At 47.4% G+C, this 71,906-nt stretch overlaps 3 protein-coding genes and 1 long non-coding RNA gene across 5 annotated transcripts in view; 2 read left to right on the top strand and 2 right to left on the bottom strand.

The window, feature by feature from the left end:
* LOC142769067 (uncharacterized) overlaps positions 1-3,145 on the bottom strand; it is a 14,749-nt gene extending 11,604 nt beyond the window's left edge. The window contains exon 1 of one of the 2 annotated variants that reach the window (XM_075871920.1): positions 2,508-3,145. In XM_075871920.1, the coding sequence (XP_075728035.1) occupies positions 2,508-2,801 (294 nt within the window). In that variant the 5' untranslated portion in view covers positions 2,802-3,145. The remainder of the gene's footprint in view (positions 1-2,507) is intronic. The other variant, XM_075871921.1, reaches the window with a different exon arrangement.
* Positions 3,146-37,085: 33,940 nt separating this feature from the next.
* LOC142769066 (uncharacterized) lies at positions 37,086-40,209 on the top strand. Its single transcript, XM_075871919.1, has 3 exons — positions 37,086-37,343; positions 37,472-39,816; positions 39,888-40,209. Exons 1-2 carry the CDS (start codon positions 37,205-37,207, stop codon positions 37,774-37,776), a joined length of 444 nt encoding a protein of 147 aa, XP_075728034.1. The 5' UTR covers positions 37,086-37,204; the 3' UTR covers positions 37,777-39,816; positions 39,888-40,209.
* Positions 40,210-60,053: 19,844 nt separating this feature from the next.
* LOC142769069 (uncharacterized) lies at positions 60,054-62,833 on the bottom strand. Its single transcript, XR_012885635.1, has 2 exons — positions 61,886-62,833; positions 60,054-60,600 (listed from the first exon to the last, which is right to left on the bottom strand). It is a non-coding gene; the product is annotated as an uncharacterized LOC142769069 (long non-coding RNA).
* A 5,293-nt stretch (positions 62,834-68,126) lies between these two features.
* Positions 68,127-71,906, top strand: part of LOC119176036 (uncharacterized) — a 17,950-nt gene continuing 14,170 nt past the window's right edge. The window contains exon 1 of the mRNA XM_075871917.1: positions 68,127-71,906. This exon is cut by the window's right edge and continues 5,007 nt beyond it. The gene's annotated coding sequence lies outside the window, so the exon portion shown is untranslated.

The raw sequence follows: 71,906 nt of genomic DNA, 5'->3' as shown, positions 1-71,906 counted from the left end.
CATGTATACTAGTCTACGATCTCGTGACAGGGTACATCAAATAATAGTTTACGACTCCAGGTGACGCCACAGGCCATTTCTCCCAATTTTCAATGAATAAATAACTATCTAACTCCACTTCTCACGAGAAAAACAAGGTTGCTCTGAGTCACTATGAGGGACAATCTTTCCATTCGTGCAGTCATCTCGTTTCATGTTTTGGACAGTTGTCAGTTCATTTGAAAAATTGCCAGGTCTGCACTGAACGAGCAGCCGAGTTGCAGCGAAAGCTGGAAGAGTGGCTTTTCAGAGCCTTTTCTAAACACTCTTTGGGTAACTGCTGCGAGTACGCTTGCTGGGTACCCACTAGGCCATAATCATGTTTGTGTAGATGGCCAGCATTCTCTATGCCATCTTTCGTCGTTCTTCGAAGAATTGTAGTATCTGCTACTCACTTGCTAGAAATCTTGTGTAATTTTTTAATTCAGTGGCTGACGACAACAAAAAATTATGCCTGAAGGGGGTATGCACCACAGTTAATAGGTGATTAAGAACAAGTTTTCTAATGGGTTGGAAGTCGCTCGTTACCCAGTTTGCATGGAGCAGTGCCTGGTTGTTTTTTAATGTTTTAAAACACTTAATTACTCATATTAGTGTGATTACTTCCCGACATCAAGCCTACCTAAGGCCAGTTTAGAAATGAGTTCTAAGCACTGGCGTGGCTCAGTCGTAGTATACTGGGCTGGCATGCAGCGTACCCGGGTTCGAATCCTATTGTGTCCTTTCCTGTCTTTTATCTAGTTTTTTTTTTCTTCTTGCGAAACTGGTTATGGACACTAGCGGCAGAGAACTACGGCGCCGCACGTTACCGGTGTTCTGATCTCAACAGCCTTTGCTGTAAAACTACAGCCTGTCATGAGTACGGATCCTGAGGAAGGGTGATTGCTCCCCCCACCCCCAAAACCTGTGTGAGCACCAGTCTCCCCCCCCCCCCCCCTTTAAGAGTGCTTGTCCACCTCTTACCACCAATTAGAATAAATGAGTGGGACCATTTTGAGTACACATAACTCCTATTTATGCTTGACGGCTTCTTCCTGCTACTAAAAACAAAAATGTTAGGACCCCAACCCCCTCCGGAGTTACTTTAGGCCGCTGCCCCCCCCCCCCCCAACATAAAATCCTCCTCTGCCTGCAACAGACCTAGGTCAAACCCCAAAGCCAGAATTGCGAGCACACCTGGATGTGGCCCCTCAGGGTAGAAGGGCGGGCCTTTCGTCACATAATTGTGCTCGGCTCGACTCTCACCTGGCACACTTCGCTTGGCCCGCTTCGTCGCCGCGCTCGCTTCGCGTTCCCGTCGAGCATAGTCGGGATCTGATTGCTGTTCGGTTACATTCTCGGGCCGCAGCACGCCTAGCTTCGAGGCAAACGGCCTCCTCTTCGGCTGTGCGAACTTTGCACAGCCGACCCGTTGCTTCCGAATGTCTGAACCGTACCCTAATGGTGTTGCCCGAACACGGCTGAGCAAGCGCTGGCGCGTTCCTACAGAGAACATCTGGAGCTATGAAGTAGTCATGGTTGCTAAGCGACAACTATGCCGACGTCACACCAGCTGTGCAGCATGGATAGGGTGGCTAGCATGAAAAGGTCTATTTGGCATGGAGGACAACTTTGCTGATAAACAACGGTGCGGATATCACAGTAGTTGCTGCACTCTGCCCTAACTCGATCTTCTTGGAGCATGGAGCACACCGATGACGACGTGACGGTGCTGTTTGTCGTTGATGCTACTGCGGCCTTGGTCAGGTTGTAGTACAACCACAGTGGGTCGCATACCTTGCAGATGTGCCCGAAGCTCCTATCCAGGAACTCGCGCTTGAACTGCGCTGCCTTCGCCGCCGACTCGCATTGCCGCGCCGCTTCGAGATTCGCTGCTCGTTGTTTACGTTTCGCTTCGGCTTCGCGTTGCCGCTACGAGATCTGCTACTCGACGTTGACGCTTCAATTCGGCTTCCCGAGCTCGGAGAATGGGGTCCGCTAGCCGCCGTTTCCTTTCAGCTTCGCGAGCCCGAAGTTCGGGATCGGCACGCCGCCGCTCCCGTTTCGCAGCCCGAGCCTTCTCCGCGGCGCGCTGGCATTCATCGCGGCGTTGCGCAGGGGAGGTGCGCGGGCTCTTACACCGTTATACACCGCCGAACTACCCTCCCCAGCGGAGTGTGCAGCTGTCTCACCACCTGTCATGCGCAGAGGGGAGGGGACCCCACGGGAGGGATGGACAAAGCCCCCACCTAAAAGTGCGGCAGCTTGGGCTAGTTGGTATGGCATGACGATAGTTATAGCGCGAGAACAAAACGACGACACAGAGACAAGTGTCTTTCCTGTCTTTCTTGACTCTGTGTCATTTTGTTCTCGCGCTATAACTATCGCCCCACCTAAAGCTGCTGGGAATCTAAATAGGCGCTGCGCAGTGCTCCCTACCGGTTGCCCTTCTAACCACCACCATCTAAAAAGTTCTTCCTTTAACTCACGTGCAACCTTGGATGTGGAACGCCGGCAGCAGGGCGGGCCTTTAGACCGGCCAATTGTCGCTGTTTTCGCCTCCGTGCCGCTTCTGCCTCGCGCCTTCGCTTTGCATACTCCGGGTCCAATCTTCGTTGTCGCTTCTCCGGGTCCAATCTTCGTTGTCGCTTCTTGATTCTTTCACTGGCCATGTAAACGGGATCTAATCGTCGTAGACGACAACGCTCACGATCCGCTGCACGCCGAGCCTCGCGGTAAGCGGCGTCTTCTTCGGCCGTGCGCTTCTTCCTCGGTTTACCCATGGCAAGCGTTGTAGGCAAACACGGCTAGCTCGGCGCCAGGTGTTCCGTGGCCAGGCCAGGCTCCGCGACTAATCCACACAACACCTACCACTTATCTCCGTCACGGACAGCAGGAAAGAAATCACTACTGCATGACAACAGCTTCGGTGCTGCCCTACTCTTCGTGGCTCGAGTTAGTTACTGTATAATGCTTTCAAGGTCGCGTATACAGTACCTCTAGCTCGAGCGGGCGCGCTGCGCACTCTTTACATGTGCCCACAGAACACCTGCCACAGAACACCTGCTGCCTGCCTCTATGGTGGCTAGAAGGAAAGGTGCCACTGTGCCAGCACCATCCCGGCCGCGCCTTGAAAGGAGACGTGCTGATATTTCATTCGGCCGTGGAGCGGCGCGCAAATCGCCACCATGATCAGTCGAGAGCGCTTGTCAGCCGTTAGTGCGGCACTTTTAGTCGCTTGCTCGTGTGCTCGCAAGCTGCAAAGTCTGCGCTTTCCCTATTTGGACTTGTTCGGGATCAATACGTGCCAATGTGACCATGCAACAGTGATGAGTAAGCAGCAAAGACACTTCTTTGCACCTGGATGCATTGCGGGATATGCTTCGGCCCGCAAACAAGGGAAGAAAGCGTCTCTCTTCTCTGCTCCAGCCGACGATGAACAGCGCAAGGCCTGAGAGCGTACGATTCCTCGCGCTGACAAACCACTGGAAAAGAACTTCTTTGTGTGCGAAACTCATTTCGACGAAATATTCATCGTCCGTAGCTACAAGCATGTTATCAACGGCTTCTTAGCAACTTAATTGGAAAAAAAGCTGTACCTAAGGAGGGTGGGTTCCTGAGTGAATCAAGTGCCGGAGGACTCCACGTCACTCTAACCAGCGCCCTTTCCATCCGGCACTATGTCATGAAAACATTGGGCTATAAATACTTGACATCTCGCCTCTGCCAAGACGCATTTAAAATCTTTTTTTTTGGAATTCTGAAGCAAATGTCTGGCTCGATTGATCACCCTTCGCCGACACAACTTTTGATATCTGTGAATTGCCTCAGTTTATACAGTTCGATACAGTTCCCCTCCAATTGAAACATACCTTCTGGTATGTATTGTTCGCATTGTTATAGATATCCCATTAACAACTGGGATGTCACTGTCTGGTTGCGCTTCACATATATAGAAATCAATTGTTTCATGAACTGGTTTGTGACTGTACCTATGTTTGCCAATGAAATCTCAATGTGATGTGTGTATGTATGCCCATTGTATCATCGTGTATTTACTGTTCTCTTTAGTTGTCTCATTCACTTGCTTTAGCTGAGTTTCATATAACTTGCAGTTTTCTTCAACCATAATGCATATGTTGTGTTTATTTTCATGTTTTTTTTTTTTGCTGTCGAGAAAATAAATGTCTTGCTTGTAAAATTAAATCTTGATTGCGCAAGTCATAAAAATAACGGCTGCCAATACCTTTACATGCATTGAAACCACGGAGAACACTGCGGCATCAAATTTTAAAACTGCACGGACTTTGTTTTGGTGTCAAGTTCACGGCAAGTCACTTGATTCTCTATCTTCTAAGCTTCGTAGCTGATATACTACGAAGTGAATTGAAAACACTAGTTTTCAGTGCCAATACGTGCTTTGCAGCGCGCCGTCAGAATTGTGACAGGTGGACTTTGTTATAATCCGCAGGGTAGCGTGAAATATTTGCAACGAAAAACGACTGATGCGCGGGCGCGAGAAGGGGCATCTCCACGGAGGAATTCCTCCGTGGGCATCTCGAAAGCGACCGCAGCGCCACCGCATCCGGATGAATTCTCGCTCGCTCTCCGGCGCGCCGATGCTGACACCTCTCCTTCTAGACGCTCGCGGCCAGTGTTGCCAAAGGTCCAAAAGCAAAAGTCGCTAAATAATTGTGTAAAAGTAGCTAAATATTTTTTTCACCATTTTGAAAACAATTTTGAGCATGTTCTCCTCATGCAACAAATTTATTGGTGGCCTTGTCATCTCAAAGATTAGAGACAGCTGTCACATTACTTTTTCTTGCAGGCAGAACATGATTTAGCAACAAAACAATGTACGCCTGTTTTAACCCCTATAGTGTTTGCAGACTTTTTAACGCGCTCGCAAAATTACGAGCTGCGAATGTATGTAATATTGCAACGCGGACTGAAAGAGCGAGGAAGAAAAAGAGGGAGGACGCTCTTGAGCGATGGTGATTCGGCAGGGACGGTTGAGCGCTGGCATTTTCAATGTAAATAAACCCATCACATACTGTAATTTTTAGCGAATTGGGCCGCCGCAAAAAACTGAGGAAACAAAAAATTTCTTTGGCGAGCGGAGTTCTTCATTGGGATGGGCAAGTAGCCAGAAGCTTGGCACACCAAGTTGAAAAAACTTCGTTGCGACCACGGAGGAAAGAAAAAGGTAAGGAGAGGGCATGCCCAGCCGGCGCAGGGCGTAAAAAATGTGGCGGAAATGACATCATGGCGGCCATATTGAGTAGGCACAATGGCGGCGTTGTTATGGTTACGTGTTGCGCAGTGAAGCTGGTCTAGCAGTGAGCGGCCGCGGCTGGCGGCGGAATGTGTGCCTCCCCAGGTCTCGTGCTGAGCCGTGGCGGACAATATCTGTGCTCTGCGCCGCGTTATTGGTTACGCAGTGTTCGTCTGGCTGTTACACTACTCTTAGCAACGTTTACAAATCTCTTTGTCCATCACGGGGTTTCAACAGTGCGTAGAACAAGTGTATATCCATGTGTCGTGCGGCGGATGACGCGGATGAAGCAGTTAGTGTTCAGCGAAATGGCGTTGGGCACCATGACGAAGCTGAATGACGACGAACGCCTTGCAGGTCAGTGACGGTTGAGCAGTGCTCCTGCTAGTGACAACGGACGACGCTGTTGAGCCCAGCAAGACGCCGTGAGGACCATGTGCACATACATAGTTTCGTGTTGTATGTGTACAGTAACAACTTGCATGTGCGTATTAAAACACCTTTTTTGTTCCGCTTGGTACACTCTCCACCAGCATTGCATGTAATCTCAACGTAACAGCAACCACGTTCAACTGTCACTAGCACCATGCTCAGTCACCACGGTCGCAGAATGCTGACGCAGGTGAGTTTCACGCGGAACACGGACACAGTGGCAGTACGCTGCGTCCGTCGCGTGGCGGAATGCAACCGTAGAAGGCGCACAACCGATCGTGTTGTCTGTACAGTTGCTGAATTAATGACGTGAAAGCACTCGCCGTTGTCAGTGCATCTAGCGCGCGTTCTTTCGTAGTTGCTTCGTTGTCAGCGAGCTGTTACTCGTTGTTATTACTCGGACGAAGCGATTTCGCTGAAGGTGTCCCGCTGGCTCAGAGTGACGAGCCCAGTTCCATTAGTTTCGGATCGTCACGACACACGCGCTGCGCAGCCCACGTGCTTTCCGAGCCGGAGAGGGAGTCGCGCCTTCTGCTTCGCATTCATACGTAAACAAGAGAGGAGAATTTGCCTAGTCAATATGGCCGACTTCCGGCTTCATCGCGGCTTCACAACGAGTGACGTCAGGGCCTCTCCTTACCTTTTCCTTCCTCCGTGGTTGCGACTTTGTCGTCAAAATGCGAAAGAAACACGTTGAAATCCGTGACGTCATCATCAAAGATAACAGCGGGAAATTTAAAAGGAGGTTTTTTGACCGATATTCATGTCTACTAACCTTGGGCGATGGTATTAACGACAGTGGAGTTTTCAGGTTCTAAGGTAGCTGCTAAACTAATTTATATTGTTGATATTTAGTGTCATTTTAACTTAACCTTTCATGCTATCATGCTTAACATGCTATCAGATGTTTTAACATACACCAACGAAATTGCGTGGTTTAAAATCGGGGAACATATAGACACCTGACACACATAACGTACATTAGAGATTTTAGCTTACCTCTGAATGTACAATGAATTGCATTGGCGAATAAAACATCATGGCCTATATTTGTATACAGGAAGCCATATATCATACGGTAAATAGTAATGATGAAAGCCTGCCTGCCAGCTTGACAAGTGAAAAACGAATTCTCAGTACAAGTGTAAAGCCATGTCAGTGGTGCACAGAATTCTAGGATTAAATCTGCAAGTTGCAAGGCATCTTTTGCCGCTGCATAGGATGCCATCGTGCCGATTTTCGCAGCCACGTCATCTAGCAGGTTATATTCGTGGCACTTTTTTTTTGTATCTCCGAAGGCCGTACAGCATTTTCAGTTACGCATTCAAAGTGTCCAGCCTGAAGCGACACCTGCACTTCACAATGCTCATGTCGCTCACCGTTCAATGCCGGCATTCGAGAAGGGCAGCGACAGCACTGTCATGGCGAGTTCAGTGAAAGGGTTCTCGCCGTGCGCATCCTTGTAAGAACTTACTTCCTGCCAAAAACTATCGGTTCTGTTTGTACACTGCAGCACCATTTTACGTGCCGCAAGTTTTTCCACTGCGTTTCGCGATCGGACAGGGCTTCCACAGAGAGGAACTACGATGCCGATTCCGTAATTAGCTCTTGTATTAGCTTCAGTGCGTGCTCTACAGAAAGGAGAGAAGTCTTTTGCAAGAACTGAATGTTTTCGGAAAGCCGTTGCATCTGCTTGCCTAGTTCCACGATGCTTGCATAGTTCCACGATGAAACGTCGACAGCGAAGGCGTAGCTTTTTTTCGTCGTCACTTGGAAAGGATGCGTCTCGGAGTGCTGTTTCAAACCATTGACCAAAGTACGAATTAGGGTCAAGATGCTCGTTGATATTGACTGTTAACATGTCGTATCGGTAAACTGGTAGGGATACTTTGTTGGCTGTTGACTTCATAAGAATCATCAGATCTTTGAACAATTTCATCGGGTCTTGGTACTCCGCTTGATATGATTTGTCGACACGCTGCACTTCAGCTAAAACTCAGTCCAGCAGGAGTACGTAGCATTTGTTCTTGGGGTCACTGTACACATAACAGAGCATCATTGCCGTGTAGGAATTTTTTGTTTTTCTGTGCATTTCCAAAAACTTCCTTCAGTTCGGTCCACTAGGCAAGTGTTCTTAACTGCCGCATGTATTGACAGCCAGCGCGTCTCACAGGCTAGCGGTATGGTAAACGGAGCCTCTCGTCGTTTAGTTCACGGTATAAGCTTTGGTACTCCAGTTTTCTTGTTGAGGGGTGAGCAAACCAACGGTATGACTCCCTCACCAGAAATTCTATGTTTCTCGGCAAGGCAATCGACGCACGTGAAACAGCAAGTTGAAGGGAATGACAAACGCATCGCACCATAATAACATGAGCAATTTCATTTCTCAGACGTGTGTAGACGCCACTAATCACACCAGTCATGAAGTTCGCATTGTCTACTCCTATGCCAACAAGGCTTTTTGGGTTCAGACCCTTGGACCGCAATCCTTCTAAAAGTACTGAAGTGATGCTTTCAGCGTCGCACTTTTTGAGTTCTTGTAGGGTAAGGAAAGTTGAAATAACCTCAGCGTTTCACAGAGAAAAATGCCTAATGGTGAAGCCAAGGAGCTTCAGGACACTAATATCGGTCGACTCGTCGATCAGAACGCTGTACTTTTGGTGGCCAATATTGTCCCACAACGATTTTTTGAAGTGCGGTCCAAGGACGTTCCTTGTTATATTGGTGCACTTTGTGCGGTGAATCTTGAGCTAAGAGGCAACCTGGCTATCTTGAAAAATTCGCTGGCAAGCTTCTCCGATGTGATCGATGGTGTTCATGTCACAATGCTCAGCGACAAAAAGTGGAAGGGTTGCTTCTGCCTGCTGTACTGGGCTAGCCATTACACATGGCATGGCATCGGATGTAGTGCACTGATGTAGTCTCTTGCTTGGCACACATGCCACGTGTTTTGAAGACGTGGTGTGCTTCTCAATGCTCGCCTTCTTTGTCTCAATATAACATTTACAAAATTTGCAAAAGGCCTTGAAGTGGTAAGTCTTATGGAATTGTCATTAGCCACTCCTTGTACTTATTCTCTATAAGCCTGCAGAGCCTGAAGCGTTGTTGTACACTTTGCTCTTGTCTGTTGTGTGTGAGTTCCTATACACCTTTTCACAGGAAGGAAAAAAACACCGTCATGATGAGCTGTGCGCGGGAGTACAAAGGCTAAGGGCGCAGCGTTGCCAGTGCATTTTCGAGGGGACGCGCCAATTTGCACAGCCCAAGGAGGGTTGATGGCGGCGCCCAGGGAGGCGTTTATGAAAAGGTGAATAACACAACCCTTAAAGAGTATGCACACGGCGCACTCACAAAAAAGGCCGAGTGTCACAAAAGAGCGCTCGACTCGGCGCGCACTGCTGCTTGCAGAAGACGGCGTAAAACAGCGGCGCCAAATTTCCCCAGTGCAGCGGAAAAACAACCACCAATAGCCACGAGGCAGCGCCAGGCGCCGATCAATCGTATGCGAACAGTCGGCGAAGACAGCCCCTCGCCCTTGAAGCGCCGTCGCGTCGGGATTTTGGAGAACCGCCGAATGATCACGAGAGAACATCACGTGACGCCGAGAATCCCAGCCACGGTTGGAAGGTGCCAGGAGGAGAGTCGGAGGTCACAGTCACATGAAAACGCTTCACGAACAAAATGCTTATAGACAGTATTGCAGAACGAGACCACGTATTCATGCGCAGAGGCGGTTCTTGCGAATGCATACAGCTCCCGGCCAAACAGAGACCACGGAGAAATAACCACCGCACGGTAAAGATCCTCACAAGTTAGTGAGGAATCTTACGGTAGACCTTTCGTTCTCACCACCTAAACGTCCTCAAAAAATGTCCAACACAGCGATTCTGTCGCCGTCTATTCATACATTTTAAGCCAAGTCAAGCCGGTTTTAAGCGGCTATTGAGTGAACCGAGCGTTTTGGCCCGTGGTTTTGGCCCTCAAAAGGTTCGTGCCACCCGGTGGCAGCAGACGCGGCCAATCCCAAAACTTGCAGAAAGAAGCGAGATTCGAAAATGTCATGTATAGCATACCGTTTTCTTGCGTTAGTGTTCATAGGACATGCATGCATGGTATTGCTTTCGAAACACACATTATTAAGGGCGTCACAACGGTGCAACTAGAAAATGTCACTACACTGCAGGTAGACTAACTGAAAAAGCCAGAGTAATCTAGCCTTTTCAGTTAGCTCCAAATTTGGAGCTTGATTGTGACTAAATAGGTAAAAGAGCTACTTGTAGTTAAACAAAAATTTTGGTAGCTAGTTGAAAATAAATTAGCTAGATCTAGCTACAAGATAGCTAAATTGGCAGCACTGCTCGCGGCTGTTGGCTGAACCGCGAACCCAGCTGAACCTGAGATATACTGAGATGGCGAGCGGGAGCACTTTCTCTTTCACTCATAAACCGCTATCTCGGAGGCCATGCTCCACTTAAGGCCTCCGAGATTGCAAGCGCGCGGCGGGGTCATAGTTTCATACAAGATTATTGTGTGAAACTCTACGGACGGGGTTCTCTCCAGCCGTTCCAATCGCCGCACTTCCGGCAAAACCAGCGAGTATCGCCTCACGTGCTCGGCTACTGCGAGGGGGCGCGTTTAATGGATGCTATGAGCGTCCCCTTTATAACGGGGTGGTGACAAGTATGCCACCAGGCTCGACATAAAAAAACCTTTTTTTCTTTTTTTTATGTTGGCCTAATGCCTCTACTTCGATAAATTCTATCTTAATGGAAAAAAAGGTAAATTTTCAGCTTAAGTTCTCTGCCATTTACGGCACACTGTCCATATTTTATTTTTCCAATATTTATTTTTGTCCTTTCTCTCTAATTTTCTGCCACCAATGCTCTAACCGTCTCTTACTTATTTCAATCGCGGGTGTGTTCAGCTTTCCATTGTTGTCCCTAAAACCCAAGGCTTCCTGTAGGCTCGTGCCCAAACGTACACCTGGGTGGATATCTCCACATTCAATCAGAACATGCTCCGCCGTTTCCTTATGTTTCCCGCAGCATGTGCATTGTTCTTCTTCTTTACTGAATCTTGCTTTATAACTACGCGTTCTAAGGCAACCCGATCTCGCTTCAAACAGTAAAGCGCTTCCCCTTGAATTATCGTAAAATGCCTCCCTCCTTATTTCATTTTTGCCCTTTCGGTAGTTACTCAAAGCCGGTTTTTTCTCCATAGCTGCCATCCAGTAAATCCTCTCCGCCTCCCTGACTTTTCCCTTAACGCTCTTTGTTGACATATGGCTTACAATACCAGCCGTATATTTACTAGTGAGTCTTCTAGTTCTTTTTCTCCACTGTGTGTCCACGCTCTTCCTATACAAATAACGGAACACCTTCTCTGCCCATCTACTCTCCTTCATATTTCTTAGCCTTTCTTCGAACCTTATTTTGCTCTGCGCTTCCCTCGCCTCAAAACCTGCCCACCCCATATCGCCCTTTACAGCCTCGTTTGTCGTCTTCCCGTGAGCACCCAACGCGAGGCGTCCCACAGTCCTTTGATTTACATCCATTCCCGATTGCACCTCTGCCCTCATGCACACCACTGAGTTCCCAAAAGTAAGCCCTGGAACCATTACACCCTTCCACAGACCTCGAAGCACCTCATACCTATTGTATCCCCACAACGCTCTGTCCTTCATTATTGCACAGAGCGTTGTGGGGATACAATAGGTATGAGGTGCTTCGAGGTCTGTGGAAGGGTGTAATGGTTCCAGGGCTTACTTTTGGGAACTTGAAGCCCAGTCGTTTAATGCGCAGCATTAAACGCGCCCCCTCGCGGTAGCCCCTCGCGATAGCGAAACGTCAGGAAGCCTCTAGGGAACACAGACATGCTAAGCAGCGAGGTGAACCGACAGATGATGTTGAAAGAAAAATGGGCAACCTTTCTAAGCTGTAGAAGGGATGCATCCCTTCTGATCAATGAAAACATTAGAAGGAAGGGAGCTCAGTGGCTGGCAGAAGTACATAAAAAAGATAGAAAGGCAGCTGCGAAATTTTGGAACCATCTAAACTCCCTAAGAAATGAGACGAGCCTAGAGCAGAGTTTTATAACTACAGCCCAAGGTGCTAGGCTAGAAGGGGACGAAGCTATTGAATAAATAAGAACAAGGGTGACAGAAAATTTTCAACAAAGAAGTACTTTATGCACCACAATAGACAAGGACAAATCAAGTGGTGCAATGGCTCCATTTTCACAACAAGAGTGGGAAAGGGCTGAGAAAAGGGTTCCTAGTAGTACACCAACAGGCCCAGATGGCATTCCTATTAGGCTGACAGAGACATTAGGTCCGAAGTCTAAGCAGGCTTTGAGAGAGGCAGTGAGCACAATAATAATCGTTGGTGAAGTTCCCGATGGATGGAAACTTAGCAGGATGAGCATGATCTATAAAGGAAAGGGGGACAAAGCTGACATAAACAACTACCGTCCTATAACAGCGACATCAGTGGTCTACAGGCTGGCGATGCAGATTATGAAGGAAAGACTGCAGGCGTGGATAGAGGATGAGGGGGTGCTGGGCAAACTGCAGAATGGGTTTCGGAAACAAAGGAGGTTGGAAGACAATCTGTTCTCACTGACGCAGTGCATCGAAATAGCAGAAAAGGAACATAGGCCCCTGTGGCTAGCATTTTTGGATATCAAGGGAGCGAACGATAGCGTGGTTCAAGAGGAATTGTGGGGAATACTGGACACACTAGGCGTGGAACATGTAGTCGCTAATCTTTTAAAGGGTATCTATAAAGGTAACAAGGTAGTTATTAAGTGGGAAAAACAGGTATCCAAGCCTGCAGAGGTAAAACGGGGGCTTAGGCAGGGGTGCCCCCTGTCACCCTTATTATTCATGATGTACCTACAAGGATTAGAGGCAAAATTAGAGGGAAGTGGACTGGGCTTCAACCTCTCTTTAGTCAAACGAGGAAAACTTATTGATCAGGCACTACCAGCATTAATGTACGCAGATGATATAGTGCTAATGGCCAACAACAAGGAAAACTTTCAGAGATTGATGGACATCTGCGGTAATAAGGGAGATAGGTTAGATTTTAGATTCAGTAAGAAAAAATCAGCAGTCATGATTTTCAATGACAACGAAGGTAGTGAGCTTAGAATACAGGAGGTGACGCTAGAGATAACAGATAAATACAAATATCTGGGCGTATGGATAAGCAATGGGACCGAGTATCTGAGGGAACACGAAATATACGTGACGACTAAAGGTAACAGGAATGCAGCAGTCATGAAAAATAGGGCACTGTGGAATTGCAATGGGTATGATATTGTGAGAGGAATATAGAAAGGCGTCATGGTTCCTGGGCTGACGTTCGGCAATGCGGTCTTGTGCATGAGATCAGAAGTTCAAGCAAGATTAGAAATTAAGCAACGTGGAATAGGTAGGCTTGCTTTAGGAGCTCATGGGAATACACCAAATCAGGGAGTACAAGGTGATATGGGATGACATCATTTGAGGGCAGGGAAGCTAGCAGCAAGATAAAATTCGAGAAGTGATTGAGAGAAATGGGGGAGGAGCGTTGGGCTAGGAAGGTTTTCAGCTACTTGTACATGAAGAATGTCTATACAAAATGGAGGAAGCGAACCAGAAAATTGACTGGTAAATACTTAGAAAACAGCAGGTGGCCAAACCAAGAAGAATTATCGGTTAAGAAGGTGATGGAAGCTGAGACCAATCTGTGGAGAATTGGCATGATTAAGAAGTCCGCACTAGAGATCTATCGAACATTTAAGTAGGAAATTGCCAAGGAAAGGATCTATGTTAATACTCGGGGTAGTTCTCTAGTGTTTGAGGCTAGGACAGGATTATTGCGAACCAAGACATATCGGGCCGAATACAAAGGGGTAGACACGGTATGCAGTGCATGCGGAGAGGAGAAAACTGCCAAACACTTGTTAATGTTCATGTCAAGGCTTTGACATAAACCAAACCAATGGCCTTTTCACCACGTCGATCAACCATGGTAGCCCTGATGAAATCGGCGGGTAACGATACACGTTACGCTCTAAATCGAGATATTTTGCTTTTGTAGAAAGTTATTACACGCGGCACAAACACTCGCCTCTGGTCCTCATTCATCACCTTACTCGGGTACAACTTAACTGGCTTAACCAATTGGTTAAGTAAGGTGATGAATGAGAACCAGCGCATGCGCAATGCGTGCGCTACTCACCAAAATCTCAGGTCTCGCATATGCCCAAGTATTTTGCAAACATCACTTACAAATCCAGACGGATTGCCTGTAAAGTCCGTTCGGAACTTGCGCGTCGCACCAGAACTTTCAGTCAGTCGCATCACATGGCCCTTCACCTGGCGAGCCTTTACGTCAACTGCGTTTTATTGGCGGCTAGGCGCGCCGCTCTCCGAGCTGCATCAGCCAACCGCCTCTGTTCGATATGGCGAGCACGTTCTATTTCTGTTTCCGTAGCTCGTTGCATCCTCCTGATTTCATTCCGCCGTCGATCCGCGGCTCTGGCACGAGGTGGCGAACAAGACGACAAGCTATCAATTGGATGCACTCGCCTGGCCGCTTCGTACTGGCGATGCTTTTCGAGGCGTGCAGCTCGTTCCTCTTCCGTCTCTTTGGCTCGTTTTCTCCGCTTCTTTTCGTTCCGACGACGAAGCCTGGCTTCTTTCAGTTTCTCCGACTCACTTATCATATCTGTCGACATATCCGACGGGGCTGCCCCGTCCACTGCAACTCCTCTGTTGGTGCAACGCGTTCGATTTTCGGCTTTTCTGACGTCACGCCAGATGGCGCGGCAAGCGACGCTGCCGGCTGCGGCGGTTGTTAGGCAACGGCTTAGCGCGGGGTGTGGCCACTGGCCACGGCGAGAATACGACGAGCAACGTAGCGCTCGCTACAAAAAAAAGGGGGGAAAGCTGCCAGCACTCATGCGCCACGCACACTCTCTCACTATGCATTGCAGGCGTCTTGTACCACGCGTAACTCCGCAGCTCCGTAAGAAGCGAAGCCAGCCGCAGTGCGCGTGGAAGCTCTGCATTCTCACGATCTCTACAAACGGAGGGGCCAGGGGACTTCTGACGACAGCTATGTTGGAGGCATAGGCGTATCTATTGCGGGTGGGGGAAGGACGGAGCCCTTTACTTTCGACAGTGGTCACTTCGGCAGCACACTTGGAAAACACCAACTGAGGAGCAGTTTTACCTCTACACAGTAATAAGCTGAAGGTCGCATAACAGTTCTGCTGTGGAGATTGTCTCCCATGTATCATGACTATGCACTGTAGCTTCTCTTCAGTGTGGGTCGCCTGTGCGACTCTTGGGTGCTTTACGCTACAGCATTGCAGAAAGGGCTACCCGAGCAGGGGTTTGTAATATTTGTGAACTCTGTCATCATTTTACCCTGGAAGGCGCCTAGAAGAGCACCAATTATGTGGAATATCAAGGTTTTTAAGAGCATTGACACCATGGTCAAAGAAGCAAATTCCAGGCTAACGGACTCACAAGCAGACTCCCTCAGACTCTGATCAAGTCGGGAGTCTGAGTGAGCATTGTTTAGGTATGTTTGAGTCCGAGCCAATCCGGTTGAAGAACATTTGAGTGAGGGCGAGTCCGGCTCGGGAAAATGAAGAGCGTGAACGAGCTCTGCGCACAAAATGCCTTTCGTGAGCGAGTCTGAGCAAGCTCCACAAGTTTTGCCTACCTATGTGTCCTGGTGAAAAAGTTTTTACACGTCAGCGCTACGTACAGCGCGCTTTGCACATGTACAGACAAGCTCACATTTTCTCCTTCTCGAACAATTCCGGATAGTCAGGTTTAATTTGCATACCTGTGAGTACATGAGTACACTACAACATCATAACTGGATGCCTGGTACTGCATCAAGGTCCACAAGTGCTCCCCATACCTACTGCATTGACTGAACTGTCTCTTGAAAATTTTACTAGGTTATTCTTTTTCAATTTCATTAATTGTGCATACACATCATGACTTCTATACTTGTGCTTCAGCATGTGACTGAAGCGAACAGTTTGTTGTGCAGTTATATGAAGATCAAGGGCCTTGAAAAGGAGTACCTGACACGTGCGACATTCTTCTCTGGCAACATCAGTGGGAAACACAAAGTAGTACTGACGAGACAACATGGACGTTGGTAAGGGGAGGTGAACAGAAGCACTTGCCTCCTCAAGTCGCACCAGCATTTTTCGGCTCTTCCAATTATGATGCAATGCGCCCCTCAAGACAAAACTTACCTACGTTCATGTGTGGGAATGTTACGCAGATGAGGCAGTTGATGGGTAGTGCGAGCATGTTCCGGTCGTTTGAGAAATATGCCACTATTTTGACTAAATTGCAATAGTTTCGAGTGCGCAGACAAAGCACCCAAAAGTATTTTAACGAGACGGAAGAAGCACGCCTAAGTGCACAATTAAGAACACCAATAAAGCATTCTCCGTGGGTGAGCCAGCTCCGATACCCCAAGCGCTGTTGATGCCCAGAGTATGGTGGCTGGCAACCCCTACTGTGGTCGGGTGACAGAACAGCCTGTCACACCTATTAGTGGCGACTTACTAGGTGAACTTTTCGGAGCGAGGTTCAACATGGCAACAGTCAGTATGAGGCACCCATTAGCTGCACCACACACAACATGCCGCTAATGGGTGCTTCATAGTGTTATTAAGGGGTGCTCAGGGAAGTGTTATTTTGCCGTTGCTGTTTCTTATACACATTTTTGACTTCCCCAAAATAAATATTCCATCACACATACGCATTTTTGCAGACGACTAACGACCATCTTCAAGTCCTCCATAGGGATCTCCAAGTCCTCCAAGTCCTCCATAGGGATGCAGAGATGTTACTTGGCCGCGTCTTCGACTTGACTTGAGCAAGTCGGCGCGAAGCAAGCAGCGGACTTGAAAACGCTCAAGTCAGCCTTCGCGTTTCATAGATGCTCAGGCTGTCTTGCTTGGTCAAGTCAAGAACGAGCTTCAAAGCAGAAACACGCTGCTCGCCTGCTAACGAGGGTAATAATGAAGTTGTTCGCGTAAGGCATGCATTACACCGAAAAAAGACCATACGTTTAAAAATAACGATAAAAACGAAGGGCCACAAGCATATTCTTGCTATTTTACGGCTAACGAGCGGCACGTGGTGCCTGCCACCACAGCGATGTGCAGTGTTGCTTCTGTAAAGCGTTTGTTGCCCGCTGGTTTTAGTGGCCACCCAAATGCGGTGCGTTTCTCCATGGTTGCTTGTTTGGAGGAGAAACAAGCATCGCGTTGGGTTCTTTCGTCGTTTTTTTTTCTCAATCGAACGTCATGGCATGTATTTGTGCTGACCTGGCTCACGAGGTGACGCGATTTTCACGGTATTTGCCTTTCCGTTCGCCTGTGTGCATGCCTGTAATGGCTAGGTCGCAGTTATTATGAAAAAGATGATTGATTGATTTGTGGGGTTTAACGTCCCAAAACCACCATATGATTATGAGAGACGCCGTAGTGGAGGGCTCCGGAAATTTCGACCACCTGGGGTTCTTTAACGTGCACCCAAATCTATGAAAAAAAAAAGAAAAACCAGTTCTGGGAACACATGTGATTCGTTTCCTTTTGTTGAGCTTGGTAAACAAGAGAAAAAGCGGGGGTCAGGACATTGCCCTCAGCAGAATTCTGTCTCGCGGGGTGCAGCAATGTATCGCTGCATGATGGTGACGCGGACAAAAAAAACCCGTGATAGGGGCACCTCTTTCTTATGTGTGTGTAATTTTACGTAGCGTTGTGCTACAAGTGATGCCTTTCTGAGCGAGAAACAGCGCCCTAGACGGGACGAAAGGATAGACGAGGCACACGGACACAGCACCGAGTCATTTTTTTTTTTTTTTTTACCGAAAGAGACGGAAAGTGTCGTCGTGTTATAGAAAAACAGAAATAGCCTTTGCGGTTACGGAACACTTCGGCGTTGTCGACACCGGGGCTATTAATACGCACGTGTGTGTAGTCGACACAGCCTGTAACGCAAGGGAACTCAGCCACTTCATAACAGTCCGCCGGCTGCGGAAAGCGCACCAGCATCGCGTACAGGTGTTTGCGATGAGTAGCGTAACTTTTTCGACTGCACGGCACACTGTCGACTACGAATGCAGACGAAATTTCCGGTGACTGGTTGAAATGTGCCGGCGCTGTAAAACCTGAGAGCCATCAGTAGCTGTAACACTGGATGCACGGGCTGTCTTCGGTTGTCCCCACTTTCACGGAGCGGCAACATAACGAGCAGCTGCCCCACGGCATTCTTCATGAATCTGTACCTAGCGTGGAATTGTTGCTCGTCGTACAACTCCACCGGATTTCCTCGGTCACGTAAAGCGGTTCCAAGAATCTTCGGCAGGCAGGGCGCCTCAAAAAATGCTACGCTTATGGCGAGGCAAGCAAACTCAAAAGCGGCCACCTTTCACGCGACGTCCGATCGAGAGGTGGCCATGTTGGAATAACGCGTGAAGTCGCTTTCAAGCTAGCCCCGCAGCTGGCTTGAAACTTGTCCTGACTTCGGCCGAGCCAAATCGCCTTCAAGTCATCCGCAAGTTCGAGAACGATTTATGGCGACCGGCAAGACGGCCGCAAACTAGCTTACCTAACTTTTGTACAGCACCCTTATCTTCTTAGTATCATCTCACGTGTACATATTGCTATTGATCTTGATCTTGTCGTAAAAAAGCTGCACTTTGCTTCCAGATGCTCTTTCATCGGCGGAACTTTGCCATAATTGCTTTCTAACATGCCTTGTTGAAGCAGAAAACTCTTTCGAGATAGTAATATTTCGTTTGCCTTTTAGCTTTGAACAATTTTTTAGCACGTTCAGCTTATCACGGTGGTCCAAGAACCTCATGATTACTGGGCGTGGTTTATCTATTTGTTTACGCCCCATTCTGTGCAGCCGTTCAAGTGAGGAAACCTGTACACCCAGTGTTTCCTTAAATATTTCTTCAACAATTTTTTTCCATAAGTGACTCGGGCGTCTCATTTTCATTCTCAATAATACTGAATATTATGAGAATATTTCGCCTACTTCGGTCTTCAATATCAACAAGTTTTCTTTCTAATGTCTGAATGCTATCCTTCATATTGTCAATTCTTGCTTCAATTTCAAAGCGCTTTGCCACGGATTCCTCTACATTCTTCATTTTTATCTCTATGCCGTCTAGTCTTTTCATCATACTTTTCTGACCCGCAAGAATTTCTGTGAGTAGTTCCCGGGCACTAGGACCAGGATTTGGCTCCACATCGCCAGATAGTAATAGCAGCGACAGTACAATTTTTTTCGCATATGATATAAAAGCACTCAGGTAGCGTTGGCAAGTCAGCTGGACAAAGAACGAATCGCTAGTTTTCACCGTAGAATACTTTGAACTAACCTGCGTTAAAAACAAAATCAGGTTCATAGCGTCCGCCGGGAGCCAGCTGACGCGCCCACTGACAGGTAGCCGGTAGGATGATCTTCTTATAGCTGTCGATAGTGGCGCCGAGGTTGAATGTGGTGGTACGGTGAAGTCCAGCATCTGTGATCGTTCGTATTCGTAGTTTTCAGTGTTGGAGCTGGTATCGGTTGCGGAGCATGTTGTTTCCTCCTGCACGCCAGCCGTCCGTGGAGCGATAAGCAGCAGAGCCTGCGTTTAAAAACAGGATCGGGTTCATAGCGTTCGCCGGGAGCCAGCTGACACGCCCACTGACAGGTAGCCGGTAGGATGATCTTCTTATAGCTGTTGATAGTGGCGCCGAGGTTGAATGTGGTGGTACGATGAAGTCCAGGATCTGTGATCGTTCGTATTCGTAAATTTCAGTGTTGGAGCTGGTATCGGCTGCGGAGCATGCTGTTTCCTCGTGCGCGCCGGCCGTCCGTGGAGCGATAAGTAGCAGAGCCTGCGTGAAAAACAGGATCGGGTTCATAGCGTCCGCCGGGAGCCAGCTGACGCGCCCACTGCGATGACATCGCTCAATATCTGGGCATCGTATCTGAAGACGCTCAGATAGCACCTGTGCATTCAGCAAAAAGTCGGTATCTTCATCACGAGTTTCCGCTAAGCCATGTAAAAGAATATTGTTTCGGCGTGAGCGGTTTTCTAAATCATCTGACTTTAAACTGAGTTTGGTGACAAATTCTTCGAGTGACGCAATTTCATAGTTAAGCGTATCGTTTGTCACATCACAATTAGCAATAGCTGTGTAAGATTCTAATGCAGATACACGAGTCTCTAGGGCTTCGAACCGCGAGTTAAATGCTTCTTTGATATCTGTAATATCGCTTGAAATTTTTTTTCTGGCCAGCCAGTAGTTGCGCAAAAAGATTAGCCATGTCGGTTGGGGAACTAGTTGAACTGCCAGTGCCACTCGCAACGGGGATGTTAACATCGGTTGTCTTAGCAGTATTTGCTGAAGGGACACCTCTAGGACCGGGGTTAAGTTCGACGTCACCACTCAAGAGAAGGCTAGAAAAATGCAAAACACGAGAGCAACAAGCAACAAGACTGTTCGGGCAGAACAGACGCAATAAGAAGCGGTCGTCAGAACGATAGCTAAAGGCATCAGGAGTATAACATACCTGCGTGAAAAACAAGCAGCGATTTAGCGACATTCCGGTGTTGCCGCTGTTCTGCCCACTGATGCGAGGAGCCGCCGCGATGGCCTTTATAGCGTCCCGTGTTGACGTTGCCATCAACGTGTTAGCGATGAATGGCTTTGAGTAGATGACGTCAGTCATAGGCGGAACACGATGGAGTCCATCGCTAAAGCCGTGCAGCGTGCCAGGGTCAACTTCAAGCGGTGTGGCAGGATAGACCAAAGCCACACAATCGACAGCATCGTCGTGTTGCAAAAGAGGCAGCATGGACGATAAGGCAGCGTCACCGCTGAGCAATCCATGGTAGAATCCAAAAAGCTGCGTGAAAAACAAGCAGCGATTTAGCGACATTCCGGTGTTGCTGCTGTTCTGCCCACTGACAGGCGCGTGAGCCAAAAAGCTCTTGCCAAGAGTACAGGCACGTGAGCCAAATTTCTCTTGCCCTTGCTGTTTTCCTCGTTTCTAAGGGGCATGGGGTGATTTGTTAATATACAGAGTTTGGAAAGCTTGAAAGTATTCCTCTGAAGTTATCCACCATTTTACAAAACAAAGAATGTGTTGAATTTAGTTCATATGATACACCCTTAAAACGGCTCATTTCTCAAAGTGCGCCCACCGCATTGGCCAAGTGGTGGTGGGTGGTTTTTATGGAGCCTATGTTTGTGGTGGGGAGAACCTCAATACCATAAAGTCAGGTTATCACAGCAGGAACTTCAAAGGCATTCTGGTGCATCACATGAGGCTGTGCTATATTATGTGACGGGGCTTGTAACCACAAGAGAAAAGTGGATGAATTAATAGCTTAACTCCTCATGTTTTATCCATGCCGCATAAATCTAATGCCCCCTTGTCTCATACCCCAGACCTCATTATAACAAAGTTGCACCTTATATAAAAATAAATTTGTTACATCTAAACATTCGTTATGCAGGTTTATTCCTAACACTATATCTATGACAAGACTATTTTTCATCTACTTCCTTATGACCTATATTTTGTTATATCCTGGATTGTTATATCAAGATTTGAGTGTATCACTTCTGCATAATAAAACTTCCTACAAGAAGTACCGCAAATAAAATTGTACAATGGACTGCTAAAATATATTGTAGGTGGTTAGTACTCGAGAAAAAAAGTCAGTTTCGTCAAAGGGGCAAAGCAATGAATGCGATTTAGCTTCGGCTTCTCAATGCTAAAGTTCAGCACGCTTCAGTCCAACACCGTGGAGAACCTAACCACCATCGATCACAGTTACAAGGCAATCCTGCAATATTACTGAGAATAGCTGAGGCTCCACCCAGTACCGCACAAGTACCTTTCGGCCGTGGATTCTGCGTCGTTGGCACCACAAAGACACACAACCAACCGCAGACTACATACGTATTACCCAACAGAATACGAATACATATGCCGGCGGAGTGAGAGCACACTGACACCGAACCACAGCACATGGGAATGCACAGCTAGCACCGAAGGGCAGGAAGAGATTATCAGTAGATTTATGTGGAAGGCAGTGTAGTCCAGCTTTGCCCTCGGGGACCAGCTGAGGCTTGTCAAGAGGGATGAAAGGATGGCAAGGCAGGATGGCGGGTGGAAAGAATGGTTAAAATTAATTTTATTGAAAATAGAGCAAGAAATCTGCCACCATCCAATCTACCGATAGATGCGAGCTTTCTACTTTCATTTATTTGCTAATTATTTGCTGAAAATGACCACTGCAAGCAAGCGTGTGCTCGCAGAATCGGCACTTTCCCTTGGGCTGTGTCAATGTAAAACGCGAGAAGACTATTTCAATATAGAATCGTCTGCAGGCACAGGTTGCATTGGAAAGGTCACATCACTGTCCTAAGTTCAAAGCCTCCAGATCTTGAAACCTCCATGAGCACAGTGCGCTATCACTGACGATGACAAGTGCGGGCTCTCGATTGACTGCGGCAGGGCCTTTTTCTCTCCTTCTTCATTAAAGGTGAGCTTGCTGTCAGTCTGCACCCATCATCACCATCTGTGATGCCATCACCATTTCAATATTCCTCCATTCGACTGCTGGTCCTCGTTGGATATTCCAAGACTAGAGGCATTGCTGAAAGAAGCCAGAAGTCTGAATGAGCTACGCTGCAAAGATGCTGTAGAAGAATTGATAGCTGAGCAAGTTGGCGATAGTCCTTTATTATCCTGAAGGCAGTGCATAAACGACACAGGCAAGAAAAGACAAACTATAGTTCTTCACTAGCAGCTAAATATTTTTACATTAAAGCACACTTAATAGCTGACAACAGGCTAATGCATGTGAGGACTTCGCGCACATCATCTGGAGGCACCATTCTGAATCTGATAACCTAAAAAACATGAAAATTCTCATCCCTTCCACGTGAACAGCCACAAAAAAAAGATTGATATGGTGAGAAACGAAGTGATCAGTGCATCAGCTCTCCCTCCATAGCCTGGCATGATAATGAGGTTCGGGACCACAGCAACCTTCTTTGTGGCTGCTAACATGAAAGTGATTGGAATTTTCCATGCCTGGTATTCGTTTCTAGAATTAAAAATGGTGCCTTCTGACCTCACATGTAAAGTGGCCACTTTTGCGACAGGTCGTCAGTATTTAAGTGTGCTTGTATATTTATTATCATTTATTTCAGAAGTTCAGTGCTGCTGTAATACTTCTTTTTGTCTGTGTCATTTCTGAACTGTTGTCAAAGTTTTCAGATGCAAAGGTGCTGTCAAAGCTGGCAGACTGGTACAAGAGCGTACACAGTCCGAGAAAGAGTAATTAATAATAATTTCTGGAGTTTCACTAGCTAAACCATGATACAATTAGGAGGCACGCCATAGTGGAGTGCTCCAGATACTTCGACCACCTGCGGTTCTCGAATGTGCGACTAGATCCAAGTAAACGGGCCTCCAGCTAGCCTCCATTGAAAATGCAACTGTTTGCAGCCACGATTGAACCTGCAATTTTCGGGTCAGCAGACGGGCCCCATAACCACTGTGGGTGGGACGACCAATCCGAAGGGGCATTTCATGGCACTGAGAGAAAGAAATTGCTGCCACATCCGCAGTGAAATTCAAAGACAATTTTGCGAATCCCAGCAAACACTTCAATTCAGCAAGCGTAGTACTTTCTGCTGAAGACTAACCTTGGATATGCACAGTTATCGTAGAATTTGTGCATGTATCCCGCATAATGACACACTAACTAAATAGTGCACGCAAGAGGCGTTCTTCAACCCGCGTGACAATCCCAGCTTTATGAAACAACTTTAGCTTCACCACTGACTGTAACAATAACAGCACATTTGAAATACCATTACGCCTTACCACGAAGACACAGATAAACTGAATAACTATTAGCCATGAAATCGACCCAGAGGTGGCAGCGAAGTCGCCGTGTTAGTGCAGATACAGTCGATTCTTGTTAATTCATCAAGTCACAGCAGAATAAAAAGATGAAGTGATGTAATAATATAGGGGCCCTGTTCAGCGCTTGCCTGCTCTGCAATACTACAGCACAAGATGCAAAGGCATCGCATAGGCGACCCGCACCGCGAAGAGCCCACAAGAAAAATCTTCACAGAGTAAATGTTGGCAAAATTTCACTATGTTATAACATTACCTCGTAGCATTTTCATTCTCCCGTAAGAAAAAATTTAGTGATTACTGTTGTGGCGAAAAATTTCGCCTTGCTTGGTTTTCCCAGCGTGCAGCAAGAGTGACCACTACCAAATGTGGGCAGGCTCACCCCCCCCCCCTAACTTTTCTCTTTTCATCCCCCCCCCTAACTTTTCTCTTTTCATCCCCCCCCCCCCCGGCTGGTACGCCTATGACTATGCATCTGCTTCGCTTCAAACATTTGTTTACAAGCAAAGCGTTGCTCCTTGAAGCCCTGAGGTGCTTATTTTTCATTTTTAGACTGTTGGGAATATAAACACGCAAACGTTTAAATATTAGTGGGAAAGCAGCAGATATTTTCTGATAGGGAAGTGCAAAAAGTATGAATTAACCAAATGATTAAGTTTGAATTAAGAGCCTTTTAAATACATTGAAAAAATAGAGGGCAACTAAAACAAATTTTTGTTAGAATCAACCGAAAGTAAGAATTGTCAGAGTTAGAATTATTGCGAGTCTACTGTATATTGCTCGATGTGTGTGGAAGTACATGGGGCTCCTGGTTTTATGTCATCATTCTGCGCTACATAGGTCTTGAAAACACTTCAATTTTCAAGGGGAGGTATTGTTTGGCTCTGCAACACCACACATACAGCACTAAGCCAGAGATTAGTTTTCATTCCTCTACAGAGGAGGCCCAACATCACCAATGGGGGCTTTTCAGGTGTTGGAACTTCAAGGCACTTTCAGATGCTGCTGATTTGAAGATGCAAAGTGGTGCACTTACACTTTGGGACAGCGGTTCCGACGATCAAGAAACATTGTCGCTGTCTTCGAGATCGTGGGATTGCATCCAACAGGAGACCGTGGGAGAGTACATGTTGGTCTGATAGATGCCTGTACACCATGTGGTTTTGTCAGCAGCCTCTTTTGCATATGCACTGGCACCTTCCACGACTTTCACAGGTCCTGGAGTCGCTATTCTTGGTCCTCTACAATACAGAGGATGCTGTTTTGTAACCTAAAGACAGAGAGAGAGATAAGGTGTCACAACAATGTGGGGACACATTTGACTTGCAATTCGATGAAGGATAGCAAGTGTTGGGGCATAACGTCCCGAAACCACGATATGATTATGAAGGACACCATAGCGAAGGGCTTCGAAAATTTCGTCTACCTAATGCCACTAAATACAGTGACCTCGGACATTTTAGCCTCTACGGAAAATGTGCCCACCGAGGTTGCGATTCGATTCCACGACCTTTGCATCAACAGTTGCGCACCACAACTGCTAGAGCAACGAACGCAACGGGTAAATCCCAATACAGCGAAGTATCGTCACAAAACATATAGAGTATAGTCAAGAGTTTGACGGAATCTCGTATGGTCGGGGACGAACAGCGGAAGAAAACAAAAACACTGACCAAGGTAAAATGCACAAAAATTTTTTAAGACTTTTTGGTACAGAAAATTTTAGCGAGTGGCGAGTTTGAGTGAGTCCGGCTCAGGAAAATTTTTCTGAGTGAGTCCCAAGTGCAAAATATATTTAATGTGAGAGTTTGAGTGAGCTCCACAATTTTTGTCGACCTATGTAGTGGACTAAAACAAAATTCACTGAGCAAAGTAAAATAAACAGAAATTTTCAAGACTTTTCAGTCCCTTATGTGTAAAGAACCAAAAAGTCTAGAAAATTTAATTGTTTTATGTAACAATTAAACCTGACAGAGTGCAGAATAAATATGATATTGATTGCATGCTAATTGCACATAGTTACTCAAACTCATTCATTTTCTCATCTCATTTTCTTTCTTGGGATCTAATACCGAGTGCCTTGAATTTATGTTGCACGAGTTCGACACATTTTCATGTAGTCCACTACAGCGCGCACCTCAAGGGTTTAGGCCCTGCTTCAATTATGCCATGCACTGCTTTACGAACCTATCGTAGATTAATCAAATGACTGAAGCCAAGCCTCGTAACTTCATTACAATAAGTTGTAGCAGTACAGTAAAAGCTCGTTCATTTGGATTTCATGGTACTGGAAAAAAATTTCCGAACTGACAGAAGGCCGAATAATCAAAAGTATCGAGAAGGCAATAAACAAATGTCTATTACGTCGACGCAATTTCATATTGCCACGAACAAAATAACAGACAGCAACGAATCGACGTCTTGCTCGCCCCCAGACCAGGAAGGAAAGGCCTCTTCTTTTCTTCACTTCCAAGATATTTCACGCTACAGTTGATGGCTCATACCCATTACCTGTGGCATTATTCCCTCTCCTCGAAAAACATCGTCTCGATGCTGGTAATGAGGGTTGAGGAAAAAAAAGAAAAAAAAAGATGCTACCATGGAATCCAACAAGTGCGTCGTAAGGAAAAAAAATGGGCTGGTGTCATAGTACTCAATAAAGAAAGGAGTTAGGACACAAGACAATCAAAAAGAAACAAGTGACAAAAAAATGGTCATTGCATGGTAAGTCAGTCCACGTTCGATAGATGACGCGAAAAATATGGCTTGAGCCTTGACAGACACATGCACCACATCACTTTGTGGAAACCGACGGGAACGTCTTGAGGTGCTCTCAGGGAGAACTTCGTATGTAACATCATAGAGTCGGCTTAGAACTTTGTACGGGCCGAAGTAGCGCCGCAGCAACTTTTTAGAGTGACCACGCTATCGGATGGGAGTCCACACCCAAACTTCATCGCCTGGTTGGAAGGTTGTAGCGGCGTGCGTCCGCAGTTTGGTGAGCCTGAATACAGCGTCGGGCGAGTTGACGGGCCTCCTCTGTGCGTTGAGCGAACAGGGTAGCGTCCGCGTTGAACATTGAACCCAGAACTGCAGCGCGAAAGACGGTGCCCAGGCTGATGGCACTGAAAACAAATGCAACGCTGCAACCACGGAAAATGGCATCTGCAAAATGTCAGCGCTCATTCACGGCGACGAGCTCGAGGCACTTCATGAGTAAGGAGCATCAAGTGAAGATCGAAGAATTCGTCAGGCAAGGAAAGCTAAAACCAGACAGGAATAATGCTGGAGCCAAAGGTCCAAAGCACGTTGACAAGTGTGTACACTCTGGAGCTTCCACCTCACGCACCAAGCAGCAGGCCAGCCGTAAAGGCGGTGGGACCTACAAGGACAGCATGAGAGGCTGGCAGCTCCTGAGGTCACACATGGAATTGTGGACTGACTGCGCCGGTATGTGGTCTTGCGCGTTGTGTGCGGTCCGTCATGGCCAAGGCTAGCAGCTACTCCATCACGTCTCTCTCTCTCCACTTTTGCCGAAGGGGAGGGTACAGTATAAGAGCGGCGGCTGCGAGCTTGCCAATGACAAAAGGAAGAGAAGGACGACGATCGCGGGTGTGGTCATGGCACACGGTAGCGGCTGGCAGCAGGCAGGTGCGGCCTGGGTTCTGGAAGATAAAGAAGGTTCCTGGTCTGGCTCCGCGTCTTTCCTGGGGTGTCAGGGCCGAGCAGCCTCGAAAACAACGTGTACCACAAGCAGATGGCAGATTTGTCACTATTATGTTGCGAATTGCTGTCACCACCATGACACGTTGCGAAGTCACCTTTGCGATATCAAAACCAAAAGTGTCTTTTCAAAGTGACGGTATTAAAAATAAACATGGCGTATTCCCATGCACCGCATTCTTTCAGAGTTCTCAAATCCGCATTCTTATACAGAGCAACAGTCCCAAAATATTTAAAATTTGTGTCAGCCCTACTTTAAGCTGCCTCGAAGGCATTATTGCCACGGAGACAGTTTGAGTACTATGCATTGCATTTTTTATAGCAGTAAACAACAAAATACATAAAACAATGTAAGTAAGGCAAAACCGACAATATATAAACATTCTCTAAGCAGATAGAAAACTCAAACAAAATGGGGGCAACAATTCAAATATTTCTTAATATGGGTTATACAGCCGACCATTACAAAAAAAAGGTTGTTTTCGGCAACCATAAATGAAAAAGTACATAATACAGCAAATAATGTACAAAAACTTTATAAATTGTACAGTACTATTTGCTGGCAATGTAAACAAACCTACGCCACAAGTTCGAGTTCGCTGGCACGTGCCTTGCACTTCTTCTAACTGCAATTTCCTCGTTTGTCCCTGCAACTTCGTGTATGCTGGCAGTGCTGTGATGTGAGAACTGCGTACCTGCTCTCATGCGCAGCATGTGCATCACAGTTTTGAGTGGTCACCGTGGCCAGCTGTGCTTACCTCTCTCTGGAAACTGCTTCTGCTGAGGTTGGCACTCTGAAATGAAAACAGAGAGTGGGTGCTAAACAAACGAACATCGTGCACTCACACAAACAGTTTCCAGCAGTGATAAGTCGGTATTAAGATACCTACTTCAAAAAAAAAAGCAGGGTGATATATTTTTGTGTTAGCGCTCCTTTGAAGCACCACTCCTCAAGTTTGACAATTTTGAGCTGACGAGCGCAATGCATACATGGGCCGTTCACGATCAGTTCTGCCAAATTGTGCAACACTACGTGCCGGGAAACTGGTTTAAATTTCAAGATGAACGCTGCTTGCCCTTCCTTTCATGCACGTCCACCCTGAGAATAAGGGAATGACGTAGAGTACAGAATTGCCCAGTGTAAATGGTATGCTGTGATGTCAGTCCTCTGCATAGAAGACTGATCTGATGTCCCCAACAGTAGCACGTGAGACAGCAAAATTTATTTCAAAAATGTGTAGTTTGTGTAATTTATTGCCTGAATATATGAATAAAACTTGAGATAAATAATGAGACACACACACAGGGAATGTGTGCGTCTTTTTCATTTTTTTCTCGTGAATTGCAACGAGATGCGGGGCTAATGTACCTGCATTTTGAGTGCGTTCGTGTCCCCACTGTTAATGCATCGAGCAGACGCCAGCCCTGAAAACTAAATTAATAGTCCTGCACATTCGAGCACTCAATATGCTCATCTATTCTGGCGTGTCTATACCAGCATCTCTAAATCCATCCTGCAGAAACAGGTACTAGACCACAAAGTAATGGTGGTCAAGAAAACAATGCTGCCCGCATCTTCTCGGCGGAGGGGCTTGCTCGGGGACATCATGCACGTTTGACCGTTTGCTCGGATGCCAGAGACGATAGAGAAGAGATTTAGCTTGCAAAGGCAACGTGGGGCAAGCAGCATGGGATTTGAGCTCGTCTCCTCGCATCATCTTTTTGCACCGCTTCAAAATGCCACTTTTTTCAGCTCGTAATGAAATGATTGAAACATTTTTTGTGGCATAATGCTCTTCATCAACACCAACAACTGCCACGGCCCAACTAGGGGACCTGGCGAGTAACCCTTCAAATGTCCAAGTTTTTCAACAGTGCAATGAATGAGGGAATGTGATAACGGATTCTACCTTGTCATTATGTTGAAAGTCGGGCAAGTTGTTATGGCAGCATATCCTGAAAACAATGTGCAGCAGAACAGGACACATACAAAAAAAGGATAAATAAAAGTAACCCTTCAAATGTCCAAGTTTTTCAACAGTGCAATGGGTGAGGGAATGTGATAACGGATTCTACCTTGTCATTACGTTGAAAGTCGGGCAAGTTGTTATGGCAGCATATCTTGAAAACAATGTGCAGCAGGACAGGACACATACAAAAAAAGGTAAACAGGAGACAAAAAAGGTGCCCACAAGCTACAAGTTGTGCTTTTTTGTCCCCTTTTTTTGTTTGTCCCATGCTACTTCAGTCTTTTCAGAAGATTATCACCAGCTTGTCAATTTATGCATCAAATTTTGCAAGATTGACAAGAAGTAGATAGCCCTTGTGCCAATTCAAATACCAGTTATCAAGTTTTGTGGCATTCGAACATTGCAAGTGCCACATGTACGAAACATTCACACATCTGTACCAACAGGAATCTCGCCGTGAAAATGACGAGGAATCTGTCATTGCAGTATGCAATCCTAAAATCCTGATGTAACTTTTAATGACGGTAATAGTACTAATATGCATAAAGGTGCACCTTTGATTGGCTGTGGCACATTCGCTGGTGGGCAGGCGTTGTAGAAACCTTGTGTTCAATTTGCGTCGATACATGGTGTATCTTGGGGACTATATTACCCTCTGTTGATTTGGACACGGTTTTCTCACACGATGTGTACTGGTTGCGCTGCAAAGAACGGTTATATTGAGCGACTTCTGTTGGTCAAGTCGATGATGCAACCTAGTGGCAGGAAAAGCAGAATGTGATATAAGGCATCCAACAATGTCATTAACTGCAAAAGCCGATTTCACTACATTGAACTGGGAATTAATATGCCTGAACATTGCACTTTAAATGTAAGTGGGAATGAGCGTCTACACGGCAACCGAGAAAATACTGGATACTAGACAAAAAACGCTAGACACCAAAATAAATCCAAGAGAGATAACTTCGTTGGAGTTCAATGTCCCAAAATAATATGACCACGAGAGATGTCACAGTGAAGGGCTTGACAAATTTCGACCACCTAGGGACATAAGTCATGCATTTAAACCCGAGTACATGGGCCCATGTCATTCTCGCCTTCATAAAAATTTCCACAGAGATTTGATTCTGTGACCTCAGCAGTGGGACACCACAGGGAACATTTCTTGCTTTTATCTGTCTGGTAACAAGTATGATAGGTTAAAATGACTTATAGTGGGTACAAATCCACAACTTTCGAATTGGAAGGCTGCGCTTTCGGGTCGTCTGCGCTGGCCATGGACGAAAGCTTTCCATCTTAAGGACTTTCTCTCCTAACCTCGGATTTTCCAGCATGAAACCTTGTGCAGCGGTGCGAGCAATTAATTTTGTAAAAACCGCAGCCACAACGAGGTTCTCAAAGAGGCTATGCGGCAGAAAGAGGGGTCAAAGGATGAAAGTACCACAAAGTACCTTACACTTGTTTATGTACTCGTGTACTTCAAAATGCAAGGCTGCGAAATAACGAAAAAAATTGGCGCCTTCATCTTTCTACGGGGGGGGGGGGGGGGGGGGACTTGAGTAAATCCGTCGCTAAGTGGAGGGGATATGGCATGAATGTTGCGTCTACTCGAGTCAAGGAAAGCGTTAAGTCAATCGACAGACAAGTAAAGACGCCCTTCACTGAATCCCGGAACGCCCGCTCTGCGGCCTATATACACACCGCCCGCATTCGAGGAAGACGAGACGAGCCGAGCATGCGCAGTGGGGGTGCAGACAACGCAGACGCCAAAGTGCAACATCGTAAGACTAAGAAATCCTCCGCATTTAAAAAGTTCGCTCTAGCCGTCTGAAGCTTAAAAAACGGCAAAGCTGGTCAACGACCCACAGCACTTGCCAGCATTTCATGTGTTTTGCATTGTATCGAACCAAGCTTAGCGTGATAGATTACAGTTAAAGGGACCGACTATGCATTTTTTTCAACACAGTGTTTCCCGGCTTGCCTTTCGTAGTGTTCGTTGTGGCAGCAGTTAATCCCAAAAGCATTAGTTGTTTATAAGCAGCATTTTTCGATCTGAAAGGCTCTGAATACTGATTTTCCTTTTTGTCCAGTGAGCATTCATAGTCATGGCGGTAGCCCTTCTCGTGACTTGTGCATGCTGTCGTTGTGCTTTCGCAGCAGTTCCCATAACTACACTTAGCCACATTTTTTCTTAGCTTTACAACTATTTTCTTAAAATAACAAGCCGTTACAATGAGACCATGTGGCTTTATACAACTTCCCTGTATTTGTACTGCATTGCACGTGCCTGTGTCGTGGATGGCTTGTCCCAGTCATCATTACTCTCTCAACACAGGAGCCAAGCCAAGTCACCAAATATGTCACTGCACATAACGCGGCTGTGCCGAGCAGAGGCACACGTTATTTCTGAGACAAAATGTAGGTATAAGAACCACGTCACCCAAAAATCTTAGTGACCTGTATACTGCATGCATGGTTTCATGAGCACGCAGAAATGTTGCTCAAGAAGCGCTGACGAGCATGGGATGATTACGTCATGCAAAGGCAACGCCACTTCAACACGTACTACTAACGCAGGCTTATATGTACATTTTTATGAAGTAATATCTTTTACTCTGAAAAAGCAAACAATCTTTCAATACCAGCAATAAAATATTGAGCATGTATACTAGTCTACGATCACGTGACAGGGTACATCAAATAATAGTTTACGACTCCAGGTGACGCCACAGGCCATTTCTCAGAATTTTCAATGAATAAATAACTACCTAACTCCACTTCTCACGAGAAAAACAAGGTTGCTTTGAGTCACTATGAGAAACAATCTTTCCATTCGTGCAGTCATCTCGTTTCATGTTTTGGACAGTTGTCAGTTCACTTAAAAAATTGCCAGGTCTGCACTGAACGAGCAGCCGAGTTGCAGCGAAAGCTGGAAGAGTGGCTTTTCAGAGCCTTTTCTAAACACTCTTTGGGTAACTGCTGCGAGTACGCTTGCTGGGTACCCACTAGGCCATAATCATGTTTGTGTAGATGGCCAGCATTCTCTATGCCATCTTTCGTCGTTCTTCGAAGAATTGTAGTATCTGCTACTCACTTGCTAGAAATCTTGTGTAATTTTTTAATTCAGTGGCTGACGACAACAAAAAATTATGCCTGAAGGGGGTATGCACCACTGTTAATAGGTGATCAAGAACAAGTTTTCTAATGGGTTGGAAGTTGCTCGTTACCCAGTTTGCATGGAGCAGTGCCTGGTTGTTTTTTTTAATGTTTTAAAACACTTAATTACTCATATTAGTGTGATTACTTCCCGACATCAAGCCTACCTAAGGCCAGTTTAGAAATGAGTTTTAAGCACTGGCGTGGCTCAGTCGTAGTATACTGGGCTGGCATGCAGCGTACCCGGGTTCGAATCCTATTGTGTCCTTCCTGTCTTTTATCTAGTTTTTTTTTCTCCTTGCTTCTTGCGATACTGGTTACGGACACTAGCAGCAGAGAACTACGGCGCCGCACGTTACCGGTGTTTTGATCTCAACAGCCTTTGCTGTAAAACTACAGCCTGTCATGAGTACGGATCCTGAGGGAGGGTGATTGCTCCCCCCACCCCCAAAACCTGTGTGAGCACCAGTCTCCCCCCCCCCCCCCTTTAAGAGTGCTTGTCCACCTCTTACCACCAATTAGAATAAATGAGTGGGACCATTTTGAGTACACATAACTCCTATTTATGCTTGACGGCTTCTTCCTGCTACTAAAAACAAAAATGTTAGGACCCCAACCCCCTCCGGAGTTACTTTAGGCCGCTGCCCCCCCCCCCCCCCAACATAAAATCCTCCTCTGCCTGCAACAGACCTAGGTCAAACCCCAAAGCCAGAATTGCGAGCACACCTGGATGTGGCCCCTCAGGGTAGAAGGGCGGGCCTTTCGTCACATAATTGTGCTCGGCTCGACTCACACCTGGCACACTTCCCTTGGCCCGCTTCCTCGCCGCACTCGCTTCGCGTACCCGTCGAGCATAGTCGGGATCCGATCGCCATTTACGGTTACATTCTCGGGCCGCAGCACGCCTAGCTTCGAGGCAAACGGCCGCCTCTTCGGCTGTGCGAACTTTGCACGGCCGACCCGTTGCTTCCGAATGTCTGAACCGTACCCTGGTGGTGTTGCCCGAACACGGCCGAGCAAGCGCTGGCGCGCCCCTACAGAAAACATCTGGAGCTATGAAGTAGTCATGGTTGCTAAGCGACAACTATGCCGACGTCACACCAGCTGTGCAGCATGGATAGGGTGGCTAGCATGAAAAGGTCTATTTGGCATGGAGGACAACTTTGCTGATAAACAACGGTGCGGATATCACAGTAGTTGCTGCACTCTGCCCTAACTCGATCTTCTTGGAGCATGGAGCACACCGATGACGACGTGACGGTGCTGTTTGTCGTTGATGCTACTGCGGCCTTGGTCAGGTTGTAGTACAACCACAGTGGGTCGCATACCTTGCAGATGTGCCCGAAGCTCCTATCCAGGAACTCGCGCTTGAACTGCGCTGCCTTCGCCGCCGACTCGCATTGCCGCGCCGCTTCGAGATTCGCTGCTCGTTGTTTACGTTTCGCTTCGGCTTCGCGTTGCCGCTACGAGATCTGCTACTCGACGTTGACGCTTCAATTCGGCTTCCCGAGCTCGGAGAATGGGGTCCGCTAGCCGCCGTTTCCTTTCAGCTTCGCGAGCCCGAAGTTCGGGATCGGCACGCCGCCGCTCCCGTTTCGCAGCCCGAGCCTTCTCCGCGGCGCGCTGGCATTCATCGCGGCGTTGCGCAGGGGAGGTGCGCGGGCTCTTACACCGTTATACACCGCCGAACTACCCTCCCCAGCGGAGTGTGCAGCTGTCTCACCACCTGTCATGCGCAGAGGGGAGGGGACCCCACGGGAGGGATGGACAAAGCCCCCACCTAAAAGTGCGGCAGCTTGGGCTAGTTGGTATGGCATGACGATAGTTATAGCGCGAGAACAAAACGACGACACAGAGACAAGTGTCTTTCGTGTCCTTATTGTCTCTGTGTCGTCGTTTTGTTCTCGCGCTATAACTATCGCCCCACCTAAAGCTGCTTGGCATATTAATAGACGCGGCGCAGTGTTCCCTATCGGTTGACCTACTAACCACCACCATCTAAAAAGTTCTTCCTTTAACTCACGTGCAACCTTGGATGTGGAACGCCGGCAGCAGGGCGGGCCTTTAGACCGGCCAATTGTCACTGTTTTCGCCTCCGTGCCGCTTCTGCCTCGCGCCTTCGCTTTGCATACTCCGGGTCCAATCTTCGTTGTCGCTTCTCCGGGTCCAATCTTCGTTGTCGCTTCTTGATTCTTTCACTGGCCATGTAAACGGGATCTAATCGTCGTAGACGACAACGCTCACGGTCCGCTGCACGCCGAGCCTCGCGGTAGGCGGCTTCTTCTTCGGCCGTGCGCTTCTTCCTCGGTTTACCCATGGCCAGCGTTGTAGGCAAACACGGCTCGCTCGGCGCCAGGTGTTCCATGGCCAGCCAGGCTCCGCGACTAATCCACACAACACCTACCACTTATCTCCGTCACGGACAGCAGGAAAGAAATCACTACTGCATGACAACAGCTTCGGTGCTGCCCTACTCTTCGTGGCTCGCGTTAGTTACTGTATAATGCTTTCAAGGTAGCATATACAGTACCTCTAGCTCGAGCGGGCGCGCTGCGCAATCTTTACATGTGCCCACAGAACACCTGCTGCCTGCCTCTATGGTGGCTAGAAGGAAAGGTGCCACTGAGCCAGCACCATCCCGGCCGCGCCTTGGAAGGAGACGTGCTGATATTTCATTCGGCCGTGGAGCGGCGCGCAAGTCGCCACCATGATCAGTTGAGAGCGCTTGTCAGCCGCTAGTGCGGCACTTTTAGTCGCTTGCTCGTGTGCTCGCAAGCTGCAAAGTCTGCGCTTTCCCTATTTGGACTTGTTCGGGATCAATACGTGCCAATGTGACCATGCAACAGTGATGAGTAAGCAGCAAAGACACTTCTTTGCACCTGGATGCATTGCGGGATATGCTTCGGCCCGCAAACAAGGGAAGAAAGCGTCTCTCTTCTCTGCTCCAGCCGACGATGAACAGCGCAAGGCCTGAGAGCGTACGATTCCTCGCGCTGGCAAACCATTGGAAAAGAACTTCTTTGTGTGCGAAACTCATTTCGACGAAATATTCATCGTCCGTAGCCACAAGCATGTTATCAACGGCTTCTTAGCAACTTAATTGGGAAAAAGCTGTACCTAAGGAGGGTGGGTTCCTGAGTGAATCAAGTGCCGGAGGACTCCACGTCACTCTAACCAGCGCCCTTTTTATCCGGCACAATGTCATGAAAACATTGGGCTATAAATACTTGATGACGTCTTGCCTCTGCCAAGACGCACTTACAATCTTTTTTTGGAATTCTGAAGCAAATGTCTGGCTCGATTGATCACCCTTCGCCGACACAATTTTTGATATCTGTGAATTGCCTCAGTTTATACAGTTCGATACAGTCCCCATCGAATGGAAACATACCTTTTGGAGTTCCGAGCAGCTTTCTATGTCCTGGCATCCACAGTGATTCAATAAAATTGCAGGATAACTGGATGAGCTGCGAGATTTGAGGCGCCTCAAAGAGCTTCATGGAATTGTTATTGCTCGTGAACCTCTCCCTGACCCCACTGATCTAATTGGACGCAAAAGTGACTACCTGATCACTTATTACGTCAGTGGCTATGTGGCCCGGGAGGTGGTGAAATATACGAAGTTCAACGAATGTAGCATGTTGTTGCTTTACCCAGAATTCCAGCTTGCTACCGGCAAAATCATGACTTCTGTACCCGTCCGAGTCCCCAAGAGACCTTTTCAAAGCTAAGGAAGATGTATTCGCCTATTGCTTCAGTTTCAACAAGTTGAAAAGTGACAGCATAACAGACCTTATATCTTGCCTGTCTATGAAGAAGTTAAATATGGTCGGCTGTGAACACCACAAAGTGGAAGTGACAAATCAGATAATTATATTCTTTACACTGACCAGAATGCATTTTCTCCTTCCTGGAGAAAATGCCCCCAATAAAAAAAAGTGAAGTGTTAACTCAGCGAACAAGGTTTTTTTTATGTTATTGAGTATTACTCATGCTCTGTTGTTTCTTGTGATTTTACTATTGTATTGTTCGCATTGTTATAGATATACCATTAACAACTGGGATGTCACTGTTTGGTTGTTTCACATATATAGAAATCAATTGTTTCGTGAACTGGTTTGTGACTGTACCTATGTTTGCCAATGAAATCTCAATGTGATGTGTGTATGTATGCCCATTGTATCATCGTGTATTTACTGTTCTCTTTAGTTGTCTCATTCACTTGCTTTAGCTGAGTTTCATATAACTTGCAGTTTTCTTCAACCATAATGCATATGTTGTGTTTATTTTCATGTTGTTTTTTGCTGTCGAGAAAATAAATGTCTTGCTTGTAAAATTAAATCTTGATTGCGCAAGTCATAAAAATAACGGCTGCCGATACCTTTACATGCATTGAAACCACGGAGAACACTGCGGCATCAAATTTTAAAACTGCACGGACTTTGTTTTGGTAGGTCTCTTCGTTTTGGCTGCACCGGCTGAACCAGTTCAAAGGGTGCAGCACCTTCGTCCTCGTTTTGCCGGAGCAGCGCGCGCCCTCTGTCGCACCCTCTGCACTGGCTCCCTCGTTTTGTCTAGGTGTAAGCCTAGTTCCTGACGAGTTCTGTACCGGCGTGCACGCACTCCAAAGCAGGTGCAGAGTAGTGCAGCATGGCGGGCGTCCCCCCAAGGCCAGAGCAGACGACGTTGCAAATAGTTGTTCAGGGCGTTCAAAAGGAAGTTAAGGCACTTCACAATCCCGACGGGTCATTTATGACGGACGCCAACGGTTACGTCTATGAGGCATCAGGTAAGTCAGGCTGCATGCATTGCCAAAAAACGTGGTTAGCGGCCAGGAGTCGTAGTCGGTCAGCAAACAGCCTCGTAGCATTGCTTATGCTATGTCGGTATTTTTAATCTTGGTTTTCGCCCTTGCAGACGGCAAGCGCGTTACGTTGCGGTTCATGGCAGGGAATCGTGAAAATGACCCCCCTCCGGCACAACCGCCGACGCCTTCTCCTGCCTGCGACGGCGACGTTGACAGCGATGGGGCTTTAGCCGCATTTCCAGCAGCAGCCGCGTCGGCTGAAGATGTGGAAGAGCTTTGGAGCGCCCGAAAAACAAGGTTCTTCATCGCCAAATACTCGGAAATGAAGGACTTGGTGGGAAAAACCAGGGCACTTCGGTATGTCATCCTATGTCCAAAATTATTTGCAGCTTTTTATTATTCCGTTTCACTCTAGGCAAGCACCAACAAGATAAGGGCGCATGAAGTTCACAATGGCGATGGTTATTGTTGCCTACATTTTACTGCCAGCAATTTACATTTTACTGCCCCCCCCCACTGAAAAAAAATTTTGGCTATGCGCCTGACTGTGACATATACGTTTACATATACACACAAACAGTATGTATAGTCACGCACATATATACACAACGAAGGCATTCGTAATGTTTCATTAAGTCAAGTGATCTTCAAAAACAGCGACGGTGCTTTTGTGTTGGGCATTGCACAACCGCTGTCTTGCCGAAAAGGTGCAGCACCTCCAAGCTCAAGCCATGTTGCAAGTGTAGTGCTGCCTTGAGAATTTGCACTAGAGGGAATTGCATGTTGTTATTCTGAGGCACATCTCTAGCAAGTCTCGCCCTGCAGTCCTTGTGTCTTCACTGTCTGTCCGCATTTCTCTCGCACTGCCACTTTTCAAGATGGTGCAGCTCATTGTTAAAAGAGATATGCTTCTTGACACGTGCTACCCTATCTTTGAACCTAGACTGCGCCGTCGTGTCAGCAAACAAGGTTGCGCAGCTGCATGTTTTACAATGCAAAGACAGGTTAGAATATGGCTGTCTCCTTAGTGAAGCTTTATGATCCAAAAGAGTGATTTACACAATGTTCAACTTCTCCAACATAATGCTTCCCGCACAAAAAGAACGTTCGCAGTTATCAGAAGTGTGTGAATAGTGAATTTCGGAACCTAATCAAGTAAGAGTCAAATAGTAATGGCACCAAATAGAATACAAATAGTAATTGAATACTGTTTGAATAGTAAGTAGACCATTTTCAAAACAGCCTTAGAACAGAACATTTTATTTGAAACAAATAGTCACAAACTTTCGACAAAGGCCATTACAGTCAGTTTGAATCTACTCAAAATACCACAATTACGAAAACTAAGGTAATCTCGTATGCAGCAGGAACTAGAATATTCGTAACATTTTGTAATTGTAGGTTCAACTACGGCATTGACTAGCGTTATCAACGTGAGACTTTGTCACCTCACTTTAAATAAAATTGGGACACAAAAACAAAACAATTTACAACCAAACATTGCAGATACAACTAAATATGTAACGGAGCAGATCAACCCGTCATCACAACATGGCCTGCGCACTAAAAGCGGATAACAATGGGCGTTGAAATTTACATCTGCAAGAACAATTTACGCAAACGCAAAACTTGTATCTGTTGCTAGTCGTGAAGCTGCAAGCACTCGTAGTTCCCACCTTTGGTTATTACAAGACGAAGACAGGAGCTGATAAATGCGATACAGCTAAAGTGCAGTAAAAATTGAGCAAGAATGGAGCTTTCAGAAGCGCATTCATTCGACAATCAATATAGTGTAGGTAGTCTTGCAAAAGCTTGGGCTGCGTACAGGTCACATTAGGGATTGAAAGAATGACTTGTAGCTGTTTCGTTGTTTTGGGGTTCTCCCGCCAGTGCCGATTATTAAAAGAATATTTGTTACTTAGAATATGTGCAATTCGATTCGACTTAGGAACCGAATACAGTGCTGTTTGATTCATTATCCAAAATTTTCGAATAATCGAACATCCCTAGCAATTATCCCTGAAAGCTACACATATGAAGTACTAAGGAAAGGTTCATGTGCTACTGCAAGACTTGGGTCACGTTACGTCGCTTCCTTCTTTCCTACTAACTGTGCTTTGCTTTTTTGTTTAGCACAAGAAGGCTTCTGTGGAAGAAGTTGGCTGAGGCCATCAATACGGAGTTCTTGTGCAACGTGACTGCCACACAAGTGGAAAACAAATGGAAGTCGCTGGACAGAGCATATAAAAAGTCAAAAAAAGACAACAATTCTTCAGGTCACCACCGTGTGAACTGTGAATATGAAGAGTAAGTTACGATTGTGTCTTCATATCTTCAGTGATTCTCATAGTGTCTATTACAGAGAGCTGGCAGAAGTCTTGGAAAAAGAACATAGTGTAAATCCAAGGCTGCTCTTGGAGCCTGGAAAAACAATCCTGCCTAGTGCAAGTCCAGAGTAAGTAAAAATTACTTAATTTGTGCTGTAGCCTGGAAATGACATGGCACCTGTACAATTACTTTCAACAGCACCAGCATCACTGAAGCACCTCAAGATGCAGCAGTCCCAGTCGAGTGCAACACAGCATCCAAAGTTCGGAGCAGCACAACGCCAAAAAGGAAGCGCCAGAGTAGGTCCCAAGTCACGCCGCTCTTGGAGGCATTAGAAAAAATGCAAGCTTCGAGAGCTAAGCAAGAGGAGGCAGCAGTGAAACAACTGGAGGAAAGAAAAAAATGGGAAGAGGCAAAGGCAAAGCGGCATGATGAGCGCATGCAGCGATTCGATCGGTTGATCGACGTACTCTCAAATAAGGACGGGTTATTATATGGGCAATAAACTTTTATAACACTAGCAGTGTCTACTCCATCTAATTTGTTAAAAAAAAACATTGCTTCTAGACGCGGCACCCCACTTCGCAAAACATTTGCACACTGAATAAATCGCGAAGCAAAGATGAACTTCTAGCACTGTTCCTTTGCAATGAACTCTCGCAGAGACTGACTGTAGCCTGGCAGACTGCAATCAAAATCTCCTGCACTTTCATCATTGCCCACATCTTCTTCTTGGGGAAGCGTTGCAAGTTCCTCAAGGAAGTCCCTTTCATCGTTGCACATGTTGTGTAGCACACACGCAGCCATAACTATATAGCAGCACTGTTGCACACTTTTTGCATCAACAAGGTAGAGCCTCCTAAAACGCTGTTTAAGCAGGCCGAAGGTGTTCTCAATAAGCACTCGTTGTTGACTGTGTCGTTTATTGAAGCTCTTTTTCCACGTAGGAAAAGAACTTCCATTGTCCTTGAATGGGGTCATGAGCCATGGCATCAGTGGATATGCACTGTCACCCAGTATATAATTGTCTTCACATTCCTGAATTGCGCGTGCAAAGAAGGGGCTCTCCCTCAGGACACGGGCGTCGTGAACCGAACCTGGAAACCCAATAAACACGTTCAGCAACTTGTTCCTGTCGTCGCAGATTCCTTGCAGGATTATCGAAGGCCACTTTTTCCGGTTGAAGTAAGACTGCGTAGATTCGCTTGGAGTGAGTATCCCGATGTGTGATCCATCGATACAGCCGATGGTGTTTCTTGGGCCCTTGCCTTTACTTTTGGCGAGGAAGCCGTTCTTTATGCGGGTCACTTCCGCGCTACTAGGCCAGCAAATTATCTCATCGCTAATAGCGTGTAAGAAGTGAACGACCCGTGTCACACAAACATGAACAGACGACTCGGTAACATCGAATTTGTCGCCTATGGCGTACATAGATATTTGTGAGCCTAGGTACACAAGCGCTATGAGGCATGTTTTTTCGGCACTGATTTGTTGGCGGCCTTGCACTGCCCTTGGGTAGAAGGCTGAAGTCTTGAACTTGGCACTGAAACTATCAAAAGTCTCCCTGGACAGCCTGAAGAGGCGCTTGAATTCATACTCATGGTACCTGCCGATAATGCTTTCGTACCCGGGTACACGGTTGGCATCGTCGCGCACCAACGCGCACGCGACCAAGATGCACGCATCGTCGTACTCATCGTCGCAGTCACTGCAAACGGCACCGCTGACGGAATCGTCGTCGCTGCTCGAGTCCAGCAATTCCATCGCAGTCACAAGAAGTGCCATCACGGCCGTGTATTGATCGGACAAGGCGGCGGAGGCGGCTATTTTAGGCTTACACTACAAGGTGTTCTCCGGCCTGCACTCACGTCAACTCACGCCTTCGTTTTGGCTGTAGCCGTCGCGCGCTAGTGTCGGCTAGTGCCGAGGCGTGGTTGAGGCTGCACCTGCACTTGCTCGACCGGCGCTGCACGCTCACTGCACCGCTTGGCACCGCTTTTTCTGCACCTGCACTTTTCTGAACTAGTGCAAGCCAAATCGAAGATTCCTGGTGTCAAGTCCACGGCAAGTCACTTGATTCTCTATCTTCTAAGCTTCGTAGCTGATATACTACGAAGTGAATTGAAAACACTAGTTTTCAGTGCCAATACGTGCTTTGCAGCGCGCCGTCAGAATTGTGACAGGTGGACTTTGTTATAATCCGCAGGGTAGCGTGAAATATTTGCAACGAAAAACGACTGATGCGCGGGCGCGAGAAGGGGCATCTCCACGCAGGAATTCCTCCGTGGGCATCTCGAAAGCGACCGCAGCGCCACTGCATGCGGATGAATTCTCGCTCGCTCTCCGGCGCGCCGATTGCTGACATTTCTCCTTCTAGACGCTCGCGGCTAGTGTTGCCAAATGTCCAAAAGCAAAAGTCGCTAAATAAGTGTGTAAAAGTAGCTAAATATATTTTTCACCATTTTGAAAACAATTTTGAGCATGTTCTCCTCATGCAACAAATTTATTGGTGGCCTTGTCATCTCAAAGATTAGAGACAGCTGTCACATTACGTTTTCTTGCAGGCAGAACATGATTTAGCAACAAAAGAATGTACGCCTTTTTCAACCCCTATAATGTTTGCAGACTTTTTAACGCGCTCGCAAATTACGAGCTGCGAATGTATGTAATATTGTAACGCGGACTGAAAGAGCGAGAAAGAAGAAGGGGGAGGACACTCTTGAGCGATGGTGATTCGGCAGGGACGGTTGAGTGCTGGCATTTTCAGGGTAAATAAACTCATCACATACTGTCATTTTTAGCGAATTGGGCAGCCGCAAAAAAAAAAAAAGCTGAGGGAACAAAAAATTTTCTCGGCGAGCGGAGTTCTTCATTGAGATGGGCAAATAGCCAGAAGCTTAGCACACCAAGTTGAAAAAAAACTTCGTTGCGACTTTGTCGTCAAAATGCGAAAGAAACACGTTGAAATCCGTGACGTCATCATTGGAGATAACAGCGGGAAATTTAAAAGGAGGTCTTTTGACCGATATTTATGTCTATTAACCTTGGGCGATGGTATTAACGACAGTGGAGTTTTCAGGTTCTAAGGTATCTGCTAAACTAATTTATGTTGTTGATATTTAGTGTCATTTTAACTTAACCTTTCATGCTATCATGCTTAACATGCTATCAGATGTTTTAACATACATCAACGAAATTGCGTGGTTGAAAATCGGGAAACATATAGACACCTGACACACATAACGTACATTAGAGATTTTAGCTTACCTCTGAATGTACAATGAATTGCATTGGCGAATAAAACATCATGGCCTATATTTGTATACAGGAAGCCATATATCATACGGTAAATAGTAATGATGAAAGCCTGCCTGCCAGCTTGAGAAGTGAAAAAACGAATTCGCAGTACAAGTGTAAAGCCATGTCAGTGGTGCACAGAACTCCAGGAATAAATCTGCAAGTTGCATGGCATCTTCTGCCGCTGCATAGGATGCCATCGTGCCGATTTTCGCAGCCACGTCATCTAGCAGGTTATATTCGTGGCACTTTTTTTTTGTATCTCCGAAGGCCGTACAGCATTTTCAGTTACGCATTCAAAGTGTGCAGCCTGTAGCGACACCTGCACTTCACAATGCTCATGTCGCTCACCGTTCAATGCCGGCATTTGAGAAGGGCAGCGACAGCACTGTCATGGCGAGTTCAGTGAAAGGGTTCTCGCCGTGCGCATCCTTGTAAGAACTTACTTCCTGCCAAAAACTATCGGTTCTGTTTGTACACTGCAGCACCATTTTACGTGCCGCAAGTTTTTCCACTGCGTTTCGCGATCGGACAGGGCTTCCACAAAGAGGAACTACGATGCCGATTCCGTAATTAGCTCTTGTATTAGCTTCAGTGCGTGCTCTACAGAAAGGAGAGAAGTCTTTTGCTAGAACTGAATGTTTTCGGGAAGCCGTTAACGCAGCTGCTTGCATAGTTCCACGATGAAACGTCGACAGCGAAGGCGTAGCTCTTTTTCGTCGTCACTTGGAAAGGATGCGTCTCGGAGTGCTGTTTCAAACCATTGACCAAAGCACGAATTAGGGTAAAGATGCTCGTTGATATTAACTGTTAACACGTCGTATCGGGAAGCTGGTAGGGATACTTTGTTGGCTGTTGACTTCACAAGAATCATCAGATCTTCGAACAATTTCATCGGGTCTTGGTACTCCGCTTGATATGATTTGTTGACACGCTGCACTTCAGCTAAAAACCCAGTCCAGCCGGAGTACGTAGCATTTGTTCTTGGGGTCACTGTACACTTAACAGAGCATCATTGCCGTGTAGGAATTTTTTGTTTTTCTGTGCATTTCCGAAAACTTCCTTCAGTTCGGTCCATTAGGCAAGTGTTCTTAACTGCCGCATGTATTGACAGCCAGCGCGTCTCACAGGATAGCGGTATGGTAAGCAAAGCCTCTCCGTCGTTTAGTTCACGGTATAAGCTTTGGTACTCCAGTTTCCTTGTTGAGGGGTGAGCAAACCAACGGTATGACTACCTCGCCAGAAATTCTATGTTTCTCGGCAAGGCAACCGACGCTGAACCGGCAAGGCAACCGACGTTGAAGGGAATGACAAACGCATCGCACCATAATAACATTAGCAATTTCATTTCTCAGACGTGTGTAGACGCCACTAATCACACCAGTCATGAAGTTCGCATTGTCTACTCCTATGCCAACAAGGCTTTTTGGGTTCAGACCCTTGGACCGCAATCCTTCTAAAAGCGCTGAAGTGATGCTTTCAGCGTCGCACTTTTTGAGTTCTTGTAGGGTAAGGAAAGTTGAAATAACCTCAGCGTTTCACAGAGAAAAATGCCTAATGGTGAAGCCAAGGAGCTTCAGGACACTAATATCGGTCGACTCGTCGATCAGAACGCCGTACTTTTGGTGGCCAATATTGTCCCACAACGATTTTTCGAAGTGCGGTCCAAGGACGTTCCTTGTTATATTGGTGCACTTTGTGCGGTGAATCTTGAGCTAAGAGGCAACCTGGCTATCTTGAAAAATTCGCTGGCAAGCTTCTCCGATGTGATCGATGGTGTTCATGTCACAATGCTCAGCGACAAAAAGTGGAAGGGTTGCTTCTGCCTGCTGTATTGGGCTAGCCATTACACATGGCATGGCATCGGATGTAGTGCACTGATGTAGTCTCTTGCTTGGCACACATGCCACGTGTTTTGAAGACGTGGTGTGCTTCTCAATGCTCGCCTTCTTTGTCTCAATATAACATTTACAAAATTTGCAAAAGGCCTTGAAGTGGTAAGTCTTATGGAATTGTCATTAGCCACTCCTTCTACTTATTCTCTATAAGCCTGCAGAGCCTGAAGCGTTGTTTGTATACTTTGCTCTTGTCTGTTGTGTGTGAGTTCCTATACACCTTTTCACAGGCAGGAAAAAAACACCGCCATGATGGGCTGTGCGCGGGAGTACAAAGGCAAAGGGCGCAGCGTTGCCAGTGCATTTTCGAGGGGACGTGCCAATTTGCACAGCCCAAGGAAAGTTATGGTGGCGCCAAGGGAGGCGTTTATAAAAGGTGAATAACACAACCCTTAAAGAGTATGCACACGGCGCACTCACAAGAAAGGCCGAGTGTCACAAAAGAGCGCTCGACTCGGCGCGCACCGCTGCTTGCAGAAGACGGCGTAAAACAGCGGCGCCAAATTTCCCCAGTGCAGCGGAAAGGCAACCACCAATAGCCACGACGCAGCGCCAGGCGCCGATCAATCGTATGCGAACAGTCGGCGAAGACACCCCCTCGCCCTTGAAGCGCCGTCGCGTCGTGATTTTAGAGAACCGCCGAATGATCACGAGAGAACATCACGTGACGCCGAGAATCCCAGCCACGGTTGGAAGGTGCCAGGAGGAGACTCGGAGGTCACAGTCGCATGAAAACTCTTCACGAACAAAATGCTTATAGACAGTATTACAGAACGAGACCACGTATCCATGCGCAGAGGCGGTTCTCGCCAATGCATACAGCTCCCGGCCAAACAGAGACCACGGAGAAATAACCACCGCACGGTAAAGATCCTCACAAGTTAGTGAGGAATCTTACGGTAGACCTTTCGTTCTCACCACCTAAACGTCCCCAAAAAAATGTCCAACACAGCGATTCTGTCGCCGTATATTCATACATTTTAAGCCAAGTCAAGCCGGTTTTAAGCGGCTATTGGGTGAACCGAGCGTTTTGGCCCGTAGTTTTGGCCCTCAAAAGGTTCGTGCCACCCGGTGGCAGCAGGCGCGGCCAATCCCAAAACTTGCAGAAAGAAGCGAGATTCGAAAATTTCATGTATAGCATACCCTTTTCTTCTGTTAGTGTTCATAGGACATGCATGCATGGTATTGGTTTCGAAACACACATTATTAAGGGCGTCACAACGGTGCAACTAGAAAATATCACTACACTGCAGGTAGACTAACTGAAAAAGCCAGAGTAATCTGGCCTTTTCATTTAGCTCCAAATTTGGAGCTAGATTGTGTATGAATAGCTTAAAGAGCTACTTGTAGCTAAACAAAAATTTTGGTAGCTAGTAGAAAATAAATTAGTTAGATCTAGCTACAAGATAGCTAAATTGGCAGCACTGCTCGCGGCTGTTGGCTGAACCCACGAAGGAAGGAAAGGTTCCTGAACCGGGCCGGCGCGCAGCCCGGGGTGCCGAGCACCGGGGAACCATGGTAGAGACAACCGCTCGCGGCAACCGGCATGCGCAAAAGAGACTCAACTCTCGCCCGCCACCAAGGCTTGCTTCCGCCAGGGTAGGGTGGCTAGAATTCTAGCCACCCTAGACAGGAGTCGCTGCCGGCGATACCCTATGATGATGATGACGATAGTGGTGCTCAACGCGAACACAGCGCCATCTATCGCCCGGTTGTTGTAACCCGAAATGCGGTTTTGGGGCGAGACACGTGTGCCACGCGGTGCAAACCACATTACAGGGGGTGTCAGCATCCCCACAACCTGGACGAATAGATCACACGTTTTCCAGATCTCACCAATGTTTTTGTTAAGGAGAAAGTATTACATGCCTCGTCAAATGCGAGAGCTGACTGTCAGCGGCATTGACACAAATGATGTGGACATAATCGTAAGTCGATGACATCACCGATGGCTAGAACTTGTGACGTCATGGGACGACCTCACCAAATGACATCGTCGGTTGGTGAAAAAGTGGTCCCACTACAAGGCCACCTTAGGGATAGAAAGCTTTCGATTCCTGTCAAACCTGAGGCATTGGACACCACGTATGTTGTTGAAAGGTTTCAGGAGAGACCAATGCAACGGAGCGAAAAGAGAATGGCTCACGCCGTTTCCGCCATCTTAGGCAAGTGCTCAAGAGACGGTACGATTTTTTTTTAAAGACGACAGTCTTTGTTAGGATACTTGAACGCAGAAATTTTGGTCTGCGTCTGTCTACCACTCAATTCATCCCCAGTTTTAGCACTTCCGTATGACACAGTCATCTTTATCTGGTGGCAGCGTTCATACTGGTGAACATTGACGATGAAAAAACAAAACAAATGTTACGCAAGTAGTCTCAATACGCAAGTATTAGGTGGTGTGTTTCTCGATTTGGGATTACAAAAATATCTAATTCTGCCAAACCTAAGTAATTCTACACCTTACACGAATTACGTGTTTCTTACGGTGCGATGAAAAAGTGACGCTCTGCACGAAAACGCACCCTGTGGACTACACGGTTCAGCCATTCGCCAAAAGCTCCAGGTTCTGTACGATCTCCTGTTTGTCGGCATTACTCCTACTTGTCCATATCTCACACAGCGCCTCCACACAGAAGACAATCGTTTTCCGATTACATTTGCAGCGAAACGCGCAGATACGCGGCTTTTTTTTTTCTTACCGTGCAGTAAGTCAGTGTCGGCCGGCACAAAAGGTGTATGCGGGAAACCAAGCAAAGTTCATCGTTCTCCGACGTCCTACGAAGCTCGGCTCGACGGAGCCAAGCTCAAGGCCACGTTGTGCGCCACATCCTGGTCGAAGTATTCGCCTCGCTCGAAGTCCTTGGGATCACCGCCGAGAGTGTTGCCGAGAACGTTATGCACTTCGCTGGAATACCCCTCTCGTGGCTTGTAGAGTGCGACGCATGGAGGCGAAGTCCAGAATGTGAAGCAGTACACGTCGTGGCCCGTAGTCGGGCTTTCGCTCTCCGGAACCAACGAGCACGCGTGAATTCGTTCTTCGGTTATGGCCAGCGAGTCGGTGGGGACGTGCTTCGCATCCATCGTCAGCAAGAAGCGGTCCAAAAGTGCCTCCTGGACGTCGGGGGCGTGATAGAGAATCCAGGGACCGATGACCCTGTTGGACATGAGACAGGTATAAATCGCGCAAATGCACTCCAGACGCTCCTTCACGTCCGACATGGGAGTGATGCTCGAGCGGATTGCGGCGATGGCTTCGGGAACGGACATTCCGGTGATCTTCGGGATGGGAAGAGAAATGTCACCGTCCAGGCAATACAGTTTGCCCGCTTGGACACTGGACAGCGTCGAGCACAGCCTGTCCAAGTCTACGGCAGCCATCGGGAATAACAGAAAAGCACGCAGACGAAGGGTTCCAACTCAAACGACTGGGGAACCACTCTCGAAACGTTCATCTTTTTTTCTCCACTGGCACGTGCAACGAGGGACACTCTTCAAAGCATATCCAGTCGAGCGTTTACTTCCCTTTGGGAGACTATGCATGAATCTTGAAAAAAAAACGCAAAAAACGCCAGTCTTGCGCGGAAGGCGCAGCACATTCACAGCGAAAGCTAGAAGAGCAGCCTTTCAGAGCATTTTCTAAACACTCATTAAGTATAACGGCTGCAAGCACACTTGCTAGGTATCCACTACGGCATTAATAATGATGATAGTTTTTGGGTAGCAGGCCGGCACGGGCTATGCTATCGTTTGTCGTTCTTCTGAGAATTGTAGCATCTGCTAAACACTGGCAAAAGAATTTCGTGCCAATTGTTGATGCAGTGGCTGACGACGATGAGGAATTATGCCTGAACTGGGTCTACGCCACTGTTAATAGGCGAACAATAACAAGCTGTTGTAATGAATTGGAGCATTGGATGACCCACTCGTTACGCTATTCGCATTGTGCGACGACTGCTCGTTCTTTTGCTGTTTTAGAACGTTTTATGAGTCGTATTAACGCGATTCCTTTTCCGACTTCAACCCTGCCTAAGGCAAGTTTGCGAACAAGTGCCAAGTACCGACGTGGTTCAGAGGTAGAATATTGGGCTGGCACTCAGCGGACCCGGGTTCGAGCACCACTGTGTCATTGGTATTAATTATTCTTATTTCGTGCGAATTCGTTAGGATGCCGCCGGTGGCGGAGAACAAGTACGGTGCCGAGCTAGACCCGAGTTATGATCTTGTAACAAATTTTGCTGCTTAGTAGATAATATTTACGTCGGCTACAACAACGGCTATAACAGTACGGCTTATGTCGAGCTACGCGCGACCGTTTCAAATCCTGCCTTTGCTTAGTTAAAAAACAAACAAACAAAAGGACATTAGTTACAGTTGGCAAAAAAGTAGGATAGGGCAATGGCCTGCAAATTTTGGAAGGCTAGATCCGCCGGCTACCTACAACATCCAAATTCTAATCCTAATCCTACTCAGAAGTCGAACCTTTTTTCTACGTACTTTTCCGTTATTCCTGATGGCTGCGGTAGATTTGGACACGCTCTGCTCAACGCTATATATCCAGCGTCCAAGCGGACTAACTGTACTGCTTGGACGGTGGCAGTTCTCTTTTCATCTTGAATATCGCCGAAATGTCCGTTCCGGACGCCATCTCCACAATTCGCACGAGTATCGCTGTAATGTGGGACATAAAGGTGCGTCTGGAGTGCGTTTGCGCGATTTATACTTGTCTTTATGTACGAGACGGTGATCGGTCCCTGGATTCTCTGTCACGTCCCCAACGCCGAGTGTGCGGCCTAGGACGCACTTTTGCACCGCTTCTTGCTGGAGATGGATGCGAAGTACGTCGCCACCGACTCGCTGGCTATAACCAAAGAAAGTTCACGCGTGCTCGTTGGTTCCGGAAAACGACAGCCCGACTACGGGCCCACGACGTGTACTGCTTCACATTCTAGACTTCGTCTCCGTGTGTTGCACTCCACAAACCACGAGAGGGGTATTCCAGTGAAGTACACGAAGTTTTCGGCAACACTCTTGGCGGTGATACTAACGGCTTCGAGTGAGGCGAATACTTCGATCGGAATGTGGCGCACCACGTGGCCATGTACCAACAGTGCGCTGGCAAATGAATATGAAATGTATCGGACGAAGTTCATTGAAAGATTGCGATCTGTCGGAACCGTTGCTGCACCTGGCGGAGCAGATCTGAACCACGCGTTCCTTTCTGCGTGGCCTCCGAGCTGTGTGCGAAGCGCAGTCAACGCAAGCAGCGCACCAGTGTACGCGAAGGCTACTGCCAGACACATCAATGACTGCGGTAACCTCTTTGATTCTAGGATTTCGCGCTGAAAGCGATTGCTGCTAAAGCGAGCGAAGCTTCTTTGTCCCGTCAGCGCGCATGCGTGAGACAAATGGACAAAGCCAAGAAAGTGTTTCTGTAGGATCTGTGCAATTCCTCGCAAACAGCCGAGTTCCATTGGCGTTCCGCGGGGATAAAGCCACCAAGGAGAAAAACCGAAAGCACCCGCTTGGGGGTAGAAAGTTGTCCCCCTTGGCAATGAGAGGATACCCAAAGACGGCCTTCTGGAACTCGGTCCTAAGAGCTGCGTCCACCCGAGGCTTGATAAAACTGAGTTGGTCAGTCTCGTCGGACAAGCCTCTGGGAAAACTGAGGCTGATGAAATGGAGAGCTGCATCCAACAAGGACTCAAGTGTCTGCCCAATTAAGGAACCCGCGAGAGAAGAAACTTCAGGAATTCGGCATGTCGTGTCTGCTTCTAAAAAAAGCGGACATCAATTTGCTCCAGTCTGACGAGGAAGGAGGATTCGCCCTGGTTCCCGAACCACTGTACGAAGAAAAGGTGGCAGCGGCTCTATCAGGGAACTTCAGAGAACTGCGGAAAGTAGCTTCGGCAAAAGCAAAACGAGCAGCCGTGAGGCTGTATGAAACAGTGAGGGACTCATTAGGTTGGCCCTACCGGGAGGACGTGCAAAAGTGCCAGCCTCTCTGTCTTCTTCACGGCCAAGACCCACAAGGAGTTGTGTCTGTTTCGGAGCATGGCTCCTGGCAGAAACTTGTCGGACGGCATCTGCAAATGCCTTGACCACTGAAGATACCTTCCTCGTGAAAAAAATCCCCAGGACGTTTTAGATTTTCTAGGGGATGAGTGCCCTCAAAGTGCTTGTGCGTTTTCGGTAGACGTTAAAGACATTTTATTCCCTACTTCAGGACATTTTGTGCGAGGAGGTGAAATCTGCATCCAACGCTGTGGTGGGACTTTGTGGAACTAACGTAGACAGCTTTCTTGAACTTCTGAACTTTTATTCGCAGTCGGCGTTCATCACGAGAAACGACAAATGGTACACTCAAATACAGGGCGTGCGCATTGGGTCATGTTTAGCTCCAGTACTCAGTGGTATTTTATTAGCTCGTTATGACAAACGCATACAGCGAGGCTTGCTTAGAAAAACATAAGATATAAGAGTAAAATCAGGTTCGCTTCTCGATGTAGAAGAAACCACTTCTCCCCACTCGGCGCCCGAAGCGCACCACCCGTGGTGGTGTAGCAAAGTGGGAGAAGAACCGTACGCCGCTATCCCAATAGCGGCTATTGGCCTGCTGGACGCTTGACGAGGAAGCAGAAGCAACGCTGAAGAAGTTTTAGATGGCTGAGAAAAACTTGTATTTACAGATTTTACAAAACAATGGACATCAATGTTACAAAAAAAAAGGAAAAGAAAAACAACTTGGAAATGAACCGACTTCTGTAGGGCGACCCTACGGGGTTCGGCGGAGCCGATGGTGCCTAACACCGCAAGCTCGGTTCAGAACGCCCGGCAGAGCCACGGGGCCTCTTCTTATCTCTTCCTGGCGCTCCGCCCTTACCACCATCTCGGCACATAATCACTTGCTTGTCCTCTGATTGGACAGTACATTGGGTACATTAAAAAAAACGCCACGAGGATCCCGCCTTCGTGCACGTGGGACTTATGCACTCTCCCCAAACCACACAACAACCAAAACGTAAATAAAACAAAACTAGAAAAAGCATAGAGGCCAGGGCTAGCTTCGCGGCGCACAATTATTTAGACAGAGCTAGCCGTACTCGGTAGTGCGGCCATAGGGCGATTTCTCTCTACCACGTCAATTTCTTGACAACGGGGCTATAATCCTTTTGCCTCTGTGCGCCGTACGAGGAACCGCTCGCTGACCGCGCATATTTCTGCTTACGAGTTCCTTTGCCCAGATAAACGGGGACGTAGTCGAAGACATGCCCGCTTCAACAATAGGAAACCCAGGCGTCGAACGGGCGACCGTCACCATTTCCCGTGTCGCGAGCCCGCTTCTGAGAGTCACTGGACCAAAGCCGACCCGGCAGAAAAAGGTCGTCGGTGACTTCAGAGTTTTCGCAACGCGCGCTGCCGATTTTGCAGGCGCGCAAACAGTACGTGGCCGGGCCATACGCCGAACCGATGCGAGGAGTCACCGCGGTGCGCGGGGTCTCGGAAGAGGCCCGTTGATGCGCCGACTGCCAGTTCCGAGAGGCAATTAGGGGGCCGTCGCAACGACGTTTACAATCTCAACCCTTTCGTTGCCCGGGTTGGTTCCCTTTTCTTTGAGTTAGTAGTAACTGGAAACGCTCGACCGTCGACAAAGCAGGGCAATATGCTGGCGCCGCGTGTCTGCGCTCGTGGCAAAACCGGTCGGTCGCGCTTCGACCGCTTGTCACTCAAGCAACGCTGGCAGCCCGCGGCTGACATGCCTTCTTAAGCTTACGCCGCAAAGCAAATAAAAGCAAACAAAAATTGCCGCGCTACGAATTCTTACCGCGGTCCTACACCCCCCATCCAAGACTTCGCAGCAACTTGCGTACAGTGTTGCCGAAGTAAACCCCCACACAAGAAAAACGGACCGCGCTCAACCATTGGGTGTACGGTGGGTTAACAGCTACTGCCAACGGCCGGGGTGTCCCACCCACTACGCAGTGGTCACGCTGCACCTGGCCGGCAGCAGCATGCGCAAATTCTCTCCTGCAAAGAAAGCGCGCGAAGAGCCCCCACTTGGTCTCGGTGCTCAAAAAAAAAAAAAAAACACACACACAATGAGACAAACCAATCTCCAGCGCCAGCTGACATGACAAAGCTACTTGGTGAGCTGCCCTGCTCTCTTAATATAGCGAGCCTCTTCCAAACATAATGCGGCTGACACGCGGTATCTAGTAGCCCCGACCAAACATGCCAGAGCTGCCCGCTCCACGCGCCTTTCGACCAAACGCTTATGATGCATGCACCATCTCACATTCCCTGCCGTGGGTAATTTTTTGCACACTCTGCAAGAGTTTTCATTAACATGACACACACTGCAACACATGCCCCAGCACATTTGGGCGCTGTTGCCCCACCCAACATAATAAAAAAAACGCAACAAAAAATATTGGCACTTAAAAGCAAACAGACACCACACGCAGTTTACACCACTACACTTGGTAATTGTCACACACTGTTGTATGATGTTCAAAAGTTCCATCATCATTCTGAAGTGTTATTGCCATGTTTGCACCATAAATCCATCACTTAGTCCCGTGGCACATAACACTCGTTCCCCCTCCTTCACTGATCGCGGCTGCGGGGCTTTCAGGCTACTGCACCTCCTCCCAGTATTGGTTTGTCAGCCGGGAAAGCGCGTCTGCATTAGCATGTGCTGTACCCTTTCTGTGTTGCACTACCACGTCGTAGCGCTGCAAAGCCAATGCCCAACGTATCAATTTGGCCCCTTGTGGCGAAGCTTGAGTGAGGTACGCGAGTGGATTGTGGTCGGAGACGACAAAGATTTTGGCCCCGAATACCCAAGTGTCGAACTTTTTGAGTCCCCAAATGACACCAAACGCCTCGCGTTCTATCGTAGACCATTTCATCTGAGCAGGCGTGAAGCGATGACTGGCAAAAGCAATAGGGCACTCGGTACCGTCATCGGCCATTTGGGCCAAACAAGCTCCCACAGCGATAGCGGAAGCGTCCGTAAAAAGCCAAAACGGCTTGTGAATGTCTGGAGTGGTTAATTCAACAGCGCTGCACAGGGCACCCTTGAGTTTTGCAAATGCCTCGTCGGCCTCGGGCGTCCAAGGGATGTGGTTAGGAACATGTTTAGCCGTCAATTGGGTAAGGGGCTTGGCAATGCCAGCAAAATTGGGTATGTAACCCCGGTAATACCCGCACAGACCTAGAACACTCCTTAACTCTTTTTTATTCTGGGGTACTTGCAGCCCCTCAATAGCCGCGAGCTTGCTGGGGTCCGGACCGTGCTTTCCCGATCCCACAATATGTCCGAGGTAGCGGATAGACGCGCACGCCACCTGACATTTTTCCATGTTAGCTACTAGACCTACGGACGTTAGGGCGGAGAACACAGCGTGGAGGTGCCGGACGTGCTCCTGTAGGGACCTGCTGAAAACCGCAATGTCATCCAAGTAGGCACAAGCATACGCCTCATGGGGTGCTAACAGCTGGTTCATACTTCGCTGAAAGCTGGCTGCCGCATTCCTGAGCCCAAACGGCATTACCCTCCAAGCAAACTGGCCTAGGTGCGACACGAACGCAGTCAAGCGCTGTGACCCCTCCGCTAAGGGAACTTGCCAGTAGCCTCGTCGGAGATCAATGAGAGTTATATAACTAGCCTGACCTACATTCATAATCAGTTCTTGCGGGAATCCCATCGGGAATGCATCTGGTTCGGTTATGGCATTTAAGCTTCGGTAATCGACACACAGGCGCACCGTGCCATCTTTCTTTGGGACGCACACAAGGGGGTGAGCAAATGGACTTTCGCACCGGTATATTAAACCAAGCTCGAGCAGTTCCGCTATCTGTTTTGAAACCTCGTCCTTCAAGGCCACTGGCATGCGGTAAGGGCGGCTACGTTTCGGCGTAGCCCCTTGCATAAGCCTTATCTTATGTTCGCCGACTTGCGCGATCCCCACTTCTCTGCTAAATAAGGCCGCATGGCGTTCAAACACCTCCCGTACTAACACTCTCTCATGGGGCTGCAAATGAGCCAAGCTACAGTGACAACAATTGCAGTAGTCTCGGACGTCCTTTTCTATACCTGGCCCAAAAAAACTAAGTTTAATTCTCGCTTTCGTCTTACGAAACCCCAGGTGTCCGCCCCAATACGACTCATGCGCCAGGCTGAGCACATCAGCCCGCCGGGTGATCGGCAAAACTAACTGCTTGATCGGTTGACCCAATACCTGTTCTCGGTGATACAGCAACCCATCAATCACAAGCATTCCACCTCGCCCTTCCGCGGCGTCTCTCCATGCCCGGCCCAACGTTTCGTCACTCTGTTGTTCCTCACGCAACGCCTCGAAATCGCCCCTCTCGCCACTAGCGCCACTTTGCGACACGCAACTTGCCTCGTTCTCGGCGGTGTGTGGTGTTTTCTCTCTAGCGTTACGCTCTCCTTCCGGCCCTGATTCTCCCTCCTCTACCGCCACGGCTGTTACCACTTCTTCCTCCCGTGTGCGTTCGACCTCGCTGGGCTGTAGTACGCTTCCCTCCGCTGACCGCGGATAATCCGGAGTCGGTCTACTCTGCTCTACTACTCTCCCATCTAGTTTTGCGGCCGCCTCTCGCTCGTCGGAGAAGTTTTGGGGGGATAGTGTCATGTCCTGTTTGTCGTAATCACACTGGCTCTGCTGCAACGCGGTCCAATCGCTCGCCGAGAGCAGGCATTCACTCACGTTTAGTTTATCTGTGACCGCACACAAGACCGGTGTGGCCTGTGAAACTTCGGCGAACACCGGTTGCCCCTGTTTCAGCGTTAGCGGGAGCTCTACTAGTTTGGCCTCGACTCGTTCACCAAATGCTGCCCGGAGGCTTACGCGGCCATGGGCCTGGATAAATTCTTCAGGGACCACGCTTTCCTGCACTACCGTAATCTCGGCGCCCGTGTCTACTATTGCATTCAAAGTTTTATCTTTGCAATTCAGAGTTACCTTCCACAAGCGGTCGGCCGGCGTTACCTTATCTAGGCAGACTCGAGCAGTGAGTTTATCATTTCCCTCCGAAGCGCTAGGATTCGGCGCCACCCTTTCAAGGTAGTGCGGGCAGTTGAGTCTAATATGTGTGTTCGATCCACACTCAAAACATCCCGTTTTCCTTGGTTGCCTAGCTGAATTATAGGAACCCTTCGGTCTCGTGTTCGAACCCTGACTCGGGCCCGATGGGCTGCTACTCTGTTGGTCGGTCGTCTTTTCTACCCCTTTGCTGCTGGCGTTACGCGGCTGTCCTTTCTGCGCTTCCGCACTGCCGTTCGCGTCTTCAAAGGTGTGCAAGAGCCTTGCAATTTCTGTGCTTTTGTACCACGCTGCCCCCTCACGTAACCTCAAGTATTTTAATGCCTCTTCAGACAACACGGTCTTCAATTGGTCCACTACCAGTAGTTCCAAAAGCTCCGTGAAGGTGGACACGTCTCTTGACGCCACATAAAAATTTAAGTAGCTGCCCAATCTTGTTGTAAAACTTTTCCACGTCTCTGTTTTTCGTTTACGTGCCCCTGTGAATTTCTTTTGGTATTCTAAGGGAGACAGCTTCAGTTCCTCAAGCACTACTTCCTTCACGGTCTCATAGTCCCGATGTTGGGCGGGTGTGAGCCGAGTTGACAAATACTCTATGCGCTCAGCCACGAGTGGGAAGACTATTTGTCCCCAATAACTTCGAGGTACCTCATATGCCTCCAGAGTGTGCTCCACTGACTCGAACCAAATTGGGACCTCCGCGTCTGCGGGAAATTTCGGGAAGGCACCCACTAACAATTTGGCGTATTTGCGCCACTCAGTGTTGGAGCAGCGCTCAAATGTTCTGCCAGCATCACTCACGCTACCCGATGGGCTTGCCGGACGTAATTTAGCGAGCTCTAACTCCAACTCCATTTGCCGGCTTCGTTCGCGAGCCATCTTAAAATCATGATCTGCTTGGTCTCGTGCCGTCAAAGGGACGTCACCACTCCCATCCTCACTCGCCCCATCGCCACCCTCCATCCTGCTGAAAGTGGTGCTAGCCTGTTTGCCCCGCAACAACAATACAGCAATGAGAAAGGGAACTCACGTTAGCTCGGTCCCGTTGTCGTGGCGTCGCTCTGGCTTGTTGCGGCAGGCTTCTGGTCGATGCTCCACCTCGTCGTGGACGCGCCTTTTGGGTGTTGAGAACTCGTTCAAGGACCGCTTTGACCCAGTCACTCCCTCGATGTCTTCCGGGAACACCAGGCTATCTGCAGCTTCCAGCCGCCGCAGCTACTTGCTGCAGTGTCTGTCCGTTGGTCTGGTGCCACTTGGCGTCTTCATCTGTACTTCGTCTTTCCTCTCAGCCAGCTTCTTCCTTTTTCCACTCCGTCCACAGCAAGCCAATCCTGTCGACTGCGCCAGTAAAATCAGGTTCGCTTCTCGATGTAGAAGAAACCACTTCTCCCCACTCGGCGCCCGAAGCGCACCACCCGTGGTGGTGTAGCAAAGTGGGAGAAGAACCGTACGCCGCTATCCCAATAGCGGCTATTGGCCTGCTGGACGCTTGACGAGGAAGCAGAAGCAACGCTGAAGAAGTTTTAGATGGCTGAGAAAAACTTGTATTTACAGATTTTACAAAACAATGGACATCAATGTTACAAAAAAAAAGGAAAAGAAAAACAACTTGGAAATGAACCGACTTCTGTAGGGCGACCCTACGGGGTTCGGCGGAGCCGATGGTGCCTAACACCGCAAGCTCGGTTCAGAACGCCCGGCAGAGCCACGGGGCCTCTTCTTATCTCTTCCTGGCGCTCCGCCCTTACCACCATCTCGGCACATAATCACTTGCTTGTCCTCTGATTGGACAGTACATTGGGTACATTAAAAAAAACGCCACGAGGATCCCGCCTTCGTGCACGTGGGACTTATGCACTCTCCCCAAACCACACAACAACCAAAACGTAAATAAAACAAAACTAGAAAAAGCATAGAGGCCAGGGCTAGCTTCGCGGCGCACAATTATTTAGACAGAGCTAGCCGTACTCGGTAGTGCGGCCATAGGGCGATTTCTCTCTACCACGTCAATTTCTTGACAACGGGGCTATAATCCTTTTGCCTCTGTGCGCCGTACGAGGAACCGCTCGCTGACCGCGCATATTTCTGCTTACGAGTTCCTTTGCCCAGATAAACGGGGACGTAGTCGAAGACATGCCCGCTTCAACAATAGGAAACCCAGGCGTCGAACGGGCGACCGTCACCATTTCCCGTGTCGCGAGCCCGCTTCTGAGAGTCACTGGACCAAAGCCGACCCGGCAGAAAAAGGTCGTCGGTGACTTCAGAGTTTTCGCAACGCGCGCTGCCGATTTTGCAGGCGCGCAAACAGTACGTGGCCGGGCCATACGCCGAACCGATGCGAGGAGTCACCGCGGTGCGCGGGGTCTCGGAAGAGGCCCGTTGATGCGCCGACTGCCAGTTCCGAGAGGCAATTAGGGGGCCGTCGCAACGACGTTTACAATCTCAACCCTTTCGTTGCCCGGGTTGGTTCCCTTTTCTTTGAGTTAGTAGTAACTGGAAACGCTCGACCGTCGACAAAGCAGGGCAATATGCTGGCGCCGCGTGTCTGCGCTCGTGGCAAAACCGGTCGGTCGCGCTTCGACCGCTTGTCACTCAAGCAACGCTGGCAGCCCGCGGCTGACATGCCTTCTTAAGCTTACGCCGCAAAGCAAATAAAAGCAAACAAAAATTGCCGCGCTACGAATTCTTACCGCGGTCCTACAATAAGGTTAAGGTATTTATCTAGGCTAATGATTTCTTAGTCATTTAGAGTGCGGAACAGTGTGACACACGGCAGGACGCCGATGAGGGTTGAGCATTATTCCTGATAGCATGACTAATCTGGATGCTGACGACGGAGTTTCCCGAGAATAACAAACTTAGATTTTTAGACCTAGAGCTTCTGCCAGAACCAGAAAGCCCTGATACATTTTAGTTGAGCGCATTGCAAGCTTATTGAGTGAGAAACTGCGAAAGCACGCGAGATGGCATCAGTGTCAAGGCTCTGTCATCACCAGGTTGAGAGCAGCTTCGACAGCCATATTAACAGACATAAGAAAGCAGGCTTTCCTTATCAATTGCTCTGAGGCACAGAAGAGTCACTTCTGAATTAATTAAAGCAGGGAAAGATTATGAAGCACACAATTCAGGAACAGCCAAACCCGAAAGTTTCTGCCATACTTTATATGCACAAACGTTCACACTGCCTAAAAAGAATTATTTGGGGAAAAAAACTAGGATGAAGGTTGTCTTCACAGCAAAAACCATCCAGGGTTTCTATACAAAATTATAAAAAACGAAGGATCTTCAGGTATAGGGTAATATAAGCGTGCAAAAATATTCGTAGAATGTAATGTATGCGTTGTATATTGATTTGCTTTATCATGTGGCCGATACTACACCGGTCAGACGCATGCTGCATGTCTGAACTATCTCCTTAAGGAGTACGCGGATCTCAAGCGCGGATCAGTGGGCAGCCACCTGGAAAGTGACTGTGCAAATTGTGAGCGCACCCCGATACTTGATGAATGCGAAGTAATGGCAAGATTGACAATAGGGTACGGGAAATGAAGCGTTTTTGATTCGCAAGGCGGTAACCGAGTGTGTAAGAGCCCCATTCGGACAATGAGTACAAATCTGGTCACTTGAACGTAATATAAAGATTCGTATAATAGGATGTTCTGGCACATGCGCCATCATTTTTTCGTTTCTGTGGGTCTTCTCGCACTCTTGGCTTTATATATACGGCCGCCATCTGTGCAATGAAGTGGTTGCAAGTGTACGCTCTGTCTCATGTGTCTTCTTTCTGAAACGTTCTGCGCACCAAGAAAGTATATTTTTTTCAAAAGAAAATAATTCGTGGCGTTCCACTGCTTGCAAAGCCCACTGTTTCCGGCATGTGATGTTTCGGCTGTCCTGCTAGAACAGATGCAACTTGGTAGACCTTGCGCTGTCACCCGAGCCAGGAAAGTGCGAAGCGTCGTGAAACTTGATGAGAAATGACAAGCATGCTCGGGGGGGGGGGGGGTTGATCGCTTATGTTGGAGAGTAGAAATATCAACAATGCTTGAATATGGTTGGCCACAAGAGACACAGTTGAGAAGCAAATATACCAGAAAGCATGGGCGCATATAAAGGTTCCTTTATTCGACTTGTCAATACCAGGATGTGTCGGCTTGCATAAGACCCGACATGTCTCATTGGACACGAAGTGCGAAGTCCCTTTCTCATCGCCTTCGTCACAGTTATGAAGGAGCATGTACATAGAGCGCATTAAGCCATTCTGTCGAGGGCTCGTCACTCAGCTAAGATTAAAATAATGTTCCGCTACGCAGGTGACAACAGATGGTGAACGGTAGGCTTAGGATGATGCCCTCTTCCAGGCGGTGCTCACACACACACAAAGGGGGTGCTCGAAGAGGAGCGCAGCAAGAAATTTAATGTATGAAGCTAAAAGGAAAGTGGAAATTTACATTAAAAATGAAACACTGAGTAAAATAATGTTCAACACAGCTGTCACTACAGCATTAACAGGTGTGGTACTTATCAAGATTTTCGTGGCTGCAGTGTCCGATGGGGATGCGTGGTTATTTGTAAGTCGTCAAGTGGTTTCGGCAAGCTGCACAGTTCATGAAAAATTTTGGTCCGTCAAATGACATCGTCTTGATGCTGGAAAGAAAGACAACCAATGAAGAATTGTTTCGCAAATGAAATAGTTATTCACGGTGGATAATGCAATAAACCGGCTACGGCAGTTATGAACCCAAGCAAATCGCTACTGGTAATCGACGTTACGGAAATAAGCAGTGTTATATATATACCCCTGTCACACGGCCACCACCAAACTCCGTTGAACGCCGTCAACGTAAATCTCCCCTAGGGGGTTCGACGGAGAAGGAGTTGTGGCAGTGTCACACGGCAATGACAAGGTTGTAACAGTTGCCGCGAGGGGGCTCAGCTGGCGCTGTTTGATTTTCGGATAAGTATTCTAATTTAATCCCTATTGATTTTTTTGTGAATCCTCGTTATGCGGTTTTTACAAAAAAGCACTATTAAGTAGGTATGCGACTAACAAACCATTAAAAATAATTTCAAATAAAAACGCATTTGCCAAATGTAGCAATGCTGCTAGTGACGCTGCCCACATTGTGCTTTTAGTTGTTTTGTTGCCTGTGTACATGCCTGGTACGAAAGTTCTTATGCTTCCTTGCCTCGTGAGCGCACATTTTGTGTTGTGAACTCTGGTGGGCGTAAATGTTGTAAACAAACACGCGTTGTGAATGAGTACTACAACGAAAGAACGTTTAATATTGCTAAAATGTATTATTCTTTCACTGCGGCCACTTAGTGCTCAAAATTTTTCTCTGACCTCTAGACTGCTGAGAACGAGAGTACCTCGTTTTGCTGCGAAGGGAGATCGTTGAACGTCCTTTGCGAAATGCTCCGTTCAACTTCGTTTGCGTAAGGGTGGCCGTGTGACAGCGACCGCATCTTTGTTGTCGTAAAGACGAGGGAGTTGAACGGTCTTCACGGGTGCCCGTGTGACAGGGGTATTAAATTCAAGGGCGCAGAAAAAGACTGTCGGGCTTGCAAGCATCGCTGTGTGTCCCGACGTTAATGGCCGCGGAACCACGTTCAGCAGAGATGTTACTAGCAATGACTGTTCAATGAGTATTTTGTTTTGAGCGTTACGTTCAATTAAGCAGAAGAAAACCGCACCACATAATTTTTCGTGCTTGATAATTGTACGCTAAATTCAGGATTATCCAAGGAACGCTACATCAATAATGGTATAATTAAAAATGAACGTGTTTAACCACATCTACAGAGTTACTATTCGGGAAAGGAGACCTCGCTGTTCGTGACGTTGGCTACACGGATCAGGGGCTTAAATTCTCTTGGCAGAGCAACTATGCCATACATAGAAAGGGAATAGCCTGCAAAAATGACTTACGGTATAAAGTCGGTGGCCGAAAAGGAGGGACAGTTCACCGCGTTGCCCACGCACGGCATGGGAGAGAGTGGGCGGCTGCATCACGGGAACAATTGGAGGACGCCAGCATACAGCGACCTCAGGTCTCGATAAACGCCGCAACGGTAGCTTCGTGGCGGATTTCCCAACGTCTGTCGGAGGACGGTTTCGAGTAACGGCGAATGTATGTCGGGAGTTTCGTGTATGGCTACGCAGGGCTTTGTGTACAAGTCGACGAACAAGTAAGGCCTGAAGTCCCTGCCTCTCTCTTCTTCGGGGACGAGCAGGCAGGTGCAACAGACGTTTTCCGTCGCCTTGGCGAACACGCCGTGGACGCGTCTCTGCCGCATTTTTTTCAGGATGTCGCCGACGATATCAGTGGGGTCCTCCCTACGGTCAGCGCGATAGAGAACCCAGGACCCTATGACGCCCAGGCCGGCCATACAGGTGAATAGGTGTGCTGCACAGTCCAGACGGTCGCGCAGAGTGGCTATGTATTCCAGATGGGCGCGAACCGCGCTGACTGCTTCTGGTACAGACTTGTCGGCGAGCTTCGGAAGGTCGGTGAAGCCGTCGTTGTCCAGGCATCACAGTTCGTGTTGCGGCACTCTCGAAAGGTGCGAGCACAGTACCTCCACGTACGCCATGGTTGCCAGTGACCCTGAAGGCGCCTACGGAAGCTGAATGTTGCGTAGAGTGTTGGCCTATAGCTAGAGGGAACCCTCGGTGTACTTTGCTGTTGTGACGGAAACGTCGGTCGTATCTCCTACGTGCGGTGAAGATGCGACCTGGAAGGGTGAAGTGAAGCAGCTTGCGTTCACCTCCCGCTAGTCGGATGTCGAGCCTGAAGTTAAAAAGCTTCCAGACCGATGGGGCGTTTGAACATACTTTTTTTTTCAGAAGTGCGGCGACAGGCTCCGCTTCGTTCGAGCGCTGGCAGTGGATTGCAATGCAATGCCTCGCCGCAAGGACTTTAATGCACGTGCTTACTCGGCCGCTGGTCACGTGTCTGATAATGGATTTAGCTTGAAGGGGCGTCATTCTGATAAAAAGAAATTACAAGCAGCCTTACATCCACGCGCTTAAGGACTGTGATGTAATGTCCGAGATGTGTTTATAACCAGGATCTTTCATATCTTAATGCGAAGCATTTCTTAGCGAACTTCGGCGAGTTTAACCCTATCTGCCTATCTATTTATTTAGCTGCCTACGACTTTTAGCTATTCTGGCCGTTTGTATGACGGGATATATACCACATTTAGTATGACATAACATGACTCTATGACAGGCATAACTAACTAGTCATTTCATGAAAATCATGACATGTATGCCACGAATGTCGTGATTTACATGTCTTGGTCTTGCTGTTACTGCGGTCGTTTCGTCCACATGTAATATAGCAAAACTGGTATGGCACGACATGACTGCATGGCGAACATAATTTACAGGCCCTCATGTGGAAATCGTCGCATGCGTGTCTTGTAAGAACATGACTGCGAGCCACGCTCATGATGCACTCGCGGTCTTTTCGCTAGCTTCTCATACACCAAATTTGCTATTACGTGACGTGCATGGACGACGAAGGTAAACGACACGTGCAATCATAATAATCAGGATATGCCTGTTATGTAAAACATGACGACATGCTACGTTCAAAGCGTGGTCGTGGCCGTTTCGCTAGCTTCACATATACCAAATTTGGTGTTACGTGAAGTGAATAGACGACGAAGGTAAATGGCACGTCCAAACAAGATAATCACGACATGCGTGTCATGTAAAACATCACTGCATGCTACACTCATAGCGTGCTCGTGGCCGTTTCGTCAGCTTCAGATATACCAAATTTGACATTGCGAGACGTGAATGGACGATGAACAAAAATGCCAGGCGCGAACATGATAATCATGACGCGGAAGTCATATACGGCATCATTTACCTCCACCTCGTAAAGTTGTGCTGATTTTAAAGTGACATATCAACCTTCCTCATTCGTGCTTCGCATATCATTGATTTCCAGTGCACGTGGTTGGTTGTTCCTCAGAGTCTTGGCGCAAACCACCACGGAAGGATCTGCCAATTTTTCATAACTTCGTTTTTCATTTCTACTGTTTCGTATATATGCAGTGCCTCTTACCGCTATATATGAGGCGTAACGTATATGAGGCGTTCGATTATCAATCGAATTGGCAGTTTTTGTTTTTCATTCTGGCAAGTTCGAGTGATTGAATGATTTTTAGAAAGTCAGATCATTTGCATAACCACTTCATGTATACAATCTACAGCATTCTTGTGGGTTGTGGAGGCCATAAAAACAGCGCATGGGAAGGCGTGATCGGTAAGCGATAGCCGTTTTTTTTACCGATTCGTTCATCGTCTTTATTCTGATGGGATTCAACTCTTCGTATTCCTAACTAAAGAAGTAGCTCATATCTAAACTGTTCATTTTCGTCCTGCGCATATTGCGTCCTGCGCAATATTCGCTAGTCGATTGACTATGTTTGCAAGTATGAACGCAGCCACCAGTTCAAGATAGATGGGCGTTCAGCAAGGGCTTTAGCTTTGGCCGGGTGGTTGAATCGTTTCGTGAGACAAAAAAACGGACCAAAATTTTGGGGTTCACGTATCCCAAAATAAGACTATCGTCTTGAATATTATTTGGAGTGTAATGTCTCAAAATCGTGATATGATTATGAGAAATGCTGTTAGTGGAGGGCTCTGGAAATTTTGACCATAACTTTCCTTAAAATGAGCACTGACATTGTGCAGTATACGGGCCTCTGCAATTTCGGCCCCACCGAAATGCGACCGCCGCGATCGAATCCACGGTGACCTTTGGGTCCACGGCCGAGCACCCTAACGACGGAGCCACCGTGGTAGGCAGAAGAGTATTCGAGCATTTTCCTATTCAATGAGGCATCGTATGTTTATTGCATGGAAAGGACACTGGGCTTGTTATTTCCTTCACATCACGATTAGGGCAACCATGTTGTCCGTTTTCGGCTGAGACATTAGGCCATGTCAAACGGAAGACTCTTGTTTTTTTTTGCAAGACAAATATATATGACAAATATGTATATATGACAAATATGTTATATATATATTTTGCATATTTGTCAGTCATCTGCATACGATAGATAACTCAGCCATCTGAACACATGCAGTATCATCTGCATACACTCTAAGTTTAATTTGAGTGCTACCGATAATTTTCACTTCGTCATTTATAAAAATAAACAAAGGCGGTCCAATTACCGATCCTTGAGGCACACCTGATGCGATCTGTACGTAAGACGACTTCGCGTGGTTAAACGTTACAAGTTTCGAGCGCGACCACATCTGCTATCCAATAAACCAGCATGTTGTTGCCAAAAAATTGTGAAGAAGCTAAAATTTCGGCATGGAAAACTACGGGACAGGCCTTAGAATAGTCAATAAATACGGCATCAATCTGTCTTCGGTCGCTTTAACAAGAAGCAATGTCGTGTGTGAATTCAAGCAACTGTGGAGCAGTGGAATGCACAGCACGAAAGCCGTGCTGTGAACGGTAAAGTTTATTGTGTGCGTTTAGGTGCTCTAAAACGTATTTGTCAGTGACACGTTCCAAAAGTTTGGAGCTGGTAAAAAGCACAGATATTGGCCTATAATTTGATATTTGCTTGTTTCCGGACTCAAATGCGGGCACAAAGTTTGCTAGTTTCCATAGCTGGGGTTATTTCAGAAATTATTGATTTTTTTCAAATATTATAAAGTAAGATAATTAGCACACCATTCTATGAATAGCACTAAATCTATGAAATTGGCGTTATTCCTCTACGAGTATATGACGCAGTTTCGTAGGAAGAACATTCTGTGGCAAAAAAAAATTCTCGGATGCGGTTACATAGACGAGTTTATGTATAAGGAGTATACGGGCGCCCATACCTCGGGCTGTTCAACGAGTCTTTTCTTATTCTCGTATCTCGTGCCTTCAATCTACAAGGTCGTGAAACGTGGAATACATCCACGCAGCCGTTTTCATGAGCACACGTCCACCGTAGAACTGTTTGCAGTGTGTTCAAGATGCAAAACGGTAAAGTTAGCATCCTATATATAGTAAGGCGGCAACAAAACCAACCCGCGATATAGACGATAACAGACAGATCTTAAACTTGCATATTCTGTGGACTTAAAATTTCCCGTTTAAAATGCCCCGCACCGCCGCGGTGGTCTAGTGGCTAAGGTACTCGGCTGCTGACCCGCAGGGCGCGGGTTCGAATCCCGGCTGCGGCGGCTGCATTTCCGATGGAGGCGGAAATGTTGTAGGCCCGTGTGCTCAGATTTGGGTGCACGTTAAAGAACCCCAGGTGGTCTAAATTTCCGGAGCCCTCCACTACGGCGTCTCTCATAATCATATAGTGGTTTTGGGACGTTAAACCCCAAATATCAAAATGCCCCGCAAACAACCTCTGAAATCACACGTGTGAAGAACGAACGCATTATTTTTTCCCGCGTTTCCCACTCTTTCCGCGCAATTTGTGATTGATTGACTTATTGATTGATTGACATGTGGGGTTTAACGTCCCAAAACCACCATATGATTATCAGAGACGCCGTAGTGGAGGGGCTCCAGAAATTTCGACCACCTGGGGTTCTTTAACGTGCAGCCAAATCTGAGCACATGGGCCTACAACATTTCCACCTCCATCGGAAATGCAGCCGCCGCAGCCGGGCCGGGATTCGATCCCGTGATTCGCGGGTCAGCACCTTAGCCACTAGACCACCGCGGCGGGGCGCTGCGCAATATGTGACGCCAACGGTTTGTTCACCTGGCGTCAGGATGAAGTGGGCTTTCGATTGGTCGGTATACGAGACATGTCTGTTGTGAATCGTCGCCTACCTTTCGTTGTCACGCTGTTGCGTGCCCGTTCCACATATAACGGGCCCTTTCCTGACTTCTTCGCTCCAGCCTCATGTTGTCGTCAACATGATCGCAGTTACCACTTGGCGAGTTGAGCGCTCTGTCTCGTCTCTTCTCCTGTCCCCTCCTGCCGTGTCGTTTGCGCTGGTAAGCACCCTTTATAATGTTTTCCACTGTCTCTTGAGTCACATTTCCTCGCACGACTGTCACGTGCGAAAAACTGATCTCACTTAGTTTTTGTAGGTTCGTGACTGCGCAAGCGGAGGTACCAGCGTGTAGTCGAAAAGCGCGAAATCCCGACTGGCCCAGGGCTTATTTCGGACACTAGAAGTGTTTTATGAACAAGCGAGTGGTGAGCACGAGATATCATTTGTAGTAAGGGTAGTGAAGGCGATAAATAAAACTAACGTCTTCCTTGTAAACTGGGTGTGCCATGAAAGACTTCGCCACGTGACGCTACAATTCTGGGTCGGTTGTGGGTCCGGATGTAAACCTTCACCAACTCATTCAGCTATCGCATTGGTATGACTGACTCATCCAAGAATGACAAGTGCAACTGTGAAGAAACTTGACTGTCGTCCTGTGCCAGCGTCCTGACTTCGAACAAGATTGATAGACTCTCCGGTGTACCTTGAGGAGAGTGGATGATCGTCCCTTTACTAAGGAGAAGATCTTGGGTACATGGTCTTCAAGTACATCAGCCCAGAAAGCCACACGAACTCTACAATTCTGCCAGGCAACATCACTGAGCAATCCCCTGTGAAACCCTGTAGTATGTGGTGGAAGCGGTGGTGGTGGTGGTAGTAATTAGAAAAGGAGAAAGGCATCTAATTTCTGCAGCCCGGTCGGGAGATGGCACAATGCCTGTATGTGCAATGTGCATCTCTCTCTCTCTCTCTCTCTCTCTCTCTCTCTCTCTCTCTCTCTCTCTCTCTCTCTCTCTCTCTTTCTCTATCTGTCTGTCTATCTATCTATCTATCTATCTATCTATCTATCTATCTATCTATCTATCTATCTATCTATCTGTCTGTCTGTCTGTCTGTCTGTCTGTCTGTCTGTCTGTCTGTCTGTCTGTCTGTCTGTCTGTCTGTCTGTCTGTCTGTCTGTCTGTCTGTCTGTCTGTCTGTCGATCGATCCCTCTTGCCCTGCTGCGGTGGTCTAGTGGCTAAGGTACTCGGCTGCTGACCCGCAGGTCGCGGGCTCGAATCCCGGCTGCGGCGGCTGCATTTCCGATGGAGGCGGAAATGTTGTAGGCCCGAGTGCTCAAACTTGGGTGCACGTTAAAGAACCCCAGGTGGTCGAAATTTCCGGAGCCCTCCACTACACTCTTAAAAAAAAGTTCGTAAAAACCTAGTAACTGGAAGGAAAATGTTAGTAACAGCCACTGTTACTAACTCTCTGAGACAGTTACTAACCTTTTACAAACTTGAAAGCAACAGGCGTGTTGTTACTACCCAAACCGCCTAGTTACTAACTCGAGTTAGTAACAAAAAGCTACCTTGCTTATAACCCTTCACAGTGCTGCAAAAACACGCATTCACTCACTGAGTGAAAGATTTTAATAAATTTTGCCATTTATCCCCTCGTACCTTCTCAAACCCTTCCCGTATATTCACTTTTTTTTATCATAGGTTGAATGCATATAATTTATACGGCCAACATTTTTAGAGGAATTGATATTTGAGTCTAACTGCATGTCACCCGAAATTTTATGCTGTCGTGTTTATCTTTGTTCCTCTGGATACGACGCTCTTCTTCGGACCATGGGCCCCTGGGTTTGAACCCCACTATGCCCAGAAATTTGTTTTTTTTTTTCTTTTGAGCCAAAATAGCCTTAGATGATTTATCGAACTGAAAAGTTACCGTCAGCGTCCCGCGGCGTCGGGCAAAGCACAAGTGAAGCGAGAAATTATGTCGTGATGACGTCACTATTGATGTTACGTCATAAATCGCCAAAATATGTGACGCCGTTATGCCGTTATCACGTCCCGTTACAAAATAACGTCATCACACGACATTGTAGCTTGGTCAAAGGTAGATCTATCACGGATGATGTGCAAAACCATGCACGTTAGGTGCAGAAGCTTTCGGAGGGATCAATACGACGACGGAGATGAACAAGATGATGGCTTTCGTCTTCGACTCGTCTTACGTGAAAGCACATGAGACCCTATGAGTTTTTTTTTCTTCTTCTTCTCTGCATTTATCCACTTTTCTTTCCTCCAACACCTTGCTAGGGAACGCATGGTGGTGTATACGTCATTGCTAGGCGAGTTTATGCTGCAAACACTGCCTGCGCTGAACTCGCTACTGCGCCCTGTGCACATTTTCTCGTCCTTCGTTTAGTAAGGCGTTGTTTCACCATAATGAGCTTAATGAGGAGCCCGTGAATTACAAAAAAAATTGTGACGTGTTCACTTTCGCGCCACGATGTGTTTCACGAAGTGAAACAATGAAATCGTTTCGATTGATAAGTTGCTCTCTGAGAACCTTAATGTCGTAATTTCACTATTAAGAGTCTACTAAAAGAGAAAATTTTGATCACTGTTCCATTTTTAAATTTTGCGCCGCAAAGTCCACGTATATATTTTGTACTTTCGCGTGAATGATAAACGATATTCTCTTAAACTTGGTAAGTAATACCGATGGCCCCCTCAGTGGAGAATGTACTTCATTTTCACTGATTACGAACTACATAGGACTTCGTAGACGCGATCAAACTCTATCACGTCAAGGCGTTTGGTTCGGGAACTTCAGGTGTTTTCTCTTCGCACTTCCTTTTTGCGGGTCTTCTCGTGGCAAGCGCGCCGATTTTGGAAATTCACTAATGAGATAAAATTGTTGTTATCCTTAATGGCCCTTTAACGTATAAGCTATATGCTTCGTTCACGGCGGCTCATAACAGCGATAGGCAGGCGCAGCGGTTATCACTTTTGCTCTCGCAACCACCAGGTGCGTCGTCGCAGAGCCACAGCCATCGTCGCAGAGCGGCCGCGGTGGCAGAACGTTCGGTCAAATACAGGGGTCGTTTGCGCGCGGAACATTAGGGAGCACTGTATTCAAGGTGCGTAAGCGGGCACGCCACTTAAACTTTTTTCTTATTTCGCGGGCATCTGCAATAATCAGAGAACAGCAATACTTCAAGCACAATAAGTTAGAAACAGTCAAATGGGATGTTTCACAAACCGATCAACTACATCTTATTTAAAACTTTTTCGGCCAGCTTCATTGCCTCAAAAGCTGATACATAATTCTTGCCTAATTAATCAGTGTTAAATGAAGCAACGAAATAGCGCAATATTCTCCATGCAATAACCACAAGCATTATTTTGGTTGTATTGTGATAGTCTGTATGCAATTTTTTGTTACTTTTTCTGGCTAAATTTAGCTTGGGCATGTATGCAATTATGAAACTGCATTCACTGTGCATCTTATATTTCTGCTTCAAGTTCTGAAATAACAGTTGACTAGTATTGCAGTCCTCACTTAAAGCAAGTTTACTTTACATTAGTTTTGTTGTAGCTGGCATGACACTTTATGAAAACGTTCATGTCCACAATGTGATATAATGCTTCTTGAAATTTTCTATGAGAGGACTACAAAATGTTTATAGATAGAAATAATGAACGTGGTGAACTGATTATGAATGTACAACATTAAACCCTGGCACTCATATCAAAATGTCTTCTGCCTAAATTTTTCCTCCAGTTGGATATGTATCAAACTGTGGCAAGTAATGTGTAGGTAGTATATAACAAATAAACATGATTTTAAATTAATAAGTTTATTGTCATTGCAAGCATTTTGCGTACAGTGAGGAAGGAAGGAAGCAACCAAAGGTAGAAGGCAGGGAGGTTAACCAGAAAGACATCAGGTAAGCTACCTTACACTGGGGAATTAGGGAAGGGGACAAGAAAGATGAGAAAGAGAGAAGAAAAAGAAAAAGGAAAAGACAGACAGTCAATTCACTGTGGCGTGTAGAACTCTACCGCAAGTCAGAGGCATTCACACAAACTCGTAGTCCTCAAAAAACATAAGAGGGCTTTCACTGTCTTGTGGGCTGTCGAGGGATGTGGACGGTGCTGTATTAGCACCTGCACAGAAAGAGGCCGATCATTCAGTCGCCGCAATGCGTTGGCAAGTACTTGTCTCTCTGAGGTCAATCGAGAACAGCAGGTGTTCAATATTTTCATCAGTGTTGCAAACATCGCATGCTGCACTATCAGTCATTCCGATTAACGTGGTACAAGCTTTCGTGAAAGCAAGTCCCAGTCAAAAACGATAGAGAAGCGAAGTGTCACGTCGATGTAGGCCGGGTGCAGGTCAGAGTTGTAGTGAAGGGTCATGTTCATGTAGTCTGGTACGTCGTATGCTTGGTGTGTTCCACTCAGTCAATGTGAGACTGCGAGCCAGTTGGCGAATTTGCCTCGCAGCGTCCGCTCTTGAAAGCGGAATCAAAACACTGTTTACTTCCTGATCTGATGTGTGAGCAGCATGATCTGCAGAATCATTTCCATTGCTGCCACAATGCCCAGGTAACCACTGAAAGTCGATGTCGTGGCCTTTTTGTATTAAGAGGTGCTGAAGTTTCACGGTTCGATAAGTCAACTGCCCGTGGCATCCGCGTCGGTGAACTGATGGCACGCACTGTAACGCTGGTTTTGAGTCAGAAAACACGGCCCATTTACTTGGTCTTTCTTCAAAATTGACGAGTTCTAGTGCACTGCGCAAAGCCTCGAGTTCTGCCGCCGTGAACATCGTCGCATGCGAAGTCTTAAAACGCAGAGTTACCTCTTGTAATGGTATAACCACTGCTCCACATGAACTAGACGATGTAGACGTGCCATCTCTGTAGATGTGCACGTGGTTACTGCAGGTCTGGTCCAGTACTAATAGACTCAGTTGTTTTAGGGCATGTGTCGGTAGGTCAGATTTTCTCCGCATTCCTGGGCTCATTAAGTAAACTCGTGGCCGACTCAAGCCCCAAGGAGGAAGCAGTGGCTTTGATGCAGGTGCATACGCCTCAGTAAATGATGAGCATTGCTTGCAGACAGTGGCACCGTATGTCGTGCGGGGCCTTTCAGCAGCGAGGCTCCCCGGGTGGTG

This window comes from Rhipicephalus microplus, chromosome 8 (assembly GCF_043290135.1).
Source record: "Rhipicephalus microplus isolate Deutch F79 chromosome 8, USDA_Rmic, whole genome shotgun sequence".
NCBI classification, from domain to species: Eukaryota; Metazoa; Arthropoda; class Arachnida; order Ixodida; family Ixodidae; genus Rhipicephalus; species Rhipicephalus microplus.
This window is presented reverse-complemented; position numbering and strand designations above follow the sequence as displayed.

Bases quoted from the DNA above. Each gene is read 5' to 3' on its own strand.
- LOC142769066 (XM_075871919.1), top strand. From the start codon at position 37,205: ATGGCGGGCGTCCCCCCAAGGCCAGAGCAGACGACGTTGCAAATAGTT. The intron at 37,344-37,471 runs GTAAGTCAGGCT...TCGCCCTTGCAG, and splicing joins TTACGTCTATGAGGCATCAG to ACGGCAAGCGCGTTACGTTG.